We start from the raw sequence: 72,089 nt of genomic DNA, 5'->3' as shown, positions 1-72,089 counted from the left end.
AACATGTAAAGTGATGAAGCCAAAGTTTACAGAATATTAAAGGGATACTGAACACTAATATAAAGGCGTAAAGTGTTTAAGATCCCTGAAATGTTCTATACTCACAATAAAAAGCTTTTTTCTCTCAATGTTCTTTGGCATAAAATAGGTTTACAAACATGTTAGTGAGCATTTATACTTAGCCAAGATATTATATCCACCTAACAGGTGTCACATATCAAGCTGATTAAACATCATGACCATTAGACAGGTGCACCTTGTGCTGGGGACAATAAAAAGGCCACTTTAAAATGTGCAGTTTTCTCACACAACACAATGCCCAGATGTCTCAAGTTTTGAGAGGAAACATTACAATTGACATGCTGAGGTGCTGAGGAAGTATTTATGTCTGTAATAAAGCCCCTTTGTGGAGAAAAAAATATAATTTAGATTGGCTGGGCTGGCTGCCCAGTGAGTGGGCCTATGCCCTCTGTGCCCCTGCCCAGTGGGTGGGCCTGCCCCTCTGTGCCCCTGCCCAGTGGGTGGGCCTATCCCTCTGTGCCCCTGCCCAGTGGGTGGGCCTATCCCCTCTGTGCCCTGCCCAGTGGGTGGGCCTATGCCCTCTGTGCCCCTGCCCCAGTGGGTGAGCCTATCCCCTTTGTTCCCCTGCCCAGTGGGTGGTCCTATCCCCTCTGTGCCCCTGTCCAGTGGGTGGGTCCTATCCCCTCTGTGCCCTGCCCAGTGGGTGGGCCTATCCCCTCTGTGCCCCTGCCAGTCATGTTAAATCCATAGATTAGGGCCCAATGCATTTATTTAGCATTGACTTAGTTTCCTTTACATGAAAATCTTTGTACTGTTGCGTTTATATTTTTGTTTAGTATATAATGTTAGATTACATTTTTGTCATTTAGCAGTGCGTTGCTCAAGGGTACTGCAACATATTTCCCCCTAGTCGGCTCAGAGAATTGAACCAGCAACCTTAGGTTACTGGCCCCAATGCTCTTAACCGCTAGTCTACCCAAGTGACCCTAGATGTTAGATTACAGAATGTTAGTGATTCTAGATGTTAGATTACAGAATGTTAGTGATTCTAGAATGTTTAGGATTACAGAATGTTAGTGATTCTAGAATGTTAGATTACAGAATGTTAGTGATTCTAGAATGTTAGATTACAGAATGTTAGTGATCCTAGAATGTTAGATTACAGAATGTTAGTGATTCTAGAATGTTAGATTACAGAATGTTATTGATTCTAGAATGTTAGATTACAGAATGTTAGTGATTCTAGAATGTTAGATTACAGAATGTTAGATTAAACAATGTTAGAACAAGACACACCAATAGCATTTGCTGGTAGAGTATTAAACTCTGAACATTATTTACGAACTAGTGCCACCCGATTTTGTGCAGAATCGCCTGAAAAAGCCACAAAAAGCCTAAAACACAGCACGCTGAACAACCGGCAGATTAATTCTTGATCAAATTCGGTGCGATGTGTGCTAACCTTCAGAGAGTGATTCTAGAATGTTACATTCTAGTATGTTAGATTACAAAATGTTTGAGTGATTCTAGAATGTCTTTCCAACTAAGGAATGTTGGGGAGGAACATCCGTGGAGGGGAAAAAAGGCATCTCAATAATCTAACCACAATCTAACCACAGGTGTAGACCTCAGGTCTCAATAATCCAACCACAGGTGTAGAGATCTCAATAATCTAACCACAGGTGTAGAGATCTCAATAATCTAACCACAGGTGTAGTCTCACACTCCAACCACAGGTAGAGATCTCAATAATCTAACCACAGGTGTAGAGATCTCAATAATCTAACCACAGGTGTAGAGATCTCTGTGAGTGTCTATTCCACGCACCCACACAACAACTCTGTCAGTCTACACACACTGTCAGTCTACACACACACACTCTCTGTCAATCTACACTCACTCTGTCAGTATAGACACACACAAAATCTGCCAGTCTACAAACACTCGGTCAGTCTAAACACACACACACACACTCTGTCAATCTACACTCACTCTGTCAGTATAGACACACACACACACACTCGGTCAGTCTACACACACACAAACACACACTCTGTCAGTCTACACACTCTCTGTCAATCTACACTCACTCTGTCAGTATAGACACACACACACACACACACACACACACACACACACACACACACACACACACACACACACACACACACACACACACACACACACACACACACACACACACACACACACACACACACACACACTGGCCTGTCTGAATATGAGTGGAGAGTAACACGCTGGCCTGTCTGAGTAGAGTAACACACTGGCCTGTCTGAGTAGAGTAACACGCTGGCCTGTCTGAGTAGAGTAACACGCTGGCCTGTCTGAGTAGAGTAACACGCTGGCCTGTCTGAGTAGAGTAACACGCTGGCCTGTCTGAGTAGAGTAACACGCTGGCCTGTCTGAGCAGAGTAACACGCTGGCCTGTCTGAGTAGAGTAACACGCTGGCCTGTCTGAGTAGAGTAACACACTGGCCTGTCTGAATATGAGTGGAGAGTAACACGCTGGCCTGTCTGAGTAGAGGAACACGCTGGCCTGTCTGAGTATAGTAACACGCTGGACTGAATATGAGTGGAGAGTAACACGCTGGCCTGTCTGAGTAGAGTAACACGCTGGCCTGTCTGAGCAGAGTAACACGCTGGCCTGTCTGAGTAGAGTAACACGCTGGCCTGTCTGAGTAGAGTAACACGCTGGCCTGTCTGAGTAGAGTAACACGCTGGCCTGTCTGAGCAGAGTAACACGCTGGCCTGTCTGAGCAGAGTAACACGCTGGCCTGTCTGAGTAGAGTAACACACTGGCCTGTCTGAATATGAGTGGAGAGTAACACGCTGGCCTGTCTGAGTAGAGTAACACGCTGGCCTGTCTGAGTAGAGTAACATTATTCTGAGGGTTAACTATAATCATATTGATCCAGAGTTATATTATTCTGAGGGTTGACTCTAACCATATTGGATCCAGAGTTATATTATTCTGAGGGTTGACTCTAACCATATTGGATCCAGAGTTATATTATTCTGAGGGTTGACTCTAACCATATTGATCCAGAGTTATATTATTCTGAGGGTTGACTCTAACCATATTGGATCCAGAGTTATATTATTCTGAGGGTTGACTCTAACCATATTGGATCTAGAGTTATATTATTCTGAGGGTTGACTCTAACCATATTGGGATCCAGAGTTATATTATTCTGAGGGTTGACTCTAACCATATTGGGATCCATATATTATTCTGGGGTTGATCTAACAGAGTTATATTATTCTGAGGGTTGACTCTAACCATATTGGATCTAGAGTTATATTATTCTGAGGGTTGACTCTAACCATATTGGGATCCAGAGAGTTTGAAACCACAATGTGATAAAAATAGTATTTATTGCTGCATTAAATACAGGCAGGTTAGTTATACAGGTAATAGATACAGGTATAGGTTCAATAGAAAAGCTTTGTTAATATGAAAACTCCAGCAATAGTTATTATTTTGACATAATAGGAAAACATTGGTATAGTAAATATATATGATGATAATCACAACATAGAATACAGTATTTGTAAAGATAAGTGGTAATAATTTGACAGTTTGAAAAAATGTCTTGCAATAAGATATTTTTTTTTAAAAATACATCTGAAGGCACTCAGGCAATCTTTAGACCAAGTTGGAAGCTGTATACATACTGGTGGGAAGGCTATATTAGGTTACAAAATGATGCTAACTTTCCCCAAAATCCCCAGGTTTCCAGACATTCCGGTTTGGAAGGTTCCCAGAATCAGGAGAGAATAGGCCTAGACAGGAAATCCAGAATCCACCAACCAGGACTTCGGGAAAACCTGGTAATTATGAGAAAGTTCTGGGAACTTTGCAATCTCAGGTAAGGCTTTCTACAGAGGACCACTAGCTGTAAGAAGACGAAACAACAGCATACACAGATCTTAACATGATCATAACAGTATTACAGAGATTTACCTGTCGCTTGTTAACGGTCTTTGTGAAGTCGATCCGACCGCATGACTCTAATGTGCCATGGCATTTCATCTCTGTCCTCTCCCTGGCTCTGCTCTGTGCTGTGTGTCACATGATGCTCCAGCCCTGCAGACATTAAGTTGGCCCCTCTCTGTCTGATGCCAGTATTGAGATAAACCTTGTCTGCTACTGTGAGAAACACTAGCTTTGTCTGGTCTGGTCATCATGTGTAACTCAACATCTAATTCAGATGTCAGTATGGTAAGTATTAAGGCTAGCCTGGCTTCACTCCATGGTAAGTATTAGGGATAGCTTTAATTTGTTTCACTCCATGGTAAGTATTAGGGATAGCTTTAATTTGTTTCACTCCATGGTAAGTATTAGGGATAGCTTTAATTTGCTTCACTCCATGGTAAGTATTAGGGATAGCTTTAATTTGTTTCACTCCATGGTAAGTATTAGGGATAGCTTTAATTTGCTTCCTCCATGGTAAGTATTAGGGATAGCTTTAATTTGTTTCCCTCCATGGTAAGTATTAGGGCTAGCTTTGCTTTGCTTCCCTCCATGGTAAGTATTAGGGATAGCTTTGCTTCCTCCATGGTAAGTATTAGGGATAACTTTGCTTCCTCCATGGTAAGTATTAGGGATAGGTTTGCTTCCCTCCATGGTAAGTAATAGGGATAGCTTTGCTTCCCTCCATGGTAAGTATTAGGGCTAGCTTTGCTTCCCTCCATGGTAAGTATTAGGGCTATCTTTGCTTCACTCCATGGTAAGTATTAGGGCTAGCTTTGCTTCCCTCCATGGTAAGTATTAGGGCTAGCTTTGCTTCCCTCCATGGTAAGTATTAGGGATAGCTTTGCTTTGCTTCACTCCATGGTAAGTATTAGGGCTAGCTTTGCTTTGCTTCCCTCCATGGTAAGTATTAGGGATAGCTTTGCTTCCCTCCATGGTAAGTATTAGGGATAGCTTTGCTTCCCTCCATGGTAAGTATTAGGGATAGCTTTGCTTTGCTTCCCTCCATGGTAAGTATTAGGGCTAGCTTTGCTTTGCTTCCCTCCATGGTAAGTATTAGGGCTAGCTTTGCTTCCCTCCATGGTAAGTATTAGGGATAGCTTTGCTTCCCTCCATGGTAAGTATTAGGGATAGCTTTGCTTCCCTCCATGGTAAGTATTAGGGATAGCTTTGCTTCCCTCCATGGTAAGTATTAGGGATAGCTTTGCTTCCCTCCATGGTAAGTATTAGGGATAGCTTTTTACTTCCCTCCATGGTAAGTATTAGGGATAGCTTTGCTTCCCTCCATGGTAAGTATTAGGATAGCTTTGCTTCCCTCCATGGTAAGTATCAGGGCTAGCTTTGCTTCACTCCATGGTAAGTATTAGGGCTAGCTTTGGCTTCCCTCCATGGTAAGTATTAGGGCTAGCTTTGCTTTGCTTCACTCCATGGTATGTAATAGGGGCTAGCTTGGGTCATTGGTTTGTTTTCGTCCGATGCAGGCTGTCTGTTTCATTGCTACACAGTGATGTCACAGCATTGTCGACCCGTCAGTCCCAGTAAGAACAGTGACTGGGAATGGGGCCAAGGGAGAGGATGGACTGGTTTCGTTGGGTTTAGAAGAAGGAGAGGGATGGGTCTGGGTTAGGTTGGGTTTAGAAGAGGGGATTGGGTTTTAGAGGTCTGGGTTAGGTTGGGTTTAGAAGGAGGGGGATGGGGCTGGGTTAGGTTGGGTTTAGAGGAGAGGAGACTGGTTTCGTTGGGTTTAGGGGATGGGACTGGGTTAGGTTGGGTTTTTAGAAGGAGGGGATGGGACTGGGTTAGGTTGGGTTTAGAAGGGAGGATGGGACTGGGTTAGGTTGGGTTTAGAAGGAGGGATTGGGGTTTTTAGAAGGAGGGGATGGGACTGGTTTACGTTGGGTTTAGAAGGAGAGGGGATGGGACTGGGTTAGGTTGGGTTTAGAAGGAGAGGGGATGGGACTGGGTTAGGTTGGGTTTAGAAGGGGAGGGACTGATGGGACTGGGTTAGGTTGGGTTTAGAAGGAGGGGATGGGACTGGGTTAGGTTGGGTTTAGATGGAGAGGATGGGTCTGGGTTAGGTTGGGTTTAGAAGGAGAAGGGGATTAGGGATTGGGTTAGGTTGGGTTTAGAAGGAGGAGGGGATGGGATGGGATGGGGGCTGGGTTAGGTTGGGTTGGGTTTAGGAGGGGATGGGACTGGGTTAGGTTGGGTTTAGAAGGAGGGGATGGGACTGGTTTACGTTGGGTTTAGAAGGAGAGGGGATGGGTCTGGGTTAGGTTGGGTTTAGAAGGAGGGATGGGTCTGGGTTAGGTTGGGTTTAGAGAAGGAGAGGATGGGTCTGGGTTAGGTTGGGTTTAGAAGAAGGGGATGGGGCTGGGTTAGGTTGGGTTTAGAAGGAGAGGGATGGGTCTGGGTTAGGTTGGGTTTAGAAGGAGGATGGGGCTGGGTTGGGTTGGGTTTAGAAGGGAGGGATGGGACTGGTTTACATTGGGTTTTGAAGGAGAGGGGATGGGGCTGGGTTAGGTTGGGTTTAGAGGAGTGAGGATGGGACTGGGTTGGGTTGGGTTTAGAAAGGAGGATGGGACTGGGTTAGGTTGGGTTTAGCTGGACAGGAGGAAGGGCTAGTGTGTGTTCATGCATGAATGTACGTGTGTGTGTGTGTGTGTGTGTGTGTGTGTGTGTGTGTGTGTGTGTGTGTGTGTGTGTGTGTGTGTGTGTGTGTGTGTGTGTGTGTGTGTGTGTGTTTAGGTGGAGGTGTATTTCTGACTGGAGCGAGCTTGTTCTGTCGAGTTCGTTTATGACAGCTTCCCTTCCAGCGGACACCGCCTCTCTCTGGAATCACATTCCTGCTCATTGTACACCAGCAGCACAGACAAGACTACAACACAGAAATATGAGTTAGATTCAATGCCTCAGCTTTAGTTTCTATCTGAATGTTGGTACATTGCAATCCCTTTATCTCTTTCATGAAATGGAGGTAGAGGGTTCATAACAGTTGCAGATTAAATAGAGGTAGGGTTCATAACAGCTGCAGATTAAATAGAGGTAGAGGGTTCATAACAGCTGCAGATTAAATAGAGGTAGATGGTTCATAAAGCTGCAGATTAAATAGGAGTAGAGGGTTCATAACAGGTGCAGATTAAATAAGTGGGTTCATAACAGCTGCAGATTAAATGGAGGTAGAGGGTTCATAACAGCTGCAGATTAAATAGAGTGAGGGTTCATAACAGCTGCAGATTAAATGGAGGTAGAGGGTTCATAACAGCTGCAGATTAAATGGAGGTAGAGGGTTCATAACAGCTGCAGATTAAATGGAGGTACAGGGTTCATAACAGCTGCAGATTAAATAGAGGTAGAGGGTTCATAACAGCTGCAGATTAAATAGAGGTAGAGGGTTCATAACAGCTGCAGATTAAATGGAGGTAGGGGTTCATAACAGCTGCAGATTAAATGGAGGTAGAGGGTTCATAACAGCTGCAGATTAAATGGAAGAGTAGAGGGTTCATAACAGCTGCAGATTAAATAGAGGTAGAGGGTTCATAACAACTGGGTCATTAAATAGAGGTAGAGGGTTCATAACAGCTGCAGATTAAATAGAATTGGGGGTTCATAAAAGCTGCCAGATTAAATAGAAATTAGGGTTCATAACAGCTTCAGATTAAATAGAGGTACAGGGTTCATAACAGCTGCAGATTATCTGGAGGTAGAGGTTCATAACAGCTGCAGATTAAATAGAGGTAGAGGGTTCATAACAGGTGCAGATTAAATAGAGGTAGAGGTTCATAACAGCTGCAGATTAAATGGAGGTAGAGGGTTCATAACAGCTGCAGATTAAATGGAGGTAGGGTTCATAACAGCTGCAGATTAAATGGAGGTAGGGGTTCATAACAGCTGCAGATTAAATAGAGGTTTTCGTTTTCCATTTCTGCAGACAGCTGTATGATAAAATACTCTCACCTTGAAACAGTTTTTTGAACTTCTGGCTGACGAAGTAGAGAGCGACAGGGTTGATACAGGGTTGAGAGACGCCATGTTGATACCGATATAATCCATCACTAGTAGGAAACTACAGGGGTTAATCAGGGTTATAGATCAGGGGTCAGCATTACATCAACAGGAAGTCAGGAACCACAGAACAATGGACCACCGGAGCAGACATGGTGTGTGTACCTGAGTAGTTCACAGCGGTTGGGGTCGTTCCCTGATCATAGATGGTTTTCTTCAGGATGCGGCTGAGATGGAGCGGTAGCCAGCACAGTGCAAAGATCACCACCAAGCAGAAGACTGTCTTAGCCACCTCGCGACGCTACACAGACACATATAGGGCGTTTACACAGCATGTATATCACATAGGTTATCAGAGTTCATATATTTGATGACAGCAGAGATTGCTGAGTTTATTTTTAACGTCTTTATGTGAAAGGTCATGTGAAGAAGGCTCCTCTGGGCTGCTGTTATATACTGTACACACACACACACTACCACATGTTGTTAGAAAATTCAAGCTCAGAGGCCCCGCCGTTGCAAAACAAAAAAACATGAAAAATCCTGTGAATAATTTATATCTGTTATTATTTTACATGAGTCCCACGTTTATTTTTTTACCACTAACCCAGCTGTATCTGGTCTCCCATCCAGGGACCAACCAGGACCCTGCTCTAGCTTCAGAAACAAACCAGCAGTGAGATGCAAGGTGCTACGTTGCTGGAATGGTGAAAAACTTACAACTGGAGAAAAAGCAAGCAAAGGCTGAAGTAACAACCAACGACAGAAACTACAGGAAAGTAACAACCAACGACAGGAAACTACAGGAAAGTAACAACTAAAGACAGGGAAACTACAGGAAAGTAACAACTAAGACAGGGAAACTACAGGAAAATAACAACTAAAGACAGGGAAACTACAGGAAAGTAACAACTAAAGACAGGGGAAACTACAGGAAAGTAACAACTAAAGACAGGGGAAACTACAGGAAAATAACAACTAAAGACAGGGGAAACTACAGGAAAGTAACAACTAAAGACAGGAAACTACAGGAAAATAACAACTAAAGACAGGGGAAACTACAGAGGAAAGTAACAACTAAAGACAGGAAACTAGAGAAAGTAACAACTAAAGTAAATCGCTCTGGATAAGAGCGTCTGCTAAATGACTTAAATGTAAATGTAAAGAACAGGGAAACTACAGAAAGTAACAACTAAAGACAGGGGAAACTACAGGAAAGTAACAACTAAAAATAGGGAAAAGTAACAACTAAAGACAGGGAAACTACAGGAAAGTAACAACCAAAGACAGGGAAACTACAGGAAAGTAACAACTAAAGACAGGGGAAACTACAGGAAAGTAACAACTAAAGATAGGGAAACTACAGGAAAGTAACAACTAAAGACAGGGGAAACTACAGGAAAGTAACAACTAAAGAGGGGAAACTACAGGAAAGTAACAACTAAAGACAGGGGAAACTAGAGGAAAGTAACAACTAAAGAGGGGAAACTACAGGAAAGTAACAACTATAGACAGGGGAAACTACAGGAAAGTAACAACTAAAGACAGGGGAAACTACAGGAAAGTAACAACTAAAGACAGGGGAAACTACAGGAAAGTAACAACTAAAGACAGGGGAAACTACAGGAAAGTAACAACTAAAGATAGGGAAACTAGAGGGAAAGTAACAACCAAAGACAGGGGAAACTAGAGGAAAGTAACAACTAAAGAGGGAAACTACAGGAAAGTAACAACTAAAGACAGAGCTACAGGAAAGTAACAACTAAAGAGGGAAACTACAGGAAAGTAACAACTAAAGACAGGGAAACTACAGGAAAGTAACAACTAAAGACAGGAAACTACAGGAAAGTATCAACTAAAGACAGGGGACACTAGAGGAAAGTAACAACTAAAGATAGGGAAAGTAACAACTAAAGAGGAAACTAGAGGAAAGTAACAACTAAAGATAGGAAACTAGAGGAAAGTAACAACTAAAGACAGGGAAACTACAGGGAAAGTAACAACTAAAGAGGGGAAACTAGAGGAAGTAACAACTAAAGATAGGGGAAAGTAACAACTAAAGAGGGAAACTAGAGGAAAGTAACAACTAAAGATAGGGGAAACTAGAGGAAAGTAACAACTAAAGACAGGGGAAACTACAGGAAAGTAACAACTAAAGAGGAAACTAGAGGAAAGTAACAACTAAAGATAGGGAAAGTAACAACTAAAGACAGGGGAAACTACAGGAAAGTAACAACTAAAGACAGGGAAACTACAGGAAAGTAACAACTAAAGACAGGGGACACTAAGGAAAGTAACAACTAAAGACAGGGGAAAGTAACAACTAAAGACAGGGAAACTACAGGAAAGTAACAACTAAAGACAGGGAAAGTAACAACTAAAGACAGGGAAACTAGAGGAAAGTAACAACTAAAGATAGGGGAAAGTAACAACTAAAGAGGGGAAACTAGAGGAGTAACAACTAAAGATAGGGAAAGTAACAACTAAAGATAGGGAAAGTAACAACTAAAGACAGGGGAAACTAGAGGAAAGTAACAACTAAAGATAGGGGAAAGTAACAACTAAAGATAGGGGAAAGTAACAACTAAAGACAGGGGCAACTACAGGAAAGTAACAACTAAAGACAGGGGAAACTACAGGAAAGTAACAACTAAAGATAGGGGAAAGTAACAACTAAAGACAGGGGAAACTACAGGAAAGTAACAACTAAAGACAGGGGAAACTACAGGAAAGTAACAACTAAAGACAGGGGAAACTAGAGGAAAGTAACAACTAAAGAGGGGAAACTACAGGAAAGTAACAACTAAAGAGGGGAAACTACAGGAAAATAACAACTAAAGACAGGTGAAACTAGAGGAAAGTAACAACTAAAGATAGGGGAAAGTAACAACTAAAGACAGGGGAAACTACAGGAAAGTAACAACTAAAGAGGGGAAACTACAGGAAAGTAACAACTAAAGACAGGGGAAACTACAGGAAAGTAACAACTAAAGATAGGGGAAACTACAGGAAAGTAACAACTAAAGACAGGGGAAACTAGAGGAAAGTAACAACTAAAGAGGGGAAACTACAGGAAAGTAACAACTAAAGAGGGGAAACTACAGGAAAATAACAACTAAAGACAGGTGAAACTAGAGGAAAGTAACAACTAAAGATAGGGAAAGTAACAACTAAAGACAGGGGGAAACTAAGGAAAGTAACAACTAAAGAGGGAAACTACAGGAAAGTAACAACTAAAGACAGGGAAACTACAGGAAAGTAACAACTAAAGAGGGGAAACTAGGGGAAAACTAAAGATAGGGGAAACTACAGGAAAGTAACAACTAAAGACAGGGGAAACTACAGGAAAGTAACAACTAAAGACAGGGGAAACTACAGGAAAGTAACAACTAAAGATAGGGGAAAGTAACAACTAAAGACAGGGGAAACTAGAGGAAAGTAACAACTAAAGATAGGGGAAAGTAACAACTAAAGACAGGGGAAACTACAGGAAAGTAACAACTAAAGACAGGGGAAACTACAGGAAAGTAACAACTAAAGAGGGGAAACTACAGGAAAGTAACAACTAAAGACAGGGAAACTACAGGAAAGTAACAACTAAAGACAGGGAAACTACAGGAAAGTAACAACTAAAGACAGGGAAACTACAGGAAAGTAACAACTAAAGATAGGGAAAGTAACAACTAAAGATAGGGAAAGTAACAACTAAAGAGGGGAAACTACAGGAAAGTAACAACTAAAATAAGTCGCTCTGGATAAGAGCGTCTGCTAAATGACTTAAATGTAAATGTAAATGTAAAGACAGGGGAAACTACAGGAAAGTAACAACTAAAGACAGGGTAAACTACAGGAAAGTAACAACTAAAGACAGTGGAAACTACAGGAAAGTAACAACTAAAGACAGGGGAAACTACAGGAAAGTAACAACTAAAGATAGGGGAAACTACAGGAAAGTAACAACTAAAGACAGGGAAACTACAGGAAAGTAACAACTAAAGAGGGGAAACTACAGGAAAGTAACAACTAAAGACAGGTGAAACTAGAGGAAAGTAACAACTAAAGATAGGGGAAAGTAACAGCTAAAGACAGGGGAAACTACAGGAAAGTAACAACTAAAGAGGGAAACTACAGGAAAGTAACAACTAAAGACAGGGAAACTACAGGAAAGTAACAACTAAAGAGGGGAAACTACAGGAAAGTAACAACTAAAGACAGGGGAAACTACAGGAAAGTAACAACTAAAGACAGGGAAACTACAGGAAAGTAACAACTAAAGACAGGAAACTACAGGAAAGTAACAACTAAAGACAGGAAACTACAGGAAAGTAACAACTAAAGATAGGAAAGTAACAACTAAAGATAGAAACTAGAGGAAAGTAACAACTAAAGATAGGAAAGTAACAACTAAAGACAGGAAACTAGAGGAAAGTAACAACTAAAGACAGGGAAACTAGAGGAAAGTAACAACTAAAGATAGGGGAAAGTAACAACTAAAGACAGGGGAAACTAGAGAAAGTAACAACTAAAGATAGGGAAAGTAACAACTAAAGACAGGGGAAACTACAGGAAAGTAACAACTAAAGACAGGGGAAACTACAGGAAAGTAACAACTAAAGAGGGAAACTACAGGAAAGTAACAACTAAAGACAGGGAAACTACAGGAAAGTAACAACTAAAGACAGGGGAAACTACAGGAAAGTAACAACTAAAGACAGGGAAATTACAGGAAAGTAACAACTAAAGATAGGGGAAAGTAACAACTAAAGATAGGGGAAAGTAACAACTAAAGACAGGGGAAACTACAGGAAGTAACAACTAAAGACAGGGAAACTACAGGAAAGTAACAACTAAAGATAGGGGAAACTAGAGGGAAAGTAACAACTAAAGATAGGGAAAGTACAGGAAAGTAACAACTAAAGACAGGGAAACTACAGGAAAGTAACAACTAAAGACAGGGAAAACTACAGGAAAGTAACAACTAAAGACAGGAAACTACAGGAAAGTAACAACTAAAGACAGGGAAACTAGGAGGAAAGTAACAACTAAAGATATGGGAAAGTAACAACTAAAGAGGGGAAACTACAGGAAAGTAACAACTAAAGATAGGGGAAACTACAGGAAAGTAACAACTAAAGATAGGGGAAACTACAGGAAAGTAACAACTAAAGAAAACTACAGAAAGTAACAACTAAAGATAGGGAAACTAGGGAAAGTAACAACTAAAGATAGGGGAAACTACAGGAAAGTAACAACTAAAGATAGGAAACTACAGGAAAGTAACAACTAAAGACAGGGGAAACTAGAGGAAAGTAACAACTAAAGATAGGGAAAGTAACAACTAAGGGGAAACAACTAAAGATAGGGGAAAGTAACAACAACTAAAGATAAAGACAGGAAACTAGAGAAGTAACAACTAAAGATAGGAAACTAGAGAAGTAACAACTAAAGACAGGAAACTACAGGAAAGTAACAACTAAAGACAGGGAAACTAGAGGAAAGTAACAACTAAAGATAGGGGAAACTACAGGAAAGTAACAACTAAAGACAGGGGAAACTAGAAGTAACAACTAAAGATAACAACTAAAGATAGGGGAAACTACAGGAAAGTAACAACTAAAGACAGGGGAAACTAGAGGAAAGTAACAACTAAAGATAGGAAAGTAACAACTAAAGATAGGAAACTACAGGAAAGTAACAACTAAAGACAGGGAAACTACAGGAAAGTAACAACTAAAGACAGGGAAACTAGAAACTACAGGAAAGTAACAACTAAAGACAGGGGAAACTACAGGAAAGTAACAACTAAAGACAGGGAAACTACAGGAAAGTAACAACTAAAGATAGGGGTAAAACTAAAGATGGGGAAAGTAACAACTAAAGACAGGGAAAACTACAGGAAAAGTCGCTCTGGATAAACTAAAGACAGGTAAATGAAACTGTAAAGACAAACAACTAAAGACAACTAAAGACAGGGAAACTCAGGAAAGTAACAACTAAAGATAGGGAAAGTAACAACTAAAGACAGGGGAAACTACAGGAAAGTAACAACTAAAGACTAGGAAAGTAACAACTAAAGACAGGTGAGTTCCAGGAAACTAACAACTAAAGTAACAACAATAAAGAGGGGAAACTACAGGAAAGTAACAACTAAAGACAGGAAACTACAGGAAAGTAACAACTAAAGACAAACAACTAAAAACCAGACAACCAAACTACAGGAAAGTAACAACTAAAGACAGGAAACTACAGGAAAGTAACAACTAAAGACAGGGGAAACTACAGGAAAGTAACAACTAAAGACAGGGAAACTACAGGAAAGTAACAACTAAAGACAGGGGAAACTACAGGAAAGTAACAACTAAAGATAGGGGAAAGTAACAACTAAAGATAGGGGAAACTAGAGGAAAGTAACAACTAAAGATAGGAAAGTAACAACTAAAGACAGAAACTAGAGGAAAGTAACAACTAAAGACAGGGGAAACTAGAGGAAACTAACAACTAAAGGGAAAAAGTAACAACTAAAGACAGGGAAACTAGAAACTACAGGAAAGTAACAACTAAAGATAGGGAAACTACAGGAAAGTAACAACTAAAGATAGGGGAAACTACAGGAAAGTAACAACAAAGACAGGGGAAACTACAAAGAACAACTAAAGACAGGGAAACTAGAGGAAAGTAACAACTAAAGACTACAGGGTAACAACTAAAGATAGGGGAAACTACAGGAAAGTAACAACTAAAGATAGGGGAAACTACAGGAAAGTAACAACTAAAGACAGGTAAAACTAGAGAAAGTAACAACTAAAGATAGGGGAAACTAACAGATAGGGGAAACTACAGGAAAGTAACAACTAAAGATAGGGGAAACTACAAAGTAACAACTAAAGACAGGGAAACTAGAGGAAAGTAACAACTAAAGATAGGGAAACTAACAGGAAACTACAACAACTAAAGACAGAAACTACAGGAAAGTAACAACTAAAGATAGGGGAAACTACAGGAAAGTAACAACTAAAGACAGGGGAAACTACAGGAAAGTAACAACTAAAGACAGGGGAAACTACAGGAAAGTAACAACTAAAGATAGGAAACTACAGGAAAGTAACAACTAAAGATAGGGAAACTAAAGAGGAAAGTAACAACTAAAGATAGAAACTAGAGGGAAAGTAACAACTAAAGACAGGGAAACTACAGGAAAGTAACAACTAAAGACAGGGAAACTACAGGAAAGTAACAACTAAAGACAGGGAAACTACAGGAAAGTAACAACTAAAGACAGGGAAACTACAGGAAAGTAACAACTAAAGATAGAGGAAAGTAACAACTAAAGACAGGGAAACTACAGGAAAGTAACAACTAAAGACAGGAAACTACAGGAAAGTAACAACTAAAGACAGGGAAACTACAGGAAAGTAACAACTAAAGACAGGGGAAACTACAGGAAAGTAACAACTAAAGATAGGAAACTACAGGAAAGTATCAACTAAAGACAGGGAAACTACAGGAAAGTAACAACTAAAGACAGGGAAACTACAGGAAAGTAACAACTAAAGATAGGGGAAACTAGAGGAAAGTAACCACTAAAGACAGGGGAAACTACAGGAGAGTAGCAACTAAAGACAGGAAACTACAGGAAAGTGTTTTATTTAATCGTATTATTATTAAAAAAAAATAATTTTGCTTCCATTTACAATTCATTAGTTCCCACATTTCAAAATGATTTTTGAAATATATTATATTTTGCTTTCAATATTATTATTTTTGTTTGCAATACTACGAATTTTGTCCTCGACTTCAGCAGTTTGCTTTCCAGTGTGGGTAGAAACAGAAACTCCTCAGAACTGCACCATATAATAACACTTTTTCTATAGGTGTTTAATAAAGCAGCAACCTTTCAATGAAGCATTAACAGTGTTTCCTCTGCCACTGTTTCAGTAAAAAGCTGAAGGGTGGGGCTGGAGAAGTACAACCACTCTCAAATTCAAAGACACGGGTATGGATGCAAGGACTGACCATGATACCAACACTATAGGTTTAACAATATGTTGAGGCTATGCAGTGTTTGTTTACATTGACCTTGTTTACAAAATTGGAGTAAAACAAGGTAATATTTTGAGTTCTGATGGGGTACGACATTTGACCTAAACCCATGAGGCATTTATAATAAGGATTGCCCCTCAGGCAGTGACCTTCATGCAGCAGAACGTGATGCATTAACCTGCCCACCCAAAAAATGACATCTTTTCACGTGAGGAAAATAACATTATTTCAACCACATGTGAATCTTCGATTCCACACGTGAAACTGTGAATGTTTTTTGTAAGAGAATACACACTGAAGTAGCAGCACAACTGATATTCAATCTGTCATAAAACAGAGAGTTTTTCTGATGAAAATAAATTCACCAGCAGAGACATGATCACCCCAGAGAACACTGCTACTCCAGCTGCTCTCTCTTCATCTGACTATGTTTCTCTCATAGTCCGAGAGCATCTGGTCATCACAGTGGTGGCACAGGGCTACTCATTTCTCTAAGTGGAGATGTTCTCTTTTCTCACCTGTCCATCTCATTTGAATTCCATGATGTCACTCTCTGCTGTCCACTCAAGCTTAACATTGTTGTCATCTATCGCCCACCAGGTGCCCTTGGAGAGTCCTCAATGAGCTAGACACCTTGTAGAGTTCCTCAATGTGCTAGACACCTTGGAGAGTTCCTCAATGAGCTAGACACCTTGGAGAGTTCCTCAATGAGCTAGACACCTTGGAGAGTTCCTCAATGAGCTAGACACCTTGGAGAGTTCCTCAATGAGCTAGACACCTCAGAGAGTTCCTCAATGAGCTTGACACCTTGGAGAGTTCCTCAATGAGCTAGACACCTTGGAGAGTTCCTCAATGAGCTAGACACCTTTGAGAGTTCCTCAATGAGCTAGACACCTCGAGGAGAGTTCCTCAATGAGGCTAGACACCTTGGAGAGTTCCTCAATGAGCTAGACACCTCAGAGTTCTCAATGAGCTTGACACCTTGGAGAGTTCCTCAATGGTGAGCCAGACACCTTGGAGAGTTCCTCCAATGAGCTAGACACAACTCTTCCCATCCTTTGCCTCTTTTGATCTTTGGTCTCTGATCACTACTTTGTTTTCCTTTTCAATCTCCCTTTCCTCAACTCCTAACCACTCAGCTCCTACCCAGATGGTCATTGTCCATCACAATCTTCGCTCTCTCTCTCCCACTACTTTCTCCTATTCTATCTTATCAACTCTACCTTCTGTTAAATCCTTCTCCCTTCTGTCTCCTGATTCTGTCTCTTCGACCCCACACTCCTCCCTTTCCACATCCTATGACACACACTGTCCCCTTTACTCAGGCCGGCTCTGCCCTTCCCTCTCCTGTTCCGTGGCTGAGTGACTCCTAACGAGTTTACAGAACAGGGCTGCAGGCAGCTGAATGACTCATTGTGAGCTTACAGAACAGGGCTGCAGGCAGCTGAATGACTCATTGTGAGCTTACAGAACAGGGCTGCAGGCAGCTGAGTGACCCATTGTGAGTTTACAGAACAGGGCTGCAGGCAGCTGAGTGACTCCTAACGAGCAGAGTGTTAGAAAGTGGCTTTAGCAGCAGATACAGAGGAACAGAAGGAAGAGAAGAGGGAGTAAAATAATGATTTAGTTTTCCTCCATTTTCACTCAGCTGCCTGCAGCCCTGTTCTGTAAGCTCGTTAGGAGTCACTCAGCTGCCTGCAGCCCTGTTCTGTAAACTCACAATGGGTCACTCAGCTGCCTGCAGCCCTGTTCTGTAAGCTCACAATGAGTCATTCAGCTGCCTGCAGCCCTGTTCTGTAAGCTCACAATGAGTCATTCAGCTGCCTGCAGCCCTGTTCTGTAAACTCGTTAGGAGTCACTCAGCCACGGAACAGGAGGGAAGGGCAGAGCCGGCCTGGAGTAAAGGGGACAGTGTGTGTCATAGGATGTGGAAAGGGAGGAGTGTGGGGTCGAAGAGACAGAATCAGGAGACAGAAGGGAGAAGGATTTAACAGAAGGTAGAGTTGATAAGATAGAATAGGAGAAAGTAGTGGGAGAGAGAGAGCGAAGATTGTGATGGACAATGACCATCTGGGTAGGAGCTGAGTGGTTAGGGTTGGAGGAAAGGGAGATTGAAAAGGAAACAAAGTAGTGATCAGAGACCAAAGATCAAAAGAGGCAAGGATGGGAAAGAGTTGTGTCTAGCTCATTGAGGAACTCTCCAAGGTGTCTAGCTCATTGAGGAACTCTCCAAGGTGTCAAGCTCATTGAGGAACTCTCTGAGGTGTCTAGCTCATTGAGGAACTCTCCAAGGTGTCTAGCTCATTGAGGAACTCTCCGAGGTGTCTAGCTCATTGAGGAACTCTCCAAGGTGTCTAGCTCATTGAGGAACTCTCCAAGGTGTCTAGCTCATTGAGGAACTCTCCAAGGTGTCAAGCTCATTGAGGAACTCTCTGAGGTGTCTAGCTCATTGAGGAACTCTCCAAGGTGTCTAGCTCATTGAGGAACTCTCCAAGGTGTCTAGCTCATTGAGGAACTCTCCAAGGTGTCTAGCTCATTGAGGAACTCTCCAAGGTGTCTAGCACATTGAGGAACTCTACAAGGTGTCTAGCTCATTGAGGGACTCTCCAAGGGCACCTGGTGGGCGATAGATGACAACAATGTTAAGCTTGAGTGGACAGCAGAGAGTGACATCATGGAATTCAAATGAGATGGACAGGTGAGAAAAGAGAACATCTCCACTTAGGAGAAATGAGTAGCCCTGTGCCACCACTGTGATGACCAGATGCTCTCGGACTATGAGAGAAACATAGTCAGATGAAGAGAGAGCAGCTGGAGTAGCAGTGTTCTCTGGGGTGATCATGTCTCTGCTGGTGAATTTATTTTCATCAGAAAAACTCTCTGTTTTATGACAGATTGAATATCAGTTGTGCTGCTACTTCAGTGTGTATTCTCTTACAAAAAACATTCACAGTTTCACGTGTGGAATCGAAGATTCACATGTGGTTGAAATAATGTTATTTTCCTCACGTGAAAAGATGTCATTTTTTGGGTGGGCAGGTTAATGCATCACGTTCTGCTGCATGAAGGTCACTGCCTGAGGGGCAATCCTTATTATAAATGCCTCATGGGTTTAGGTCAAATGTCGTACCCCATCAGAACTCAAAATATTACCTTGTTTTACTCCAATTTTTGTAAACAAGGTCAATGTAAACAAACACTGCATAGCCTCAACATATTGTTAAACCTATAGTGTTGGTATCATGGTCAGTCCTTGCATCCATACCCGTGTCTTTGAATTTGAGAGTGGTTGTACTTCTCCAGCCCCACCCTTCAGCTTTTTACTGAAACAGTGGCAGAGGAAACACTGTTAATGCTTCATTGAAAGGTTGCTGCTTTATTAAACACCTATAGAAAAAGTGTTATTATATGGTGCAGTTCTGAGGGAGTTTCTGTTTCTACCACACTGGAAAGCAAAACTGCTGAAGTCGAGGACAAAATTCGTAGTATTGCAAACAAAAATAATAATATTGAAAGCAAAATATAATATATTTCAAAATCATTTTGAAATGTGGGAACTAATGAATTGTAAATGGAAGCAAAATTATTTATTTTTTAATAATAATACGATTAAATAAAACACTTTCCTGTAGTTTCCCCTGTCTTTAGTTGCTACTCTCCTGTAGTTTCCCCTGTCTTTAGTGGTTACTTTCCTCTAGTTTCCCCTATCTTTAGTTGTTACTTTCCTGTAGTTTCCCCTGTCTTTAGTTGTTACTTTCCTGTAGTTTCCCCTGTCTTTAGTTGATACTTTCCTGTAGTTTCCCCTATCTTTAGTTGTTACTTTCCTGTAGTTTCCCCTGTCTTTAGTTGTTACTTTCCTGTAGTTTCCCCTGTCTTTAGTTGTTACTTTCCTGTAGTTTCCCCTGTCTTTAGTTGTTACTTTCCTGTAGTTTCCCCTGTCTTTAGTTGTTACTTTTCTCTAGTTTCCCCTGTCTTTAGTTGTTACTTTCCTGTAGTTTCCCCTGTCTTTAGTTGTTACTTTCCTGTAGTTTCCCCTGTCTTTAGTTGTTACTTTCCTGTAGTTTCCCCTATCTTTAGTTGTTACTTTCCTGTAGTTTCCACTGTCTTTAGTTGTTACTTTCCTCTAGTTTCCCCTGTCTTTAGTTGTTACTTTCCTGTAGTTTCCCCTGTCTTTAGTTGTTACTTTCCTGTAGTTTCCCCTATCTTTAGTTGTTACTTTCCTGTAGTTTCCCCTGTCTTTAGTTGTTACTTTCCTGTAGTTTCCCCTGTCTTTAGTTGTTACTTTCCTGTAGTTTCCCCTATCTTTAGTTGTTACTTTCCCCTATCTTTAGTTGTTACTTTCCTCTAGTTTCCCCTGTCTTTAGTTGTTACTTTCCTCTAGTTTCCCCTATCTTTAGTTGTTACTTTCCTCTAGTTTCCCCTGTCTTTAGTTGTTACTTTCCTGTAGTTTCCCCTATCTTTAGTTGTTACTTTCCTCTAGTTTCCCTATCTTTAGTTGTTACTTTCCTGTAGTTTCCCCTATCTTTAGTTGTTACTTTCCTCTAGTTTCCCCTCTTTAGTTGTTACTTTCCTTATCTTTAGTTGTTACTTTCCTCTAGTTTCCCCTGTCTTTAGTTGTTACTTTCCTGTAGTTTCCCTATCTTTAGTTGTTACTTTCCTGTAGTTTCCCTATCTTTAGTTGTTACTTTCCTCTAGTTTCCCTATCTTTAGTTGTTACTTTCCTGTAGTTTCCTCTTTAGTTGTTACTTTCCTGTAGTTTCCTATCTTTAGTTGTTACTTTCCTGTAGTTTCCCTATCTTTAGTTGTTACTTTCCTGTAGTTTCCCCTCTTTAGTTGTTACTTTCCCCTATCTTTAGTTGTTACTTTCCTCTAGTTTCCCCTGTCTTTAGTTGTTACTTTCCTGTAGTTTCCCCTGTCTTTAGTTGTTACTTTCCTGTAGTTTCCCCTGTCTTTAGTTGTTACTTTCCTGTAGTTTCCCCTGTCTTTAGTTGTTACTTTCCCCTATCTTTAGTTGTTACTTTCCTCTAGTTTCCCCTGTCTTTAGTTGTTACTTTCCCCTATCTTTAGTTGTTACTTTCCTCTAGTTTCCCCTGTCTTTAGTTGTTACTTTCCTCTAGTTTCCCCTGTCTTTAGTTGTTACTTTCCCCTATCTTTAGTTGTTACTTTCCTCTAGTTTCCCCTATCTTTAGTTGTTACTTTCCCCTATCTTTAGTTGTTACTTTCCTGTAGTTTCCCCTGTCTTTAGTTGTTACTTTCCTGTAGTTTCCCCTGTCTTTAGTTGTTACTTTCCTGTAGTTTCCCCTGTCTTTAGTTGTTACTTTCCTGTAGTTTCCCCTGTCTTTAGTTGTTACTTTCCTGTAGTTTCCCCTCTTTAGTTGTTACTTTCCTGTAGTTTCCCCTGTCTTTAGTTGTTACTTTCCTGTAGTTTCCCCTCTTTAGTTGTTACTTTCCTGTAGTTTCCCCTGTCTTTAGCTGTTACTTTCCCCTATCTTTAGTTGTTACTTTCCTCTAGTTTCACCTGTCTTTAGTTGTTACTTTCCTGTAGTTTCCCCTCTTTAGTTGTTACTTTCCTGTAGTTTCCCCTGTCTTTAGTTGTTACTTTCCTGTAGTTTCCCCTATCTTTAGTTGTTACTTTCCTGTAGTTTCCCCTGTCTTTAGTTGTTACTTTCCTGGAGTTTCCCCTGTCTTTAGTTGTTACTTTCCTGTAGTTTCCCCTGTCTTTAGTTGTTACTTTCCTGTAGTTTCCCCTGTCTTTACATTTACATTTACATTTAAGTCATTTAGCAGACGCTCTTATCCAGAGCGACTTACTTTAGTTGTTACTTTCCTGTAGTTTCCCCTCTTTAGTTGTTACTTTCCCCTATCTTTAGTTGTTACTTTCCCCTATCTTTAGTTGTTACTTTCCTGTAGTTTCCCCTGTCTTTAGTTGTTACTTTCCTGTAGTTTCCCCTGTCTTTAGTTGTTACTTTCCTGTAGTTTCCCCTGTCTTTAGTTGTTACTTTCCTGTAGTTTCCCCTCTTTAGTTGTTACTTTCCTGTAGTTTCCCCTGTCTTTAGTTGTTACTTTCCTGTAGTTTCCCCTGTCTTTAGTTGTTACTTTCCCCTATCTTTAGTTGTTACTTTCCTCTAGTTTCCCCTGTCTTTAGTTGTTACTTTCCTGTAGTTTCCCCTGTATTTAGTTGTTACTTTCCTGTAGTTTCCCCTATCTTTAGTTGTTACTTTCCTGTAGTTTCCCCTGTCTTTAGTTGTTACTTTCCTGTAGTTTCCCCTGTCTTTAGTTGTTACTTTCCTGTAGTTTCCCCTATCTTTAGTTGTTACTTTCCCCTATCTTTAGTTGTTACTTTCCTCTAGTTTCCCCTGTCTTTAGTTGTTACTTTCCTCTAGTTTCCCCTATCTTTAGTTGTTACTTTCCTCTAGTTTCCCCTGTCTTTAGTTGTTACTTTCCTGTAGTTTCCCCTATCTTTAGTTGTTACTTTCCTCTAGTTTCCCCTATCTTTAGTTGTTACTTTCCTGTAGTTTCCCCTATCTTTAGTTGTTACTTTCCTCTAGTTTCCCCTCTTTAGTTGTTACTTTCCCCTATCTTTAGTTGTTACTTTCCTCTAGTTTCCCCTGTCTTTAGTTGTTACTTTCCTGTAGTTTCCCCTATCTTTAGTTGTTACTTTCCTGTAGTTTCCCCTATCTTTAGTTGTTACTTTCCTCTAGTTTCCCCTATCTTTAGTTGTTACTTTCCTGTAGTTTCCCCTCTTTAGTTGTTACTTTCCTGTAGTTTCCCCTATCTTTAGTTGTTACTTTCCTGTAGTTTCCCCTATCTTTAGTTGTTACTTTCCTGTAGTTTCCCCTCTTTAGTTGTTACTTTCCCCTATCTTTAGTTGTTACTTTCCTCTAGTTTCCCCTGTCTTTAGTTGTTACTTTCCTGTAGTTTCCCCTGTCTTTAGTTGTTACTTTCCTGTAGTTTCCCCTGTCTTTAGTTGTTACTTTCCTGTAGTTTCCCCTGTCTTTAGTTGTTACTTTCCTGTACTTTCCCCTATCTTTAGTTGTTACTTTCCTCTAGTTTCCCCTATCTTTAGTTGTTACTTTCCTGTAGTTTCCCCTGTCTTTAGTTGTTACTTTCCTGTAGTTTCCCCTGTCTTTAGTTGTTACTTTCCCCTATCTTTAGTTGTTACTTTCCCCTATCTTTAGTTGTTACTTTCCTGTAATTTCCCCTGTCTTTAGTTGTTACTTTCCTGTAGTTTCCCCTGTCTTTAGTTGTTACTTTCCTGTAGTTTCCCCTGTCTTTAGTTGTTACTTTCCTGTAGTTTCCCCTCTTTAGTTGTTACTTTCCTGTAGTTTCCCCTGTCTTTAGTTGTTACTTTCCTGTAGTTTCCCCTGTCTTTAGTTGTTACTTTCCCCTATCTTTAGTTGTTACTTTCCTCTAGTTTCCCCTGTCTTTAGTTGTTACTTTCCCCTATCTTTAGTTGTTACTTTCCTCTAGTTTCCCCTGTCTTTAGTTGTTACTTTCCTCTAGTTTCCCCTGTCTTTAGTTGTTACTTTCCCCTATCTTTAGTTGTTACTTTCCTCTAGTTTCCCCTATCTTTAGTTGTTACTTTCCCCTATCTTTAGTTGTTACTTTCCTGTAGTTTCCCCTGTCTTTAGTTGTTACTTTCCTGTAGTTTCCCCTGTCTTTAGTTGTTACTTTCCTGTAGTTTCCCCTGTCTTTAGTTGTTACTTTCCTGTAGTTTCCCCTGTCTTTAGTTGTTACTTTCCTGTAGTTTCCCCTTTTAGTTGTTACTTTCCTGTAGTTTCCTGTCTTTAGTTGTTACTTTCCTGTAGTTTCCCTCTTTAGTTGTTACTTTCCTGTAGTTTCCCCTGTCTTTAGCTGTTACTTTCCCCTATCTTTAGTTGTTACTTTCCTCTAGTTTCACCTGTCTTTAGTTGTTACTTTCCTGTAGTTTCCCCTCTTTAGTTGTTACTTTCCTGTAGTTTCCCCTGTCTTTAGTTGTTACTTTCCTGTAGTTTCCCCTATCTTTAGTTGTTACTTTCCTGTAGTTTCCCCTGTCTTTAGTTGTTACTTTCCTGTAGTTTCCACTGTCTTTAGTTGTTACTTTCCTGTAGTTTACCCTGTCTTTAGTTGTTACTTTCCTGTAGTTTCCCCTGTCTTTACATTTACATTTACATTTAAGTCATTTAGCAGACGCTCTTATCCAGAGCGACTTACTTTAGTTGTTACTTTCCTGTAGTTTCCCCTCTTTAGTTGTTACTTTCCCCTATCTTTAGTTGTTACTTTCCCCTATCTTTAGTTGTTACTTTCCTGTAGTTTCCCCTGTCTTTAGTTGTTACTTTCCTGTAGTTTCCCCTGTCTTTAGTTGTTACTTTCCTGTAGTTTCCCCTGTCTTTAGTTGTTACTTTCCTGTAGTTTCCCCTCTTTAGTTGTTACTTTCCTGTAGTTTCCCCTGTCTTTAGTTGTTACTTTCCTGTAGTTTCCCCTGTCTTTAGTTGTTACTTTCCCCTATCTTTAGTTGTTACTTTCCTCTAGTTTCCCCTGTCTTTAGTTGTTACTTTCCCCTATCTTTAGTTGTTACTTTCCTGTAGTTTCCCCTGTCTTTAGTTGTTACTTTCCTGTAGTTTCCCCTGTCTTTAGTTGTTACTTTCCTGTAGTTTCCCCTATCTTTAGTTGTTACTTTCCTGTAGTTTCCCCTCTTTAGTTGTTACTTTCCTGTAGTTTCCCCTGTCTTTAGTTGTTACTTTCCTGTAGTTTCCCCTCTTTAGTTGTTACTTTCCTGTAGTTTCCCCTGTCTTTAGTTGTTACTTTCCCCTAACTTTAGTTGTTACTTTCCTCTAGTTTCACCTGTCTTTAGTTGTTATTTTCCTGTAGTTTCCCCTCTTTAGTTGTTACTTTCCTGTAGTTTCCTCTCTTTAGTTGTTACTTTCCTCTAGTTTCCCCTGTCTTTAGTTGTTACTTTCCTGTAGTTTCCCCTCTTTAGTTGTTACTTTCCTGTAGTTTCCCCTCTTTAGTTGTTACTTTCCTGTAGTTTCCCTGTCTTTAGTTGTTACTTTCCTGTAGTTTCCTTTTAGTTGTTACTTTCCTGTAGTTTCCCCTGTCTTTAGTTGTTACTTTCCCCTATCTTTAGTTGTTACTTTCCTCTAGTTTCACCTGTCTTTAGTTGTTATTTTCCTGTAGTTTCCCCTCTTTAGTTGTTACTTTCCTGTAGTTTCCCCTCTTTAGTTGTTACTTTCCTCTAGTTTCCCCTGTCTTTAGTTGTTACTTTCCTGTAGTTTCCCCTGTCTTTAGTTGTTACTTTCCTGTAGTTTCCCCTGTCTTTAGTTGTTACTTTCCCCTATCTTTAGTTGTTACTTTCCTGTAGTTTCCCCTGTCTTTAGTTGTTACTTTCCTGTAGTTGCCCCTGTCTTTAGTTGTTACTTTCCCCTATCTTTAGTTGTTACTTTCCCCTATCTTTAGTTGTTACTTTCCTCTAGTTTCCCCTGTCTTTAGTTGTTACTTTCCCCTATCTTTAGTTGTTACTTTCCCCTATCTTTAGTTGTTACTTTCCTCTAGTTTCCCCTCTTTAGTTGTTACTTTCCCCTATCTTTAGTTGTTACTTTCCTCTAGTTTCCCCTGTCTTTAGTTGTTACTTTCCCCTGTCTTTAGTTGTTACTTTCCTGTAGTTTCCCCTGTCTTTAGTTGTTACTTTCCCCTGTCTTTAGTTGTTACTTTCCTGTAGTGTCCCCTGTCTTTAGTTGTTACTTTCCTGTAGTTTCCCCTGTCTTTAGTTGTTACTTTCCTGTAGTTTCCCCTGTCTTTAGTTGTTACTTTCCCCTATCTTTAGTTGTTACTTTCCTCTAGTTTCCCCTCTTTAGTTGTTACTTTCCTGTAGTTTCCCCTGTCTTTAGTTGTTACTTTCCTCTAGTTTCCCCTATCTTTAGTTGTTACTTTCCTCTAGTTTCCCCTCTTTAGTTGTTACTTTCCCCTATCTTTAGTTGTTACTTTCCTCTAGTTTCCCCTCTTTAGTTGTTACTTTCCTGTAGTTTCCCCTGTCTTTAGTTGTTACTTTCCTCTAGTTTCCCCTATCTTTAGTTGTTACTTTCCTCTAGTTTCCCCTCTTTAGTTGTTACTTTCCCCTATCTTTAGTTGTTACTTTCCTCTAGTGTCCCCTGTCTTTAGTTGATACTTTCCTGTAGTTTCCCCTGTCTTTAGTTGTTACTTTCCTGTAGTTTCCCCTGTCTTTAGTTGTTACTTTCCTGTAGTTTCCCCTCTTTAGTTGTTACTTTCCTGTAGTTTCCCCTGTCTTTAGTTGTTACTTTCCTGTAGTTTCCCCTCTTTAGTTGTTACTTTCCTCTAGTTTCCCCTGTCTTTAGTTGTTACTTTCCTCTAGTTTCCCCTATCTTTAGTTGTTACTTTCCTGTAGTTTCCCCTGTCTTTAGTTGTTACTTTCCTGTAGTTTCCCCTGTCTTTAGTTGTTACTTTCCTGTAGTTTCCCCTGTCTTTAGTTGTTACTTTCCTGTAGTTTCCCCTGTCTATAGTTGTTACTTTCCTGTAGTTTCCCCTCTTTAGTTGTTACTTTCCTCTAGTTTCCCCTGTCTTTAGTTGTTACTTTCCTGTAGTTTCCCCTCTTTAGTTGTTACTTTCCTGTAGTTTCCCCTGTCTTTAGTTGTTACTTTCCTGTAGTTTCCCCTATCTTTAGTTGTTACTTTCCTGTAGTTTCCCCTGTCTTTAGTTGTTACTTTCCTGTAGTTTCCCCTGTCTTTAGTTGTTACTTTCCTGTAGTTTCCCCTGTCTTTAGTTGTTACTTTCCCCTATTTTTAGTTGTTACTTTCCTGTAGTTTCCCCTGTCTTTAGTTGTTACTTTCCTGTAGTTTCCCTGTCTTTACATTTACATTTAAGTCTTTAGTTTATCCAGAGCGACTTACTTTCCCTCTAGTTTCCCCTGTCTTTAGTTGTTACTTTCCTGTAGTTTCCCTTCTTTAGTTGTTATTTTCCTGTAGTTTCCCCTGTCTTTAGTTGTTACTTTCCTGTAGTTTCCCCTGTCTTTAGTTGTTATTTTCCTGTAGTTTCCCCTGTCTTTAGTTGTTACTTTCCTGTAGTTTCCCCTGTCTTTAGTTGTTACTTTCCTGTAGTTTCCCCTGTCTTTAGTTGTTATTTTCCTGTAGTTTCCCCTGTCTTTAGTTGTTACTTTCCTGTAGTTTCCCCTGTCTTTAGTTGTTACTTTCCTGTTTTCCCTGTTTGGTTGTTACTTTCCTGTAGTTTCCCCTGTCGTTGGTTGTTACTCAGCCTTTGCTTGCTTTTCTCCAGTTGTAAGTTTTGGCTCATTCATTCCAGCAACGTAGCACCTTGCATCTCACTGCTGGTTTGTTTCTGAAGCTAGAGCAGGGTCCTGGTTGGTCCCTGGATGGGAGACCAGATACAGCTGGGTTAGTGGTAAAAAATAAACGTGGGACTCATGTAAAATAATAACAGATATAAATTATTCACAGGATTTTTTCATGTTTTTGTTTTGCAACGGCGGGGCCTCTGAGCTTGAATTCTTTCTAACAACATGTGGTAGTGTGTGTGTGTGTACAGTATATAACAGCAGCCCAGAGGGAGCCTTCTTCACATGACCTTTCACATAAAGACGTTAAAAATAAACTCAGCAATCTCTGCTGTCATCAAATATATGAACTCTGATAACCTATGTGATATACATGCTGTGTAAACGCCCTATATGTGTCTGTGTAGCGTCGCGAGGTGGCTAAGACAGTCTTCTGCTTGGTGGTGATCTTTGCACTGTGCTGGCTACCGCTCCATCTCAGCCGCATCCTGAAGAAAACCATCTATGATCAGAACGACCCCAACCGCTGTGAACTACTCAGGTACACACACCATGTCTGCCCGGTGGTCCATTGTTCTGTGGTTCCTGACTTCCTGTTGATGTAATGCTGACCCCTGATCTATAACCCCTGATTAACCCCTGTAGTTTCCTACTAGTGATGGATTATATCGGTATCAACATGGCGTCTCTCAACTCCTGTATCAACCCTGTCGCTCTCTACTTCGTCAGCCAGAAGTTCAAAAACTGTTTCAAGGTGAGAGTATTTTATCATACAGCTGTCTGCAGAAATGGAAAACGAAAACCTCTATTTAATCTGCAGCTGTTATGAACCCTCTACCTCCATTTAATCTGCAGCTGTTATGAACCCTCTACCTCCATTTAATCTGCAGCTGTTATGAACCCTCTACCTCCATTTAATCTGCAGCTGTTATGAACCCTCTACCTCTATTTAATCTGCACCTGTTATGAACCCTCTACCTCTATTTAATCTGCAGCTGTTATGAACCCTCTACCTCCATTTAATCTGCAGCTGTTATGAACCCTGTACCTCTATTTAATCTGCAGCTGTTATGAACCCTCTACCTCTATTTAATCTGCAGCTTTATGAACCCTCTACCTCTATTTAATCTGCAGCTGTTATGAACCCTCTACCTCTATTTAATCTGCAGCTGTTATGAACCCTCTACCTCTATTTAATCTGCAGCTGTTATGAACCCTCTACCTCCATTTAATCTGCAGCTGTTATGAACCCTCTACCTCCATTTAATCTGCAGCTGTTATGAACCCTCTACCTCCATTTAATCTGCAGCTGTTATGAACCCTCTACCTCTATTTAATCTGCAGCTGTTATGAACCCTCTACCTCTATTTAATCTGCAGCTGTTATGAACCCTGTACCTCCATTTAATCTGCAGCTGTTATGAACCCTCTACCTCCATTTAATCTGCAGCTGTTATGAACCCTCTACCTCCATTTAATCTGCAGCTGTTATGAACCCTCTACCTCTATTTAATCTGCAGCTGTTATGAACCCTCTACCTCCATTTAATCTGCAGCTGTTATGAACCCTCTACCTCTATTTAATCTGCACCTGTTATGAACCCTCTACCTCTATTTAATCTGCAGCTTTTATGAACCATCTACCTCTATTTAATCTGCAGCTGTTATGAACCCTCTACCTCTATTTAATCTGCAGCTGTTATGAACCCTCTACCTCTATTTAATCTGCAACTGTTATGAACCCTCTACCTCCATTTCATGAAAGAGATAAAGGGATTGCAATGTACCAACATTCAGATAGAAACTAAAGCTGAGGCATTGAATCTAACTCATATTTCTGTGTCTGTAGTCTTGTCTGTGCTGCTGGTGTACAAGGAGCAGGAATGTGATTCCAGAGAGAGGCGGTGTCCGCTGGAAGGGAAGCTGTCATGGCAACGAACTCGACAGAACAAGCTCTCGTTCCAGTCAGAAATACACCTCCACCTAAACACACACACACACACACACACACACACACACACACACACACACACACACACACACACACACACACACACACACACACACACACACACACACACACACACACACGTACATTCATGCATGAACACACACTAGCCCTTCCCTCCTGTCCAGCTAAACCCAACCTAACCCAGTCCCATCCCCTCTCCTTCTAAACCCAACCTAACCCAGTCCCATCCTCACTCCTTCTAAACCCAACCTAACCCAGCCCCATCCCCTCTCCTTCAAAACCCAATGTAAACCAGTCCCATCCCCTCTCCTTCTAAACCCAACCTAACCCAGCCCCATCCCCTCCTTCTAAACCCAACCTAACCCAGACCCATCCCCTCTCCTTCTAAACCCAACCTAACCCAGCCCCATCCCCTCTCCTTCTAAACCCAACCTAACCCAGACCCATCCCCTCTCCTTCTAAACCCAACCTAACCCAGACCCATCCCCTCTCCTTCTAAACCCAACCTAACCCAGACCCATCCCCTCTCCTTCTAAACCCAACGTAAACCAGTCCCATCCCCTCTCCTTCTAAACCCAACCTAACCCAGTCCCATCCCCCCTCCTAAACCCAACCCAACCTAACCCAGCCCCATCCCATCCCCTCTCCTTCTAAACCCAACCTAACCCAATCCCATCCCCTCTCCTTCTAAACCCAACCTAACCCAGACCCATCCCCTCTCCATCTAAACCCAACCTAACCCAGTCCCATCCCCTCTCCTTCTAAACCCAACCTAACCCAGACCCATCCCCTCTCCTTCTAAACCCAACCTAACCCAGCCCCATCCCCTCTCCTTCTAAACCCAACCTAACCCAGCCCCATCCCCTCTCCTTCTAAACCCAACGTAAACCAGTCCCATCCCCTCTCCTTCTAAACCCAACCTAACCCAGTCCCATCCCCTCTCCTTCTAAACCCAACCTAACCCAGTCCCATCCTCACTCCTTCTAAACCCAACCTAACCCAGTCCCATCCCCTCTCCTTCTAAACCCAACCTAACCCAGTCCCATCCCCTCTCCTTCTAAACCCAACGTAAACCAGTCCCATCCCCTCTCCTTCTAAACCCAACCTAACCCAGCCCCATCCCCTCTCCTTCTAAACCCAACCTAACCCAGCCCCATCCCCTCTCCTTCTAAACCCAACCTAACCCAGACCCATCCCCTCTCCTTCTAAACCCAACCTAACCCAGACCCATCCCCTCTCCTTCTAAACCCAACGTAAACCAGTCCCATCCCCTCTCCCTTGGCCCCATTCCCAGTCACTTGTTCTTACTGGGACTGACGGGTCGACAATGCTGTGACATCACTGTGTAGCAATGAAACAGACAGCCTGCATCGGACGAAAACAAACCAATGACCCAAGCTAGCCCTATTACATACCATGGAGTGAAGCAAAGCAAAGCTAGCCCTAATACTTACCATGGAGGGAAGCAAAGCTAGCCCTAATACTTACCATGGAGTGAAGCAAAGCTAGCCCTGATACTTACCATGGAGGGAAGCAAAGCTATCCCTAATACTTACCATGGAGGGAAGCAAAGCTATCCCTAATACTTACCATGGAGGGAAGCAAAGCTATCCCTAATACTTACCATGGAGGGAAGCAAAGCTATCCCTAATACTTACCATGGAGGGAAGCAAAGCTATCCCTAATACTTACCATGGAGGGAAGCAAAGCTATCCCTAATACTTACCATGGAGGGAAGCAAAGCTATCCCTAATACTTACCATGGAGGGAAGCAAAGCTAGCCCTAATACTTACCATGGAGGGAAGCAAAGCAAAGCTAGCCCTAATACTTACCATGGAGGGAAGCAAAGCAAAGCTATCCCTAATACTTACCATGGAGGGAAGCAAAGCTATCCCTAATACTTACCATGGAGGGAAGCAAAGCTATCCCTAATACTTACCATGGAGGGAAGCAAAGCAAAGCTAGCCCTAATACTTACCATGGAGTGAAGCAAAGCAAAGCTATCCCTAATACTTACCATGGAGGGAAGCAAAGCTAGCCCTAATACTTACCATGGAGGGAAGCAAAGCTAGCCCTAATACTTACCATGGAGTGAAGCAAAGATAGCCCTAATACTTACCATGGAGGGAAGCAAAGCTAGCCCTAATACTTACCATGGAGGGAAGCAAAGCTATCCCTATTACTTACCATGGAGGGAAGCAAACCTATCCCTAATACTTACCATGGAGGGAAGCAAAGTTATCCCTAATACTTACCATGGAGGGAAGCAAAGCTATCCCTAATACTTACCATGGAGGGAAGCAAAGCAAAGCTAGCCCTAATACTTACCATGGAGGGAAACAAATTAAAGCTATCCCTAATACTTACCATGGAGGGAAGCAAATTAAAGCTATCCCTAATACTTACCATGGAGTGAAACAAATTAAAGCTATCCCTAATACTTACCATGGAGTGAAGCAAATTAAAGCTATCCTAATACTTACCATGGAGTGAAACAAATTAAAGCTATCCCTAATACTTACCATGGAGTGAAACAAATTAAAGCTATCCCTAATACTTACCATGGAGTGAAGCCAGGCTAGCCTTAATACTTACCATACTGACATCTGAATTAGATGTTGAGTTACACATGATGACCAGACCAGACAAAAGCTAGTGTTTCTCACAGTAGCAGACAAGGTTTATCTCAATACTGGCATCAGACAGAGAGGGGCCAACTTAATGTCTGCAGGGCTGGAGCATCATGTGACACACAGCACAGAGCAGAGCCAGGAGAGGACAGAGATGAAATGCCATGGCACATTAGAGTCATGCGGTCGGATCGACTTCACAAAGACCGTTAACAAGCGACAGGTAAATCTCTGTAATACTGTTATGATCATGTTAAGATCTGTGTATGCTGTTGTTTCGTCTTCTTACAGCTAGTGGTCCTCTGTAGAAAGCCTTACCTGAGATTGCAAAGTTCCCAGAACTTTCTCATAATTACCAGGTTTTCCCGAAGTCCTGGTTGGTGGATTCTGGATTTCCTGTCTAGGCCTATTCTCTCCTGATTCTGGGAACCTTCCAAACCGGAATGTCTGGAAAACCTGGGGATTTTGGGGAAAGTTAGCATCATTTTGTAACCCTAATATAGCCTTCCCACCAGTATGTATACAGCTTCCAACTTGGTCTAAAGATTGCCTGAGTGCCTTCAGATGTATTTTTATAAAAAAAATATCTTATTGCAAGACATTTTTTCAAACTGTCCAAATTATTACCACTTATCTTTACAAATACTGTATTCTATGTTGTGATTATCATCATATATATTTACTATACCAATGTTTTTTCCTATTATGTCAAATATAACTATTGCTGGAGTTTTTCATATTAACAAAGCTTTTCTATTGAACCTATACCTGTATCTATTACCTGTATAACTAACCTGCCTGTATTTAATGCAGCAATAAATACTATTTTATCACATTGTGGTTTCAAACTCTCTGGATCCCAATATGGTTAGAGTCAACCCTCAGAATAATATAACTCTAGATCCAATATGGTTAGAGTCAACCCTCAGAATAATATAACTCTGGATCCAATATGGTTAGAGTCAACCCTCAGAATAATATAACTCTGGATCCCAATATGGTTAGAGTCAACCCTCAGAATAATATAACTCTGGATCCCAATATGGTTAGAGTCAACCCTCAGAATAATATAACTCTAGATCCAATATGGTTAGAGTCAACCCTCAGAATAATATAACTCTGGATCCAATATGGTTAGAGTCAACCCTCAGAATAATATAACTCTGGATCCAATATGGTTAGAGTCAACCCTCAGAATAATATAACTCTGGATCCAATATGGTTAGAGTCAACCCTCAGAATAATATAACTCTGGATCCAATATGGTTAGAGTCAACCCTCAGAATAATATAACTCTGGATCCAATATGATTATAGTTAACCCTCAGAATAATGTTACTCTACTCAGACAGGCCAGCGTGTTACTCTACTCAGACAGGCCAGCGTGTTACTCTCCACTCATATTCAGACAGGCCAGTGTGTTACTCTACTCAGACAGGCCAGCGTGTTACTCTGCTCAGACAGGCCAGCGTGTTACTCTGCTCAGACAGGCCAGCGTGTTACTCTACTCAGACAGGCCAGCGTGTTACTCTACTCAGACAGGCCAGCGTGTTACTCTACTCAGACAGGCCAGCGTGTTACTCTGCTCAGACAGGCCAGCGTGTTACTCTACTCAGACAGGCCAGCGTGTTACTCTCCACTCATATTCAGTCCAGCGTGTTACTATACTCAGACAGGCCAGCGTGTTCCTCTACTCAGACAGGCCAGCGTGTTACTCTCCACTCATATTCAGACAGGCCAGTGTGTTACTCTACTCAGACAGGCCAGCGTGTTACTCTACTCAGACAGGCCAGCGTGTTACTCTGCTCAGACAGGCCAGCGTGTTACTCTACTCAGACAGGCCAGCGTGTTACTCTACTCAGACAGGCCAGCGTGTTACTCTACTCAGACAGGCCAGCGTGTTACTCTACTCAGACAGGCCAGCGTGTTACTCTACTCAGACAGGCCAGTGTGTTACTCTACTCAGACAGGCCAGCGTGTTACTCTCCACTCATATTCAGACAGGCCAGTGTGTGTGTGTGTGTGTGTGTGTGTGTGTGTGTGTGTGTGTGTGTGTGTGTGTGTGTGTGTGTGTGTGTGTGTGTGTGTGTGTGTGTGTGTGTGTGTGTGTGTGTGTGTGTGTGTGTGTGTGTGTGTGTGTGTGTGTCTATACTGACAGAGTGAGTGTAGATTGACAGAGAGTGTGTAGACTGACAGAGTGTGTGTTTGTGTGTGTGTAGACTGACCGAGTGTGTGTGTGTGTGTCTATACTGACAGAGTGAGTGTAGATTGACAGAGTGTGTGTGTGTGTGTTTAGACTGACCGAGTGTTTGTAGACTGGCAGATTTTGTGTGTGTCTATACTGACAGAGTGAGTGTAGATTGACAGAGAGTGTGTGTGTAGACTGACAGTGTGTGTAGACTGACAGAGTTGTTGTGTGGGTGCGTGAATAGACACTCACAGAGATCTCTACACCTGTGGTTAGATTATTGAGATCTCTACACCTGTGGTTAGATTATTGAGATCTCTACACCTGTGGTTAGATTATTGAGATCTCTACACCTGTGGTTAGATTATTGAGATCTCTACACCTGTGGTTAGATTATTGAGACCTCTACACCTGTGGTTAGATTATTGAGATGCCTTTTTTCCCCTCCACGGGATGTTCCTCCCCAACATTCCTTAGTTGAAAGACATTCTAGAATCACTCAAACATTTTGTAATCTAACATACTAGAATGTAACATTCTAGAATCACTCTCTGAAGGTTCGCACACATCGCACCGAATTTGGATCAAGAATTCGTCTGCCGGTTGTTCAGCGTGCTGTGTTTTAGGGCTTTTTTTGTGGCTTTTTCAGGCGATTCTGCACAAAATCGGTGCGCACTCAGTTCGCAAATAATGTTCAGACGTGCTCAATACTCTCTACCAGCAAATGCTATTGGTGTGTCTGAGCCCTAACATTGTTTAATCTAACATTCTGTAATCTAACATTCTAGAATCACTAACATTCTGTAATCTAACATTCTAGAATCAATAACATTCTGTAATCTAACATTCTAGAATCACTAACATTCTGTAATCTAACATTCTAGGATCACTAACATTCTGTAATCTAACATTCTAGAATCACTAACATTCTGTAATCTAACATTCTAGAATCACTAACATTCTGTAATCTAACATTCTAGAATCACTAACATTCTGTAATCTAACATTCTAGAATCACTAACATTCTGTAATCTAACATCTAGGGCCGCAGGTAGACTAGCGGTTAAGAGCATTGGGCCAGTAACCTAAAGGTTGCTGGTTCAATTCTCTGAGCCGACTAGGGGGGAAATATGTTGCTGTACCCTTGAGCAACGCACATGCTAAATGACAAAAATGTAATCTAACATTATATACTAAACAAAAATATAAACGCAACAATTGCAAAGATTTTCATGTAAGGAAATCAGTCAATGTAAATAAATGCATTGGGCCCTAATCTATGGATTTAACATGACTGGCAGGGGCACAGAGGGGATAGGCCCACCCACTGGGCAGGGGCACAGAGGGGATAGGACCACCCACTGGACAGGGGCACAGAGGGGATAGGACCACCCACTGGGCAGGGGAACAAAGGGGATAGGCCCACCCACTGGGCAGGGGCACAGAGGGCATAGGCCCACCCACTGGGCAGGGGCACAGAGGGGATAGGCCCACCCACTGGGCAGGGGCACAGAGGGGATAGGCCCACCCACTGGGCAGGGGCACAGAGGGGATAGGCCCACCCACTGGGCAGGGGCACAGAGGGCATAGGCCCACTCACTGGGCAGCCAGGCCCAGCCAATCTAAATTATATTTTTTTCCCCACAAAGGGGCTTTATTACAGACATAAATACTTCTCAGCACCTCAGCATGTCAATTGTACGTTCCCTCAAAACTTGAGACATCTGGGCATTGTGTTGTGTGAGAAAACTGCACATTTTAAAGTGGCCTTTTATTGTCCCCAGCACAAGGTGCACCTGTCTAATGGTCATGATGTTTAATCAGCTTCTTGATATGTGACACCTGTTAGGTGGATATAATATCTTGGCTAAGTATAAATGCTCACTAACATGTTTGTAAACCTATTTTATGCCAAAGAACATTGAGAGAAAAAAGCTTTTTATTGTGAGTATAGAACATTTCAGGGATCTTAAACACTTTACGCCTTTATATTAGTGTTCAGTATCCCTTTAATATTCTGTAAACTTTGGCTTCATCACTTTACATGTTGCCTTTATATTAGTGTTCAGTATAGAATCCCTTTAATATTCTGTAAACTTTGGCTTCATCACTTTACATGTTGCCTTTATATTAGTGTTCAGTATAGAATCCCTTTAATATTCTGTAAACTTTGGCTTCATCACTTTACATGTTGCCTTTATATTAGTGTTCAGTATCCCTTTAATATTCTGTAAACTTTGGCTTCATCACTTTACATGTTGCCTTTATATTAGTGTTCAGTATAGAATCCCTTTAATATTCTGTAAACTTTGGCTTCATCACTTTACATGTTGCCTTTATATTAGTGTTCAGTATAGAATCCCTTTAATATTCTGTAAACTTTGGCTTCATCACTTTACATGTTGCCTTTATATTAGTGTTCAGTATAGAATCCCTTTAATATTCTGTAAACTTTGGCTTCATCACTTTACATGTTGCCTTTATATTAGTGTTCAGTATAGAATCCCTTTAATATTCTGTAAACTTTGGCTTCATCACTTTACATGTTGCCTTTATATTAGTGTTCAGTATAGAATCCCTTTAATATTCTGTAAACTTTGGCTTCATCACTTTACATGTTGCCTTTATATTAGTGTTCAGTATAGAATCCCTTTAATATTCTGTAAACTTTGGCTTCATCACTTTACATGTTGCCTTTATATTAGTGTTCAGTATAGAATCCCTTTAATATTCTGTAAACTTTGGCTTCATCACTTTACATGTTGCCTTTATATTAGTGTTCAGTATAGAATCCCTTTAATATTCTGTAAACTTTGGCTTCATCACTTTACATGTTGCCTTTATATTAGTGTTCAGTATAGAATCCCTTTAATATTCTGTAAACTTTGGCTTCATCACTTTACATGTTGCCTTTATATTAGTGTTCAGTATAGAATCCCTTTAATATTCTGTAAACTTTGGCTTCATCACTTTACATGTTGCCTTTATATTAGTGTTCAGTATAGAATCCCTTTAATATTCTGTAAACTTTGGCTTCATCACTTTACATGTTGCCTTTATATTAGTGTTCAGTATAGAATCCCTTTAATATTCTGTAAACTTTGGCTTCATCACTTTACATGTTGCCTTTATATTAGTGTTCAGTATAGAATCCCTTTAATATTCTGTAAACTTTGGCTTCATCACTTTACATGTTGCCTTTATATTAGTGTTCAGTATAGAATCCCTTTAATATTCTGTAAACTTTGGCTTCATCACTTTACGTTGCCTTTATATTAGTGTTCAGTATAGAATCCCTTTAATATTCTGTAAACTTTGGCTTCATCACTTTACATGTTGCCTTTATATTAGTGTTCAGTATAGAATCCCTTTAATATTCTGTAAACTTTGGCTTCATCACTTTACATGTTGCCTTTATATTAGTGTTCAGTATAGAATCCCTTTAATATTCTGTAAACTTTGGCTTCATCACTTTACATGTTGCCTTTATATTAGTGTTCAGTATAGAATCCCTTTAATATTCTGTAAACTTTGGCTTCATCACTTTACATGTTGCCTTTATATTAGTGTTCAGTATAGAATCCCTTTAATATTCTGTAAACTTTGGCTTCATCACTTTACATGTTGCCTTTATATTAGTGTTCAGTATAGAATCCCTTTAATATTCTGTAAACTTTGGCTTCATCACTTTACATGTTGCCTTTAAATTAGTGTTCAGTATAGAATCCCTTTAATATTCTGTAAACTTTGGCTTCATCACTTTACATGTTGCCTTTATATTAGTGTTCAGTATAGAATCCCTTTAATATTCTGTAAACTTTGGCTTCATCACTTTACATGTTGCCTTTATATTAGTGTTCAGTATAGAATCCCTTTAATATTCTGTAAACTTTGGCTTCATCACTTTACATGTTGCCTTTATATTAGTGTTCAGTATAGAATCCCTTTAATATTCTGTAAACTTTGGCTTCATCACTTTACATGTTGCCTTTATATTAGTGTTCAGTATAGAATCCCTTTAATATTCTGTAAACTTTGGCTTCATCACTTTACATGTTGCCTTTATATTAGTGTTCAGTATAGAATCCCTTTAATATTCTGTAAACTTTGGCTTCATCACTTTACATGTTGCCTTTATATTAGTGTTCAGTATAGAATCCCTTTAATATTCTGTAAACTTTGGCTTCATCACTTTACATGTTGCCTTTATATTAGTGTTCAGTATAGAATCCCTTTAATATTCTGTAAACTTTGGCTTCATCACTTTACATGTTGCCTTTATATTAGTGTTCAGTATAGAATCCCTTTAATATTCTGTAAACTTTGGCTTCATCACTTTACATGTTGCCTTTATATTAGTGTTCAGTATAGAATCCCTTTAATATTCTGTAAACTTTGGCTTCATCACTTTACATGTTGCCTTTATATTAGTGTTCAGTATAGAATCCCTTTAATATTCTGTAAACTTTGGCTTCATCACTTTACATGTTGCCTTTATATTAGTGTTCAGTATAGAATCCCTTTAATATTCTGTAAACTTTGGCTTCATCACTTTACATGTTGCCTTTATATTAGTGTTCAGTATAGAATCCCTTTAATATTCTGTAAACTTTGGCTTCATCACTTTACATGTTGCCTTTATATTAGTGTTCAGTATAGAATCCCTTTAATATTCTGTAAACTTTGGCTTCATCACTTTACATGTTGCCTTTATATTAGTGTTCAGTATAGAATCCCTTTAATATTCTGTAAACTTTGGCTTCATCACTTTACATGTTGCCTTTATATTAGTGTTCAGTATAGAATCCCTTTAATATTCTGTAAACTTTGGCTTCATCACTTTACATGTTGCCTTTATATTAGTGTTCAGTATAGAATCCCTTTAATATTCTGTAAACTTTGGCTTCATCACTTTACATGTTGCCTTTATATTAGTGTTCAGTATAGAATCCCTTTAATATTCTGTAAACTTTGGCTTCATCACTTTACATGTTGCCTTTATATTAGTGTTCAGTATAGAATCCCTTTAATATTCTGTAAACTTTGGCTTCATCACTTTACATGTTGCCTTTATATTAGTGTTCAGTATAGAATCCCTTTAATATTCTGTAAACTTTGGCTTCATCACTTTACATGTTGCCTTTATATTAGTGTTCAGTATAGAATCCCTTTAATATTCTGTAAACTTTGGCTTCATCACTTTACATGTTGCCTTTATATTAGTGTTCAGTATAGAATCCCTTTAATATTCTGTAAACTTTGGCTTCATCACTTTACATGTTGCCTTTATATTAGTGTTCAGTATAGAATCCCTTTAATATTCTGTAAACTTTGGCTTCATCACTTTACATGTTGCCTTTATATTAGTGTTCAGTATAGAATCCCTTTAATATTCTGTAAACTTTGGCTTCATCACTTTACATGTTGCCTTTATATTAGTGTTCAGTATAGAATCCCTTTAATATTCTGTAAACTTTGGCTTCATCACTTTACATGTTGCCTTTATATTAGTGTTCAGTATAGAATCCCTTTAATATTCTGTAAACTTTGGCTTCATCACTTTACATGTTGCCTTTATATTAGTGTTCAGTATAGAATCCCTTTAATATTCTGTAAACTTTGGCTTCATCACTTTACATGTTGCCTTTATATTAGTGTTCAGTATAGAATCCCTTTAATATTCTGTAAACTTTGGCTTCATCACTTTACATGTTGCCTTTATATTAGTGTTCAGTATAGAATCCCTTTAATATTCTGTAAACTTTGGCTTCATCACTTTACATGTTGCCTTTATATTAGTGTTCAGTATAGAATCCCTTTAATATTCTGTAAACTTTGGCTTCATCACTTTACATGTTGCCTTTATATTAGTGTTCAGTATAGAATCCCTTTAATATTCTGTAAACTTTGGCTTCATCACTTTACATGTTGCCTTTATATTAGTGTTCAGTATAGAATCCCTTTAATATTCTGTAAACTTTGGCTTCATCACTTTACATGTTGCCTTTATATTAGTGTTCAGTATAGAATCCCTTTAATATTCTGTAAACTTTGGCTTCATCACTTTACATGTTGCCTTTATATTAGTGTTCAGTATAGAATCCCTTTAATATTCTGTAAACTTTGGCTTCATCACTTTACATGTTGCCTTTATATTAGTGTTCAGTATAGAATCCCTTTAATATTCTGTAAACTTTGGCTTCATCACTTTACATGTTGCCTTTATATTAGTGTTCAGTATAGAATCCCTTTAATATTCTGTAAACTTTGGCTTCATCACTTTACATGTTGCCTTTATATTAGTGTTCAGTATAGAATCCCTTTAATATTCTGTAAACTTTGGCTTCATCACTTTACATGTTGCCTTTATATTAGTGTTCAGTATAGAATCCCTTTAATATTCTGTAAACTTTGGCTTCATCACTTTACATGTTGCCTTTATATTAGTGTTCAGTATAGAATCCCTTTAATATTCTGTAAACTTTGGCTTCATCACTTTACATGTTGCCTTTATATTAGTGTTCAGTATAGAATCCCTTTAATATTCTGTAAACTTTGGCTTCATCACTTTACATGTTGCCTTTATATTAGTGTTCAGTATAGAATCCCTTTAATATTCTGTAAACTTTGGCTTCATCACTTTACATGTTGCCTTTATATTAGTGTTCAGTATAGAATCCCTTTAATATTCTGTAAACTTTGGCTTCATCACTTTACGCCTTTATATTAGTGTTCAGTATAGAATCCCTTTAATATTCTGTAAACTTTGGCTTCATCACTTTACATGTTGCCTTTATATTAGTGTTCAGTATAGAATCCCTTTAATATTCTGTAAACTTTGGCTTCATCACTTTACATGTTGCCTTTATATTAGTGTTCAGTATAGAATCCCTTTAATATTCTGTAAACTTTGGCTTCATCACTTTACATGTTGCCTTTATATTAGTGTTCAGTATAGAATCCCTTTAATATTCTGTAAACTTTGGCTTCATCACTTTACATGTTGCCTTTATATTAGTGTTCAGTATAGAATCCCTTTAATATTCTGTAAACTTTGGCTTCATCACTTTACATGTTGCCTTTATATTAGTGTTCAGTATAGAATCCCTTTAATATTCTGTAAACTTTGGCTTCATCACTTTACATGTTGCCTTTAAATTAGTGTTCAGTATAGAATCCCTTTAATATTCTGTAAACTTTGGCTTCATCACTTTACATGTTGCCTTTATATTAGTGTTCAGTATAGAATCCCTTTAATATTCTGTAAACTTTGGCTTCATCACTTTACATGTTGCCTTTATATTAGTGTTCAGTATAGAATCCCTTTAATATTCTGTAAACTTTGGCTTCATCACTTTACATGTTGCCTTTATATTAGTGTTCAGTATAGAATCCCTTTAATATTCTGTAAACTTTGGCTTCATCACTTTACATGTTGCCTTTATATTAGTGTTCAGTATAGAATCCCTTTAATATTCTGTAAACTTTGGCTTCATCACTTTACATGTTGCCTTTATATTAGTGTTCAGTATAGAATCCCTTTAATATTCTGTAAACTTTGGCTTCATCACTTTACATGTTGCCTTTATATTAGTGTTCAGTATAGAATCCCTTTAATATTCTGTAAACTTTGGCTTCATCACTTTACATGTTGCCTTTATATTAGTGTTCAGTATAGAATCCCTTTAATATTCTGTAAACTTTGGCTTCATCACTTTACATGTTGCCTTTATATTAGTGTTCAGTATAGAATCCCTTTAATATTCTGTAAACTTTGGCTTCATCACTTTACATGTTGCCTTTATATTAGTGTTCAGTATAGAATCCCTTTAATATTCTGTAAACTTTGGCTTCATCACTTTACATGTTGCCTTTATATTAGTGTTCAGTATAGAATCCCTTTAATATTCTGTAAACTTTGGCTTCATCACTTTACATGTTGCCTTTATATTAGTGTTCAGTATAGAATCCCTTTAATATTCTGTAAACTTTGGCTTCATCACTTTACATGTTGCCTTTATATTAGTGTTCAGTATAGAATCCCTTTAATATTCTGTAAACTTTGGCTTCATCACTTTACATGTTGCCTTTATATTAGTGTTCAGTATAGAATCCCTTTAATATTCTGTAAACTTTGGCTTCATCACTTTACATGTTGCCTTTATATTAGTGTTCAGTATAGAATCCCTTTAATATTCTGTAAACTTTGGCTTCATCACTTTACATGTTGCCTTTATATTAGTGTTCAGTATAGAATCCCTTTAATATTCTGTAAACTTTGGCTTCATCACTTTACATGTTGCCTTTATATTAGTGTTCAGTATAGAATCCCTTTAATATTCTGTAAACTTTGGCTTCATATTCAAACTTTATCACTTTACGCCTTTATATTAGTGTTCAGTATAGAATCCCTTTAATATTCTGTAAACTTTGGCTTCATCACTTTACATGTTGCCTTTATATTAGTGTTCAGTATAGAATCCCTTTAATATTCTGTAAACTTTGGCTTCATCACTTTACATGTTGCCTTTATATTAGTGTTCAGTATAGAATCCCTTTAATATTCTGTAAACTTTGGCTTCATCACTTTACATGTTGCCTTTATATTAGTGTTCAGTATAGAATCCCTTTAATATTCTGTAAACTTTGGCTTCATCACTTTACATGTTGCCTTTATATTAGTGTTCAGTATAGAATCCCTTTAATATTCTGTAAACTTTGGCTTCATCACTTTACATGTTGCCTTTATATTAGTGTTCAGTATAGAATCCCTTTAATATTCTGTAAACTTTGGCTTCATCACTTTACATGTTGCCTTTAAATTAGTGTTCAGTATAGAATCCCTTTAATATTCTGTAAACTTTGGCTTCATCACTTTACATGTTGCCTTTATATTAGTGTTCAGTATAGAATCCCTTTAATATTCTGTAAACTTTGGCTTCATCACTTTACATGTTGCCTTTATATTAGTGTTCAGTATAGAATCCCTTTAATATTCTGTAAACTTTGGCTTCATCACTTTACATGTTGCCTTTATATTAGTGTTCAGTATAGAATCCCTTTAATATTCTGTAAACTTTGGCTTCATCACTTTACATGTTGCCTTTATATTAGTGTTCAGTATAGAATCCCTTTAATATTCTGTAAACTTTGGCTTCATCACTTTACATGTTGCCTTTAAATTAGTGTTCAGTATAGAATCCCTTTAATATTCTGTAAACTTTGGCTTCATCACTTTACATGTTGCCTTTATATTAGTGTTCAGTATAGAATCCCTTTAATATTCTGTAAACTTTGGCTTCATCACTTTACATGTCGCCTTTATATTAGTGTTCAGTATAGAATCCCTTTAATATTCTGTAAACTTTGGCTTCATCACTTTACATGTCGCCTTTATATTAGTGTTCAGTATAGAATCCCTTTAATATTCTGTAAACTTTGGCTTCATCACTTTACATGTCGCCTTTATATTAGTGTTCAGTATAGAATCCCTTTAATATTCTGTAAACTTTGGCTTCATCACTTTACATGTCGCCTTTATATTAGTGTTCAGTATAGAATCCCTTTAATATTCTGTAAACTTTGGCTTCATCACTTTACATGTTGCCTTTATATTAGTGTTCAGTATAGAATCCCTTTAATATTCTGTAAACTTTGGCTTCATCACTTTACATGTTGCCTTTATATTAGTGTTCAGTATAGAATCCCTTTAATATTCTGTAAACTTTGGCTTCATCACTTTACATGTTGCCTTTATATTAGTGTTCAGTATAGAATCCCTTTAATATTCTGTAAACTTTGGCTTCATCACTTTACATGTTGCCTTTAAATTAGTGTTCAGAATCCCTTTAATATTCTGTAAACTTTGGCTTCATCACCGGAGGACTACAGTTCTATAAAACTGGACTTCCTAACGGGCCGCCTACCCTTTAATAAATCATAATTTATCATTAATCCAAGGTAGTTAAAGTAGGCAACACCTCCACTACGCTGATCCTCAATACAGGGCCCTCCTGTACTCCCTGTTTACCCATGACTACGTGATCATGTCTCCAACTGTATTATCTAGTTTGCAGACGATACAACAGTGGTAGGCATGATTACAAACAATGATGAGACAGCCTACAGGGAGGAGGTTAGAGCCCTGGCATAGTGGGACCAGGAAAATGACTTCTCCCTCAAAATAAAAAAATGAAGGAGCTGATCGTGGACTTCAGAAGACAGCAGAGAAAGCACCACATCTCCAGGGTGAAAAGCGTTCCTCGGCGTGAACATTACTGATCCAGGGATGGAGGTGGCACCACGTCGCCAGGGTGAAAAGCGTTCCTCGGCGTGAACATTACTGATCCAGGGATGGAGGTGGCACCACGGCGCCAGGGTGAAAAGCGTTCCTCGGCGTGAACATTACTGATCTAGGGATGGAGGTGGCACCACGTCTCCAGGGTGAAAAGCGTTCCTCGGCGTGAACATTACTGATCCAGGGATGGAGGTGGGGCCAAAACATTTCTACTCTTGACAGCAGAAATATTTTTGGGAAGTTTTAGAGTTAGTTTTATGAAATTTCTACTCAGAGAAAATGCTGCAGTTTGTTGCAATTATTTTTCAAAAGGAGGACCGGCCCGCAAGTTGCCCATCGTTGACCTAAAAGGTGGAGACAGTACAGGGCAATCAAAGCTGGGACCAAGAGACTGAAAATCAGTCTATCTACAGGCCATCAGATTGTTAAATAGTCACAACTAGCTGGCCTCCACCCAGTACTCTACCTTAGAGACTGCTGCCCTATGTACAGTACATAGTCATTGAACAATGGTCACTATAATAATGTTTACATACTGTTTTATCCATTTCATGTGTACAGTTGAAGTCGGAAGTTTACATACACCTTAGCCAAATATCAGTTTTTCACAATTCCTGACATTTAATCCCAGTAAAAACAATCCCTGTCAGGTCAGTTAGGATCACCACTTTATTTTAAGAATGTGAAATGTCAGAATAATAGTAGAGAGAATTATTTATTGCAGCTTTTATTTATTTCATCACAGAAGTTTACATACACTCAATTAGTATTTGGTATCATTGCCTTTAAATTGTTTAGCTTGGGTCAAACGTTTCGGGTAGCCTTCTACAAGCTTCCCACAATAATTTGGGTGAATTTTGGCCCATTCCTCCTGACAGAGCTGGTGTAACTGAGTCAGGTTTGTAGGCCTCTTTGCTCACACACGCTTTGTCAGTTCTGCTCACAAATGTTCTATAGGATTGAGATCAGGGCTTTGTAATGGGCACTCCAATACCTTGACTTTGTTGTCCTTAAGCCATTTTGCCACAACTTTGGAAGTATGCTTGGGGTCATTGTCCATTTGGAAGACCCATTTGCAACCAAGCTTTAACTTCCTGACTGATGTCTTGAGATGTTGCTTCAATAAATCCACATAATTTTTTTCATCCCTCATGATGCCATCTATTTTGTGAAGTGCACCAGTCCCTCCTGCAGCAAAGCCCCCCACAACATGATGCTGACACCCCTGTGCTTCACAGTTGGGATGGTGTTCTTCAGCTTGCAAGCCTCCCCTTTTTTTCCTCCAAACACAGTTATGGCCAAACAGTTCTATTTTTGTTTCATCAGACCAGAGGACATTTCTCCAAAAAGAACTATCTTTGTCCCCATGTGCAGTTGCAAACCGTAGTCTGGCTTTTTTATGGTGGTTTTGGAGCTTTGGCTTCAACCTTGCTGAGAGGCCTTTCAGGTTATGTCGACATAGGACTCGTTTTACTGTGGATATAGATACTTTTGTACCTGTTTTCTCCAGCATCTTCACAAGGTCCTTTGCTGTTGTTCTGGGATTGATTTGCACTTTTTGCGCCAAAGTACGTTAATCTCTAGGAGACAGAACATGTCTCCTTCCTGAGTGGTATGACGGCTGCGTGATCCCATGGTGTTTATACTTGCGTACTATTGTTTGTACAGATGAACGTGGTACCTTCAGGTGTTTGGGAATTGCTCCCAAGGATGAATTTCTTATGGAGAAATTTGTGGAGTGGTTGAAAAATGAGTTTTAATCACTCCAACCTAAGTGTATGTAAACTTCCGACTTCAACTTTATATACTCTATTATAGTCTTTTCAACAGTTTTGCAGGAGTTCCCACATATGCTGAGCACTTGTTGGCTGCTTTTCCTTCACTCTGTTGTCCCAATCATCCCAAACCATCTCAATTGGGTTGAGGTCGGGTGATTGTGGATGCCAGGTCATCTGATGCAGCACTCCATCACTCTCCTTCTTGGTCAAATAACCCTTACACAGTCTGGAGGTGTATTGGATCATTGTCCTGTTGAAAAACAAATGATAGTCCCACTAAGCGCGAACCAGATGGGATGGCGTATCACTGCAGAATTATGTTGTAGCCGTGCGGCTTATCTATGCCCATTGAATTCTAAATAGATCACCGACAGTGTCACCAGCAAAGCACCATCACACCTCCTCCATGCTTCACGGTGGGAACCACACATGCAGAGATCATCCATTCTCCTACTCTGCGTCTCACAAAGACACGGCAGTTGGAACCAAACATCTTAAAATTTGGACTCATCAGACCAAAGGACAGATTTGCACCAGTCTAATGTATATTCCTTGTGTTTCTTGGTCCAAGCAAGTCTCAAAATCATATCAAATTGAATTTGTCACATGCGCCGAATACAACAGGTCGAATACAACAGACCTTACAATGAAATACTTACTTACAAGCCCTGAACCAACAATGAATTAATGAAAAATTTGTGTTAGGAAAGGATTTACTAAAATAAACTTGAGTAAAAAATAATGAAAGAAAAAAGAAAAAGAACAATTAATTAAAGATCAACAAAAAAATAATAGTAACAAGGCTATATACAAGGAGTACTGGTACAGAGTCAATGTGCAGGGGCACAGGCTCGTCAAGGTAGTTCAGGTAATATAATATGTACATGTAGATAGAGTTAAAGTAACTTCTTATTGGTGTCCTTTAGTAGTGGTTTCTTTGCAGCAATTAAAATCAAAATAAATTGTATTGATCACATGCACCGAATACAACAGGTGTTGTAAGTAGAGTTATTAAACTGACTATGCATAGATAACAACAGGTGTTGTAAGTAGAGTTATTAAACGGTCTATGCATAGATAAAAACAGGTGTTGTAAGTAGAGTTATTAAACTGACTATGCATAGATAACAACAGGTGTTGTATTCTTACAGGGAAATGCTGAATACAACAGGTGTTGTAAGTAGAGTTATTAAACTGACTATGCATAGATAACAACAGGTGTTGTATTCTTACAGGGAAATGCTGAATACAACAGGTGTTGTAGGTAGAGTTATTAAACTGACTATGCATAGATAACAACAGGTGTTGTATTCTTACAGGGAAATGCTGAATACAACAGGTGTTGTATTCTTACAGGGAAATGCTGAGTACAACAGGTGTTGTATTCTTACAGGGAAATGCTTACTTACATGTAAGTAGAGTTATTAAACTGACTATGCATAGATAATAACAGGTGTTGTATTCTTACAGGGAAATGCTTACTTACATGTAAGTAGAGTTATTAAACTGACTATGCATAGATAACAACAGGTGTTGTATTCTTACAGGGAAATGCTTACTTACATGTAAGTAGAGTTATTAAACTGACTATGCATAGATAATAACAGAGTAGCAGCAGTGTAAAAGAGGGCGGTAGTCTGGGTAGCCATTTGACTAGATGTTGAGGTGTCTTATGGCTTGAGGGTAGAAGCTGTTTAGAAGCCTTTTGGACCTAGACTTGTTGCTCCGGTACCACTGCCGTGCGGTAGCAGGGGAAAAGTCTATGACAGTCTAGTCAGTCTTGTCTCCTCTGAACAGTTGATGTTGAGATGTGTCTGTTACTTGAACTCTGTGAAGCATTTATTTGGGCTGCAATTTCTGAGGCTAGTAACTCTAATGAACTTATCCTATGCAGCAGAGGTAACTCTGAGTCTTCCTTTCCTGTGCCGGCCCTCATGAGAGCCAGTTTCATCATAGCGCTTGATGGTTTTTGCGACCTCACTTGAAGAAACTTTCAAAGTTCTTGAAATTTTCTGGATTGAAGAAGAAAATACTTGCTTGGGTCAAGAAACACGAGCAATGGACATTAGACCGGTGGAAATCTGTCCTTTGGTCCGATGAGTCCAAATTTGAGTGTTTGGTTCCAACCGCTGTGTCTTTGTGAGACACAGAGTAGGAACGGTTCCCACCATGAAGCATGGATGAGGAGGTGTGATGGTGTGGGGGCGCTTTGCATGGATGAGGAGGTGTGGTGGTGTGGGGGCGCTTTGCATGGATGAGGAGGTGTGGTGGTGTGGGGATGTGGTGGTGTGGGGGCGCTTTGCATGGATGAGGAGGTGTGGTGGTGTGGGGGCGCTTTGCATGGATGAGGAGGTGTGGTGGTGTGTGGGCGCTTTGCATGGATGAGGAGGTGTGGTGGTGTGGGGGCGCTTTGCATGGGTGAGGAGGTGTGGTGGTGTGGGGGCGCTTTGCATGGATGAGGAGGTGTGGTGGTGTGGGGGCGCTTAGCATGGGTGAGGAGGTGTGGTGGTGTGGGGGCGCTTTGCATGGATGAGGAGGTGTGGTGGTGTGGGGGCGCTTTGCATGGATGAGGAGGTGTGGTGGTGTGGGGTGCTTTGCTGATGACATTGTCTGTGATTTATTTAGAATTCAAGGCACTCTTAACCAGCATGACTCCCACAGCATTCTGCAGCAATACACTATCCCATCTGGTTTGTGTTTAGTGGGAAATTCATTTGTTATTTGACTATAATTCTCTGCGTTGCATCGTGTTTAAGAACAGCCATTAGCCGTGGTATATTGACCATATGCCACACCCCTATCGGACTTATTGCTTAATTATACAATGGGTGGATCTAGTCTTGAATGCTGATTGGTTAAAACTTCATTCCAGCCGGCGTCTATTCCAAAAGTTACCACCGGCTAAATCTATGACGTTAAAATGCTTATTTACTCTGTTCCATGTGACTGCACCCACTGTCTCATCAGCCCAGCCAGGTAATTTATAAACTTGATCTCCACTATAAAAAGCATCTAGACATTCTTATTTCTTTTAGACTAACATTTAGTTTTCAACAGCAGATATTTGTATAAACCTGCTGTCTGTCTCTCCGACATTTGCAACATTGTTTCAATATTCAAATCCAACCTCCATCTGTCCCATAGTAATGAACGTGTCGGGAGTCGGGATGGGATCTCCATCTGTCCCATAGTAATGAACGTGTCAGGATGGGATCTCCATCTGTCCCATAGTAATGAATGTGTCGGGATGGGATCTCCATCTGTCCCATAGTAATGAATGTGTCGGGATGGGATCTCCATCTGTCCCATAGTAATGAACGTGTCAGGATGGGATCTCCATCTGTCCCATAGTAATGAACGTGTCGGGATGGGATCTCCATCTGTCCCATAGTAATGAACGTGTCGGGAGTCGGGATGGGATCTCCATCTGTCCCATAGTAATGAACGTGTCGGGAGTCGGGATGGGATCTCCATCTGTCCCATAGTAATGAACGTGTCAGGATGGGATCTCCATCTGTCCCATAGTAATGAACGTGTCGGGATGGGATCTCCATCTGTCCCATAGTAATGAACGTGTCGGGATGGGATCTCCATCTGTCCCATAGTAATGAACGTGTCGGGAGTCGGGATGGGATCTCCATCTGTCCCATAGTAATGAACGTGTCAGGATGGGATCTTCATCTGTCCCATAGTAATGAACGTGTCGGGAGTCGGGATGGGATCTCCATCTGTCCCATAGTAATGAACGTGTCGGGATGGGATCTCCATCTGTCCCATAGTAATGAACGTGTCGGGAGTCGGGATGGGATCTCCATCTGTCCCATAGTAATGAACGTGTCAGGATGGGATCTCCATCTGTCCCATAGTAATGAACGTGTCGGGAGTCGGGATGAGACAGACAGACAGGCAGGCAGACAGACAGACAGGCAGCGTTTCTCAGCCAGTTGAAATCATGAATTACCTGGCGTCATTATGGATATATACGAAGAAATGTGGTAACATGAAACGAAGTGCAGCTAGTTTTCAGTCTTTCCAGCTTCAGTTTGAAGTGATTGTGTTAGCTGTGTTGTTGACTAGCTCCTCTGAACAACAGTGTCCTGACGAGAGAACACATTTTCTACGCCAGGTGAAATCACACGTCATTAGCTCATTGTTATGGATCTGTCCAAATAAATGGCACTAGAAAACAGGTTAAACAAACGCAAACACTTTGCTGTTATTCTGGCTGCACTGCTTGACGTAGGGTTGGGCGATATGACTCAAATATCAAATCATGGTATTTTTCTCATTTTTGACGGTACTGTAACGACCCTGCATTTATAAGCGCGGAAATCGACTCTGCCGCACGAGCTGTTACGGCCCAGTCGATAGTGTGCTGGACTTGGGGCTAGGTCGAGGGTCCGAGACTTGCTCCCTGCTTGTTTCAATACCCTATTTTATGTTTTTGATTTCTAAATGTGCTTTATGAGTAGTGAGTGACCCTAGGATGGCCTTCTCCATTCTGATTGGTTTATACTGTTCATTTCAACTTCAACCTAAAATCATTTCCTGCATTTCCATCCATTTCTGTATTTCCTGCACTCATTTGATGTCATTTCCACACTGCCACGATACAGGCTAAAATACCAGGCCTTATTTTAAACCCAATGTTGCAATTGTGATTTAGAGCATAACACTTGGGTGAACTTTTGGAATCATGGAAATATGTTTATTGTAATTCTATATAAATAAGAGTGGGTACTTTGAATAGTGTTGTTTCACATGACAACGAATGAAAATGCCATGGAGGAATTATTTTGACCGGGTAGGAACCAAAGGGATGTTCAGTGTTTCCTAGGGGACCCTGTAATCTTGGGCTACATTCAATCTTTATTCATGTAGCCAACATGTTCATGCTTCGCCTATCCCTCTGATTTAGAAGATACCGTTGCACAAGCAACATGCTGATTTAAGCCTCTACCAGTACTGGTGTCAGGCTGTATGACTCAGTGCTTTTATTAGCGATTAGCGGCTAACACGATTTAGCTTAACTTGCTAAGAAAATACATACTATCTGTTTGCAGATGTAAGAAACACAAACTAATATTGTAATTATTAGTTTGTGGATTTATATTAAGGTCCAAGTGGAAACAACATCGTTGTGTGTGATGAATTGACCGTGCAGACTGAACCCAAGTGTCTTGTGGTCAAACAAATGCACTGTTTGAGTGACGGGGACCAGGTCTGTGGAAAGCGGCATGGAGAGAGGAGGATGACTCTAGTAGCGGGGTAACCTAATGGCTAACCGAAGGGAGGGGCTGCCTTGATTGGGTAACTGATTCAAAAGTGATAAAAAAATAAAAATAAAACTGCATTCATAAATGTGACTGGTGTACTCGTGTCATTCATAAATGTGACTGGTGTACTCGTATCATTGATAAATGTGACTGGCGTACTCGTATCATTCATAAATGTGACTGGTGTACTCGTATCATTGATAAATGTGACTGGCGTACTCGTATCATTCATAATCCAATCAGAAATATGGTACATGACCGTGAACCTAGAGTAAAGAGGTAACTACATGTAACTAGATAACCTATGGCATATGACATGAACCGAGAGTAAAGAGGTAACTACATGTAACTAGATAACCTATGGCATATGACATGAACCGAGAGTAAAGAGGTAACTACATGTAACTAGATAACCTATGGCATATGACATGAACCGAGAGTAAAGAGGTAACTACATGTAACTAGATAACCTATGGCATATGACATGAACCGAGAGTAAAGAGGTAACTACATGTAACTAGATAACCTATGGCATATGACATGAACCGAGAGTAAAGAGGTAACTACATGTAACTAGATAACCTATGGCATATGACATGAACCGAGAGTAAAGAGGTAACTACATGTAACTAGATAACCTATGGCATATGACATGAACCGAGAGTAAAGAGGTAACTACATGTAACTAGATAACCTATGGCATATGACATGAACCGAGAGTAAAGAGGTAACTACATGTAACTAGATAACCTATGGCATATGACATGAACCGAGAGTAAAGAGGTAACTACATGTAACTAGATAACCTATGGCATATGACATGAACCGAGAGTAAAGAGGTAACTACATGTAACTAGATAACCTATGGCATATGACATGAACCGAGAGTAAAGAGGTAACTACATGTAACTAGATAACCTATGGCATATGACATGAACCGAGAGTAAAGAGGTAACTACATGTAACTAGATAACCTATGGCATATGACATGAACCGAGAGTAAAGAGGTAACTACATGTAACTAGATAACCTATGGCATATGACATGAACCGAGAGTAAAGAGGTAACTACATGTAACTAGATAACCTATGGCATATGACATGAACCGAGAGTAAAGAGGTAACTACATGTAACTAGATAACCTATGGCATATGACATGAACCGAGAGTAAAGAGGTAACTACATGTAACTAGATAACCTATGGCATATGACATGAACCTAGAGTAAAGAGGTAATGTAAATCTTGCTAGCTCACCTGCCTACTGAAAAAAGTGAAAATGGCTTGTGTGGCCCAGAAAAGAAAACTACAAAATGTAAAACAACAGCAGGAGCAAGAAATGATATGAAAAATACCCAAGCTGACTAGTTATTTCTGCCCAACGACAACCAATCAGGGACCAGCGGATTGTCATCGAGTCAGGGACGATGCGGATGAGTCATCAGAGACAGAGCCTGTGGTTTGTCAGAATCAACTGTTATTCCTCACATGCTTGGTAAACAACAGGTGGACTAACAGTGACATGCTTCTTAACCTCCTATCTGAACAATGCCGGGAATATAGTAATAATACTAAAGTAAAACACATAATAATAGGAGCTAACATGGCTATATACAGGAAGTACCAGGTAATAACATGGCTATATACAGGAAGTACCAGGTAATAACATGGCTATATACAGGAAGTACCAGGTAATAACATGGCTATATACAGGAAGTACCAGGTAATAACATGGCTATATACAGGGAGTACCAGGTAATAACATGGCTATATACAGGAAGTACCAGGTAATAACATGGTTATATACAGGAAGTACCAGGTAATAACATGGCTATATACAGGAAGTACCAGGTAATAACATGGCTATATACAGGGAGTACCAGGTAATAACATGGCTATATACAGGAAGTACCAGGTAATAACATGGTTATATACAGGAAGTACCAGGTAATAACATGGCTATATACAGGAAGTACCAGGTAATAACATGGCTATATACAGGGAGTACCAGGTAATAACATGGCTATATACAGGAAGTACCAGGTAATAACATGGTTATATACAGGAAGTACCAGGTAATAACATGGCTATATACAGGAAGTACCAGGTAATAACATGGCTATATACAGGAAGTACCAGGTAATAACATGGCTATATACAGGAAGTACCAGGTAATAACATGGCTATATACAGGAAGTACCAGGTAATAACATGGCTATATACAGGAAGTACCAGGTAATAACATGGCTATATACAGGGAGTACCAGGTAATAACATGGCTATATACAGGAAGTACCAGGTAATAACATGGCTATATACAGGAAGTACCAGGTAATAACATGGTTATATACAGGGAGTACCAGGTAATAACATGGTTATATACAGGGAGTACCAGGTAATAACATGGCTATATACAGGAAGTACCAGGTAATAACATGGCTATATACAGGGAGTACCAGGTAATAACATGGCTATATACAGGAAGTACCAGGTAATAACATGGCTATATACAGGAAGTACCAGGTAATAACATGGCTATATACAGGAAGTACCAGGTAATAACATGGCTATATACAGGGAGTACCAGGTAATAACATGGCTATATACAGGAAGTACCAGGTAATAACATGGCTATATACAGGAAGTACCAGGTAATAACATGGCTATATACAGGAAGTACCAGGTAATAACATGGCTAATAACATGGCTATATACAGGAAGTACCAGGTAATAACATGGCTATATACAGGAAGTACCAGGTAATAACATGGCTATATACAGGAAGTACCAGGTAATAACATGGCTATATACAGGAAGTACCAGGTAATAACATGGCTATATACAGGAAGTACCAGGTAATAACATGGCTATATACAGGAAGTACCAGGTAATAACATGGCTATATACAGGGAGTACCAGGTAATAACATGGCTATATACAGGAAGTACCAGGTAATAACATGGCTATATACAGGAAGTACCAGGTAATAACATGGCTATATACAGGAAGTACCAGGTAATAACATGGCTATATACAGGAAGTACCAGGTAATAACATGGTTATATACAGGAAGAACCAGGTAATAACATGGTTATATATAGGAAGTACCAGGTAATAACATGGCTATATACCGGAAGTATCAGGTAATAACATGGCTATATACAGGAAGTACCAGGTAATAACATGGCTATATACAGGAAGTACCAGGTAATAACATGGCTATATACAGGAAGTACCAGGTAATGGCATGGCTATATACAGGAAGTACCAGGTAATAACATGGCTATATACAGGAAGTACCAGGTAATAACATGGCTATATACAGGAAGTACCAGGTAATAACATGGCTATATACAGGGAGTACCAGGTAATAACATGGCTATATACAGGAGTACCAGGTAATAACATGGCTATATACCGGAAGTACCAGGTAATAACATGGCTATATACAGGAAGTACCAGGTAATAACATGGCTATATACAGGAGTACCAGGTAATAACATGGCTATATACAGGAGTACCAGGTAATAACATGGCTATATACAGGGAGTACCAGGTAATAACATGGCTATATACAGGGAGTACCAGGTAATAACATGGTTATATACAGGGAGTACCAGGTAATAACATGGCTATATACAGGAAGTACCAGGTAATAACATGGCTATATACCGGAAGTACCAGGTAATAACATGGCTATATACAGGAAGTACCAGGTAATAACATGGCTATATACAGGAAGTACCAGGTAATAACATGGTTATATACTGGGAGTACCAGGTAATAACATGGCTATATACAGGAAGTACCAGGTAATAACATGGCTATATACAGGAAGTACCAGGTAATAACATGGCTATATACAGGAAGTACCAGGTAATAACATGGCTATATACAGGAAGTACCAGGGAGTACCAGGTAATAACATGGCTATATACAGGAAGTGCCAGGTAATAACATGGCTATATACAGGAAGTACCAGGTAATAACAAGGCTATATACAGGGAGTACCAGGTAATAACATGGATATATACAGGAAGTACCAGGTAATAACATGGCTATATACAGGAAGTACCAGGTAATAACATGGCTATATACCAGAAGTACCAGGTAATAACATGGCTATATACCAGAAGTACCAGGTAATAACATGGCTATATACAGGAAGTACCAGGTAATAACATAACATGGCTATATACAGGAAGTACCAGGTAATAACATAACATGGCTATATACAGGGAGTACCAGGTAATTACATGGCTATATACAGGGAGTACCAGGTAATAACATGACTATATACAGGAAGTACCAGGTAATAACATGGCTACAGGTGGACACCAATCTCACCCCACCCCCCCTAAGTTTTAGATGCACTATTGTAAGTGACTGTCCCACTGGATGTCATAAGGTGATTGCACCAATTTGTAAGTCGCTCTGGATAAGAGCGTCTGCTAAATGACTTAAATGTAAATGTAAATGTAAGTTGCAGAAACATCAAGGACGATCAATGGAAACAGGAGGCACCGGAGTTCAATTTTGAGTCGCATAGCAAATAGTCTGAATACTCACGTATAGAAGGTATCTGTTTATTTTTGACACAGTTGCAAAACTTAAAAAAACAAAACATTTCTTTGTCATCATGGGGTATTGTGACGTCATCATGGGGTATTGTGACGTCATCATGGGGTATTGTGACGTCATCATGGGGTATTGTGATGTCATCATGGGGTATTGTGATGTCATAATGGGGTATTGTGATGTCATCATGGGGTATTGTGATGTCATCATGGGGTATTGTGATGTCATCATGGGGTATTGTGATGTCATCACGGGGTATTGTGATGTCATCATGGGGTATTGTGTTGTCATCATGGGGTATTGTGTTGTCATCATGGGGTATTGTGATGTCATCATGGGGTATTGTGATGTCATCATGGGGTATTGTGAGTAGATTGCTGAGGATTTTTATTTATCTACACATTTAAGAACAAGGCTGTAACGTAACAAAATGTGGAAAAGGGGAAGGGGTCTGAATACTTTCTGAATGCACTGACTGACTTAGCTCCTGATATTTCTTAATTCCTTTAATTATGAGGATATGTGTGTATTTTTCTGTATTGTTAGGTATACTGCACTGTTTGAGCTAGAAACAGTAGCATTTTGCTACACCTGCGATAACATCTGCAAAATGTGTACACAACCAATAAACTTTTGATATCAGTTAAGAGTCTGGAAAACATTCAACAGAACAACGTTCCGTGAGTTTAACTACACCAACAAACTCCAGGTGAACTGAGCCCAGGACAGATCCTACAGAATGGCTTCAGGAAGTGGTGTTGATGTCTGTTCCTCTGTAGGGAGACAGCTCTCCACATGGAACCCTCTGGACCCTGATCAAAAGTAGTGCACTACATAGGGAATAGGGTGCTCTGGTCAAAACTAGTGCACTATATAGGGAATATGGTGCTCTGGTCAAAACTAGTGCACTATATAGGGAATAGGGTGCTCTGGTTAAAACTAGTGCACTATATAGGGAATAGGGTGCTCTGGTCAAAACTAGTGCACTATATAGGGAATAGGGTGCTCTGGTCAAAACTAGTGCACTATATAGGGAATAGGGTGCTCTGGTCAAAACTAGTGCACTATATAGGGAATAGGGTGGCATTTGCGACACTCCCATGTGATTAATGGAATTATAAATCACACCAGTCAACTCTCTGATGAAACACTTTACTAAAGGTTAGACAAACAGACTGTCATGCCGACAGGATACTCCTCCAATATTAATACAACATATTGGTTCATTGGGAAAATAAATCATTTATCTATCAACAATGTACAGCATTAGGATAGAAATACAGAGTTGTATGGTTCATATGCTGTCAACGCCCCCGCTGGGTCAGCAGTGGGCTCCTCAATCCATGACGTCCTCCTGCTGAGACCTGAACTCACTCACACTCCTCTACAACACACACACACACACACACACACACACACACACACACACACACACACACACACACACACACACACACACACACACACACACACACACACACACACACACACACGTTAACCCAATAACACAGCAGATGCTAAGGTACATCTATCAGTTCAACCGCAGAGATCTAATCGTAGATAACATCTAACAGTCCTCACCAACCTACTGACCCTGTCCCACTACTGTTATAACTGACCCTGTCCCCACTACTGTTATAACTGACCCTGTCCTCACTGCTGTTATAACTGACCCTGTCCCCCCTACTGTTATAACTGACCCTGTCCCCACTACTGTTATAACTGACCCTGTCCCCACTACTGTTATAACTGACCCTGTCCCCACTACTGTTATAACTGACCCTGTCCCCACTACTGTTATAACTGACCCTGTCCCCACTACTGTTATAACTGACCCTGTCCCCACTACTGCTATAACTGACCCTGTCCCCACTACTGTTATAACTGACCCTGTCCTACTACTGCTATAACTGACCCTGTCCCCACTACTGTTGTTATAACTGACCCTGTCCCCACTACTGTTATAACTGACCCTGTCCCCACTACTGCTATAACTGACCCTGTCCCCACTACTGTTATAACTGACCCTGTCCCCACTACTGTTATAACTGACCCTGTCCCCACTACTGTTATAACTGACCCTGTCCCCACTACTGTTATAACTGACCCTGTCCCCACTACTGTTATAACTGACCCTGTCCCCACTACTGTTATAACTGACCCTGTCCCCACTACTGTTATAACTGACCCTGTCCCCACTACTGTTATAACTGACCCTGTCCCCACTGACCCTGTCCCCACTACTGTTATAACTGACCCTGTCCCACTACTGTTATAACTGACCCTGTCCCCACTACTGTTATAACTGACCCTGTCCCACTACTGTTATAACTGACCCTGTCCCCACTGACCCTGTCCCCACTACTGTTATAACTGACCCTGTCCCCACTGACCCTGTCCCCACTACTGTTATAACTGACCCTGTCCCCACTACTGTTATAACTGACCCTGTCCCACTACTGTTATAACTGACCCTGTCCCCACTACTGTTATAACTGACCCTGTCCCCACTGACCCTGTCCCCACTACTGTTATAACTGACCCTGTCCCCACTACTATTATAACTGACCCTGTCCCCACTACTGTTATAACTGACCCTGTCCCCACTACTGTTATAACTGACCCTGTCCCCACTGACCCTGTCCCCACTGACCCTGTCCCCACTGACCCTGTCCCCACTACTGTTATAACTGACCCTGTCCCCACTACTGCTATAACTGACCCTGTCCCCACTACTGCTATAACTGACCCTGTCCCCACTACTGTTATAACTGACCCTGTCCCACTACTGCTATAACTGACCCTGTCCCCACTACTGTTATAACTGACCCTGTCCCACTACTGCTATAACTGACCCTGTCCCCACTACTGTTATAACTGACCCTGTCCCCACTGACCCTGTCCCCACTACTGTTATAACTGACCCTGTCCCCACTACTGTTATAACTGACCCTGTCCCCACTGACCCTGTCCACACTACTGCTATAACTGACCCTGTCCCCACTACTGTTATAACTGACCCTGTCCCCACTGACCCTGTCCCCACTACTGTTATAACTGACCCTGTCCCCACTACTGTTATAACTGACCCTGTCCCCACTACTGTTATAACTGACCCTGTCCCCACTACTGTTATAACTGACCCTGTCCCCACTACTGTTATAACGGACCCTGTCCCCACTACTGTTATAACTGACCCTGTCCCCACTGACCCTGTCCCCACTACTGTTATAACTGACCCTGTCCCACTACTGTTATAACTGACCCTGTCCCCACTACTGTTATAACTGACCCTGTCCCACTACTGTTATAACTGACCCTGTCCCCACTGACCCTGTCCCCACTACTGTTATAACTGACCCTGTCCCCACTGACCCTGTCCCCACTACTGTTATAACTGACCCTGTCCCACTACTGTTATAACTGACCCTGTCCCCACTACTGTTATAACTGACTCTGTCCCCACTGACCCTGTCCCCACTGACCCTGTCCCCACTACTGTTATAACTGACCCTGTCCCCACTACTATTATAACTGACCCTGTCCCCACTACTGTTATAACTGACCCTGTCCCCACTACTGTTATAACTGACCCTGTCCCCACTGACCCTGTCCCCATTGACCCTGTCCCCACTGACCCTGTCCCCACTACTGTTATAACTGACCCTGTCCCCACTACTATTATAACTGACCCTGTCCCCACTACTGTTATAACTGACCCTGTCCCCACTACTGCTATAACTGACCCTGTCCCACTACTGCTATAACTGACCCTGTCCCCACTACTGTTATAACTGACCCTGTCCCCACTACTGCTATAACTGACCCTGTCCCCACTACTGTTATAACTGACCCTGTCCCACTACTGCTATAACTGACCCTGTCCCCACTACTGTTATAACTGACCCTGTCCCCACTACTGCTATAACTGACCCTGTCCCCACTACTGTTATAACTGACCCTGTCCCACTACTGCTATAACTGACCCTGTCCCCACTACTGTTATAACTGACCCTGTCCCACTACTGCTATAACTGACCCTGTCCCCACTACTGTTATAACTGACCCTGTCCCCACTGACCCTGTCCCCACTACTGTTATAACTGACCCTGTCCCCACTACTGTTATAACTGACCCTGTCCCCACTGACCCTGTCCCCACTACTGTTATAACTGACCCTGTCCCCACTGACCCTGTCCACACTACTGCTATAACTGACCCTGTCCCCACTACTGTTATAACTGACCCTGTCCCCACTACTGTTATAACTGACCCTGTCCCCACTGACCCTGTCCCCACTACTGTTATAACTGACCCTGTCCCCACTACTGTTATAACTGACCCTGTCCCCACTGACCCTGTCCCCACTACTGTTATAACTGACCCTGTCCCCACTACTGTTACAACTGACCCTGTCCCCACTACTGCTATAACTGACCCTGTCCCCACTACTGCTATAACTGACCCTGTCCCCACTACTGTTATAACTGACCCTGTCCCACTACTGCTATAACTGACCCTGTCCCCACTACTGTTATAACTGACCCTGTCCCCACTACTGTTATAACTGACCCTGTCCCCACTACTGTTATAACTGACCCTGTCCCCACTACTGTTATAACTGACCCTGTCCCCACTGACCCTGTCCCCACTACTGTTATAACTGACCCTGTCCCCACTACTGCTATAACTGACCCTGTCCCCACTACTGTTATAACTGACCCTGTCCCCACTGACCCTGTCCCCACTGACCCTGTCCCCACTACTGTTATAACTGACCCTGTCCCCACTACTGTTATAACTGACCCTGTCCCCACTACTGTTATAACTGACCCTGTCCCCACTACTGTTATAACTGACCCTGTCCCCACTGACCCTGTCCCCACTACTGTTATAACTGACCCTGTCCCCCCTACTGTTATAACTGACCCTGTCCCCACTACTGTTATAACTGACCCTGTCCCCACTACTGCTATAACTGACCCTGTCCTCACTACTGCTATAACTGACCCTGTCCCACTACTGCTATAACTGACCCTGTCCCCACTACTGTTATAACTGACCCTGTCCCCACTACTGCTATAACTGACCCTGTCCCCACTACTGTTATAACTGACCCTGTCCCCACTACTGTTATAACTGACCCTGTCCCCACTACTGTTATAACTGACCCTGTCCCCACTACTGTTATAACTGACCCTGTCCCACTACTGTTATAACTGACCCTGTCCCCACTACTGTTATAACTGACCCTGTCCCCACTACTGTTATAACTGACCCTGTCCTCACTACTGCTATAACTGACCCTGTCCCACTACTGCTATAACTGACCCTGTCCCCACTACTGCTATAACTGACCCTGTCCCCACTACTGTTATAACTGACCCTGTCCCCACTGACCCTGTCCCCACTACTGCTATAACTGACCCTGTCCCCACTGACCCTGTCCCCACTACTGTTATAACTGACCCTGTCCCCACTACTGTTATAACTGACCCTGTCCCCACTACTGTTATAACTGACCCTGTCCCCACTACTATTATAACTGACCCTGTCCCCACTACTGTTATAACTGACCCTGTCCCCACTACTGTTATAACTGACCCTGTCCCCACTGACCCTGTCCCCACTGACCCTGTCCCCACTGACCCTGTCCCCACTACTGTTATAACTGACCCTGTCCCCACTACTATTATAACTGACCCTGTCCCCACTACTGTTATAACTGACCCTGTCCCCACTACTGCTATAACTGACCCTGTCCCACTACTGCTATAACTGAACCTGTCCCCACTACTGTTATAACTGACCCTGTCCCCACTACTGCTATAACTGACCCTGTCCCCACTACTGCTATAACTGACCCTGTCCCCACTACTGTTATAACTGACCCTGTCCCACTACTGCTATAACTGACCCTGTCCCCACTACTGTTATAACTGACCCTGTCCCACTACTGCTATAACTGACCCTGTCCCCACTACTGTTATAACTGACCCTGTCCCCACTGACCCTGTCCCCACTACTGTTATAACTGACCCTGTCCCCACTACTGTTATAACTGACCCTGTCCCCACTGACCCTGTCCACACTACTGCTATAACTGACCCTGTCCCCACTACTGTTATAACTGACCCTGTCCCCACTGACCCTGTCCCCACTACTGTTATAACTGACCCTGTCCCCACTACTGTTATAACTGACCCTGTCCCCACTACTGTTATAACTGACCCTGTCCCCACTACTGTTATAACTGATCCTGTCCCACTACTGTTATAACTGACCCTGTCCCCACTACTGTTATAACTGACCCTGTCCCCACTGACCCTGTCCCCACTACTGTTATAACTGACCCTGTCCCACTACTGTTATAACTGACCCTGTCCCCACTACTGTTATAACTGACCCTGTCCCACTACTGTTATAACTGACCCTGTCCCCACTGACCCTGTCCCCACTACTGTTATAACTGACCCTGTCCCCACTGACCCTGTCCCCACTACTGTTATAACTGACCCTGTCCCACTACTGTTATAACTGACCCTGTCCCCACTACTGTTATAATAATAATATATGCCATTTAGCAGACGCTTTTATCCAAAGCGACTTACAGTCATGTGTGCATACATTCTACGTATGGGTTATTATTATTATTATTATATATTATTACTGTTATAACTGACCCTGTCCCCACTGACCCTGTCCCCACTGACCCTGTCCCCACTACTGTTATAACTGACCCTGTCCCCACTACTATTATAACTGACCCTGTCCCCACTACTGTTATAACTGACCCTGTCCCCACTACTGTTATAACTGACCCTGTCCCCACTGACCCTGTCCCCACTGACCCTGTCCCCACTGACCCTGTCCCCACTACTGTTATAACTGACCCTGTCCCCACTACTATTATAACTGACCCTGTCCCCACTACTGTTATAACTGACCCTGTCCCCACTACTGCTATAACTGACCCTGTCCCACTACTGCTATAACTGACCCTGTCCCCACTACTGTTATAACTGACCCTGTCCCCACTACTGCTATAACTGACCCTGTCCCCACTACTGTTATAACTGACCCTGTCCCACTACTGCTATAACTGACCCTGTCCCCACTACTGTTATAACTGACCCTGTCCCACTACTGCTATAACTGACCCTGTCCCCACTACTGTTATAACTGACCCTGTCCCCACTGACCCTGTCCCCACTACTGTTATAACTGACCCTGTCCCCACTACTGTTATAACTGACCCTGTCCCCACTGACCCTGTCCCCACTACTGTTATAACTGACCCTGTCCCCACTGACCCTGTCCACACTACTGCTATAACTGACCCTGTCCCCACTACTGTTATAACTGACCCTGTCCCCACTACTGTTATAACTGACCCTGTCCCCACTGACCCTGTCCCCACTACTGTTATAACTGACCCTGTCCCCACTACTGTTATAACTGACCCTGTCCCCACTGACCCTGTCCCCACTACTGTTATAACTGACCCTGTCCCCACTACTGTTACAACTGACCCTGTCCCCACTACTGCTATAACTGACCCTGTCCCCACTACTGCTATAACTGACCCTGTCCCCACTACTGTTATAACTGACCCTGTCCCACTACTGCTATAACTGACCCTGTCCCCACTACTGTTATAACTGACCCTGTCCCCACTACTGTTATAACTGACCCTGTCCCCACTACTGTTATAACTGACCCTGTCCCCACTACTGTTATAACTGACCCTGTCCCCACTGACCCTGTCCCCACTACTGTTATAACTGACCCTGTCCCCACTACTGCTATAACTGACCCTGTCCCCACTACTGTTATAACTGACCCTGTCCCCACTGACCCTGTCCCCACTGACCCTGTCCCCACTACTGTTATAACTGACCCTGTCCCCACTACTGTTATAACTGACCCTGTCCCCACTACTGTTATAACTGACCCTGTCCCCACTACTGTTATAACTGACCCTGTCCCCACTGACCCTGTCCCCACTACTGTTATAACTGACCCTGTCCCCCTACTGTTATAACTGACCCTGTCCCCACTACTGTTATAACTGACCCTGTCCCCACTACTGCTATAACTGACCCTGTCCTCACTACTGCTATAACTGACCCTGTCCCACTACTGCTATAACTGACCCTGTCCCCACTACTGTTATAACTGACCCTGTCCCCACTACTGCTATAACTGACCCTGTCCCCACTACTGTTATAACTGACCCTGTCCCCACTACTGTTATAACTGACCCTGTCCCCACTACTGTTATAACTGACCCTGTCCCCACTACTGTTATAACTGACCCTGTCCCACTACTGTTATAACTGACCCTGTCCCCACTACTGTTATAACTGACCCTGTCCCCACTACTGTTATAACTGACCCTGTCCTCACTACTGCTATAACTGACCCTGTCCCACTACTGCTATAACTGACCCTGTCCCCACTACTGCTATAACTGACCCTGTCCCCACTACTGTTATAACTGACCCTGTCCCCACTGACCCTGTCCCCACTACTGCTATAACTGACCCTGTCCCCACTGACCCTGTCCCCACTACTGTTATAACTGACCCTGTCCCCACTACTGTTATAACTGACCCTGTCCCCACTACTGTTATAACTGACCCTGTCCCCACTACTGTTATAACTGACCCTGTCCCCACTGACCCTGTCCCCACTACTGTTATAACTGACCCTGTCCCACTACTGTTATAACTGACCCTGTCCCCACTACTGTTATAACTGACCCTGTCCCCACTACTGTTATAACTGACCCTGTCCCCACTGACCCTGTCCCCACTACTGCTATAACTGACCCTGTCCCCACTACTGCTATAACTGACCCTGTCCCCACTACTGTTATAACTGACCCTGTCCCCACTACTGCTATAACTGACCCTGTCCCCACTACTGCTATAACTGACCCTGTCCCCACTACTGTTATAACTGACCCTGTCCCACTACTGCTATAACTGACCCTGTCCCCACTACTGCTATAACTGACCCTGTCCCCACTGACCCTGTCCCCACTACTGTTATAACTGACCCTGTCCCCACTACTGCTATAACTGACCCTGTCCCACTACTGCTATAACTGACCCTGTCCCCACTACTGCTATAACTGACCCTGTCCCCACTGACCCTGTCCCCACTACTGTTATAACTGACCCTGTCCCACTACTGCTATAACTGACCCTGTCCCACTACTGTTATAACTGACCCTGTCCCACTACTGCTATAACTGACCCTGTCCCACTACTGCTATAACTGACCCTGTCCCACTACTGCTATAACTGACCCTGTCCCCACTACTGCTATAACTGACCCTGTCCCCACTACTGTTATAACTGACCCTGTCCCACTACTGCTATAACTGACCCTGTCCCCACTACTGCTATAACTGACCCTGTCCCCACTGACCCTGTCCCCACTACTGTTATAACTGACCCTGTCCCCACTACTGCTATAACTGACCCTGTCCCACTACTGCTATAACTGACCCTGTCCCACTACTGCTATAACTGACCCTGTCCCCACTACTGCTATAACTGACCCTGTCCCCACTGACCCTGTCCCCACTACTGTTATAACTGACCCTGTCCCCACTACTGCTATAACTGACCCTGTCCCCACTGACCCTGTCCCCACTACTGCTATAACTGACCCTGTCCCCACTGACCCTGTCCCCACTACTGTTATAACTGACCCTGTCCCCACTACTGTTATAACTGACCCTGTCCCACTACTGCTATAACTGACCCTGTCCCACTACTGCTATAACTGACCCTGTCCCCACTACTGTTATAACTGACCCTGTCCCACTACTGCTATAACTGACCCTGTCCCCACTACTGCTATAACTGACCCTGTCCCCACTGACCCTGTCCCCACTACTGTTATAACTGACCCTGTCCCCACTACTGCTATAACTGACCCTGTCCCACTACTGCTATAACTGACCCTGTCCCCACTACTGCTATAACTGACCCTGTCCCCACTGACCCTGTCCCCACTACTGTTATAACTGACCCTGTCCCCACTACTGCTATAACTGACCCTGTCCCCACTGACCCTGTCCCCACTACTGCTATAACTGACCCTGTCCCCACTACTGCTATAACTGACCCTGTCCCCACTGACCCTGTCCCCACTACTGTTATAACTGACCCTGTCCCCACTACTGCTATAACTGACCCTGTCCCCACTGACCCTGTCCCCACTACTGCTATAACTGACCCTGTCCCACTACTGCTTATAACTGACCCTGTCCCCACTGACCCTGTCCCCACTACTGCTATAACTGACCCTGTCCCCACTGACCCCGTCCCCACTACTGCTATAACTGACCCTGTCCCCACTGACCCTGTCCCCACTACTGCTATAACTGACCCTGTCCCCACTGACCCTGTCCCCACTACTGCTATAACTGACCCTGTCCCCACTGACCCTGTCCCCACTACTGTTATAACTGACCCTGTCCCCACTACTGTTATAACTGACCCTGTCCCCACTACTGTTATAACTGACCCTGTCCCCACTACTGTTATAACTGACCCTGTCCCCACAGACCCTGTCCCCACAGACCCTGGGTTGGAAGGATGGTGGTACCTGGAAGGTGTTGAGGACGTGTTGACAGACATCACTGAGGTCATTCAGTCCTCTTCTCAAAGGTTCCACAGCTGGAATCCCACCTGGAACACACAGAGACAGACACAGACACAGACACAGAGACAGACACAGAGACAGACACAGAGACAGAGACAGAGACAGAGACAGAGACAGACACAGAGACAGAGACAGACACAGAAACAGAGACAGACACAGAGACAGACACAGAGACAGACACAGAGACAGACACAGAGACAGACACAGACACAGAGACAGACACAGAGACAGACACAGAGACAGACACAGAGACAGACACAGAGACACACACAGAGACACACACAGAGACACACACAGAGACACACACAGAGACACACACAAGAATAACATCCGAGGCTCGTCAGCCGACCCATACAGGTAATAGTTTGTAAAAGCTGTGGAGGCTAGTGGCTACAGGACATCCCACCAATAGAATGACATGCTGTCTTTACTGCAGTATGTAGACCGACAGGAAACATGCTGACTGGGGATTTCTATTAGGCAGCAAGTAGCTGTGTTACACACAGGGCAGAGTGGGTGGAGGAGAGAAGAACAGAGGGCAGAGTGGGTGGAGGAGATAAGAACAGAGGGCAGAGTGGGTGGAGGAGAGAAGAACAGAGGGCAGAGTGGGTGGAGGAGATAAGAACAGAGGGCAGAGTGGGTGGAGGAGAGAAGAACAGAGGGCAGAGTGGGTGGAGGAGAGAAGAACACAGGGCAGAGTGGGTGGAGGAGAGAAGAACACAGGGCAGAGTGGGTGGAGGAGAGAAGAACACAGGGCAGAGTGGGTGGAGGAGAGAAGAACACAGGGCAGAGTGGGTGGAGGAGAGAAGAACACAGGGCAGAGTGGGTGGAGGAGAGAAGAACACAGGGCAGAGTGGGTGGAGGAGAGAAGAACAGAGGGCAGAGTGGGTGGAGGAGAGAAGAACAGAGGGCAGAGTGGGTGGAGGAGAGAAGAACAGAGGGCAGAGTGGGTGGAGGAGAGAAGAACACAGGGCAGAGTGGGTGGAGGAGAGAAGAACACAGGGCAGAGTGGGTGGAGGAGAGAAGAACACAGGGCAGAGTGGGTGGAGGAGAGAAGAACACAGGGCAGAGTGGGTGGAGGAGAGAAGAACACAGGGCAGAGTGGGTGGAGGAGAGAAGAACACAGGGCAGAGTGGGTGGAGGAGAGAAGAACAGAGGGCAGAGTGGGTGGAGGAGAGAAGAACAGAGGGCAGAGTGGGTGGAGGAGAGAAGAACAGAGGGCAGAGTGGGTGGAGGAGAGAAGAACACAGGGCAGAGTGGGTGGAGGAGAGAAGAACACAGGGCAGAGTGGGTGGAGGAGATAAGAACAGAGGGCAGAGTGGGTGGAGGAGAGAAGAACAGAGGGCAGAGTGGGTGGAGGAGAAGAACACAGGGCAGAGTGGGTGGAGGAGAGAAGAACACAGGGCAGAGTGGGTGGAGGAGAGAAGAACACAGGGCAGAGTGGGTGGAGGAGAGAAGAACACAGGGCAGAGTGGGTGGAGGAGAGAAGAACACAGGGCAGAGTGGGTGGAGGAGAGAAGAACAGAGGGCAGAGTGGGTGGAGGAGAGAAGAACAGAGGGCAGAGTGGGTGGAGGAGAGAAGAACAGAGGGCAGAGTGGGTGGAGGAGAGAAGAACACAGGGGAGAGTGGGTGGAGGAGAGAAGAACACAGGGCAGAGTGGGTGGAGGAGAGAAGAACACAGGGCAGAGTGGGTGGAGGAGAGAAGAACACAGGGCAGAGTGGGTGGAGGAGAGAAGAACACAGGGCAGAGTGGGTGGAGGAGAGAAGAACACAGGGCAGAGTGGGTGGAGGAGAGAAGAACACAGGGCAGAGTGGGTGGAGGAGAGAAGAACACAGGGCAGAGTGGGTGGAGGAGAGAAGAACACAGGAGAGAAGGACAGAGGGTGGGGGAGAGAAGGACAGAGGGTGGGGGAGAGAAGGACAGAGGGTGGAGGAGAGAAGGACAGAGGGTGGAGGAGAGAAGGACAGAGGGTGGACGAGAGAAAGACAGAGGGTGGGGGAGAGAAGGACAGAGGGTGGAGGAGAGAAGGACAGAGGGTGGGGGAGAGAAGAACACAGGAGAGAAGGACAGAGGGTGGGGGAGAGAAGGACAGAGGGTGGAGAAGAGAAGGACAGAGGGTGGAGGAGAGAAGGACAGAGGGTGGGGGAGAGAAGGACAGAGGGTGGGGGAGAGAAGGACAGAGGGTGGAGGAGAGAAGGACAGAGGGTGGAGGAGAGAAGGACAGAGGGTGGAGGAGAGAAGGACAGAGGGTGGAGGAGAGAAGGACAGAGGGTGGAGGAGAGAAAGACAGAGGGTGGGGGAGAGAAGGACAGAGGGTGGAGGAGAGAAGGACAGAGGGTGGAGGAGAGAAGGACAGAGGGTGGGGGAGAGAAGGACAGAGGGTGGGGGAGAGGGACAGAGGGTGGGGGAGAGAAGGACAGAGGGTGGGGGAGAGAAGGACAGAGGGTGGGGGAGAGAAGGACAGAGGGTGGGGGAGAGAAGGACAGAGGGTGGGGGAGAGAAGGACAGAGGGTGGGGGAGAGAAGGACAGAGGGTGGGGGAGAGAAGGACAGAGGGTGGGGAGAGAAGGACAGAGGGTGGAGGAGAGAAGGACAGAGGGTGGAGGAGAGAAGGACAGAGGGTGGAGGAGAGAAAGACAGAGGGTGGACGAGAGAAGGACAGAGGGTGGAGGAGAGAAGGACAGAGGGTGGAGGAGAGAAGGACAGAGGGTGGGGGAGAGAAGGACAGAGGGTGGGGAGAGAAGGACAGAGGGTGGGGGAGAGAAGGACAGAGGGTGGGGGAGAGAAGGACAGAGGGTGGGGGAGAGAAGGACAGAGGGTGGGGGAGAGAAGGACAGAGGGTGGGGGAGATAAGGACAGAGGGTGGGGGAGAGAAGGACAGAGGGTGGGGGAGAGAAGGACAGAGGGTGGGGGAGAGAAGGACAGAGGGTGGAGGAGAGAAGGACAGAGGGTGGAGGAGAGAAGGACAGAGGGTGGGGGAGAGAAGGACAGAGGGTGGGGAGAGAAGGACAGAGGGTGGGGGAGAGAAGGACAGAGGGTGGGGGAGAGAAGGACAGAGGGTGGGGGAGAGAAGGACAGAGGGTGGGGGAGAGAAGGACAGAGGTTGGGGGAGAGAAGGACAGAGGGTGGGGGAGAGAAGGACAGAGGGTGGAGGAGAGAAGGACAGAGGGTGGAGGAGAGAAGGACAGAGGGTGGAGGAGAGAAGGACAGAGGGTGGACGAGAGAAGGACAGAGGGTGGAGGAGAGAAGGACAGAGGGTGGACGAGAGAAGGACAGAGGGTGGAGGAGAGAAGGACAGAGGGTGGAGGAGAGAAGGACAGAGGGTGGAGGAGAGTTGTCTCCTACGTACCTCGGGTCTGGATGCGGAAGTTGATTTTGCTCTCAGAGGGGTGAGTGATGCTGTAACCACAGAAGTCTACATCCAGGCTAAACACACAGCAGAAACAGACCATTACACACAGTAAGACCCATCACTATGGCGAGGCATTACATAGGAGGGAGCAATATAACCAAGGATAAACCAAGCCCACCTAATGGCAAGGTGGACACCTACTGACAACACATCTCAGTGGTGGCTGGTGGCTGTGGAGCGGGGGCTAGGGGCAAGGCCTGGATTATGGCTCTGTATCAGAGGAGCTTGGTTGCCCAGGGTTAAGGGTCAGAGGTTAGGGTGTCAAGGACTAACCTGATCATGAAGCGGAGGAAGTTAGTGTTAGAGGTCAGGGTTAAGTTAGGGTTAAGGGCCAGGTAATAACCTCTCCATGACGTTGTAGCAGAGGGAGTTAGGGTTAGAGGTTAGGGGTCAGGTAATAATCTCTCCATGACGTTGTAACAGAGGGAGTTAGGGTTAGGGGTTAGAGGTCAGGTAATAACCTCTCCATGATGTTATAGCAGGGGGAGTTGGGGTTAGGGGTTAGGGGTTAGAGGTCAGGTAATAACCTCTCCATGACGTTGTAGCAGAGGGGTTAGGGGTTAGGGGTCAGGTAATAACCTCTCCATGACGTTGTAGCAGAGGGGTTAGGGGTTAGGGGTTAGGTAATAACCTCTCCATGATGTTGTAACAGAGGGAGTTAGGGTTAGGGGTTAGAGGTCAGGTAATAACCTCTCCATGATGTTATAGCAGGGGGAGTTGGGGTTAGGGGTTAGGGGTTAGAGGTCAGGTAATAACCTCTCCATGACGTTGTAACAGAGGGAGTTAGGGTTAGGGGTTAGAGGTCAGGTAATAACCTCTCCATGATGTTATAGCAGGGGGAGTTGGGGTTAGGGGTTAGGGGTTAGAGGTCAGGTAATAACCTCTCCATGACGTTGTAGCAGAGGGGTTAGGGGTTAGGGGTCAGGTAATAACCTCTCCATGACGTTGTAGCAGAGGGAGTTAGGGTTAGGTAATAACCTCTCCATGACGTTGTAGCAGAGGGAGTTAGAGTGTAAGGGTCAGGGACTAACCTCTTCATAACCATGTAACGTAGAGAGTTCCCCAGAGTGTGATCCTCCTCATGAAGAACAAACGTCACACAGCCTTCGTCTGTTCCATCAGCCTGCACCTGGGGACACAGATACAACAATCAGACCCTTAAACAGCCACCTCCCGGTACTCTACCCTGATCCTTAGTCACTAGCAGGCTAACTCCCGGTACTCTACCCTGAACCTTAGTCACTAGCAGGCTAACACCCGGTACTCTACCCTGCACCTTAGTCACTAGCAGGCTAACACCCGGTACTCTACCCTGAACCTTAGTCACTAGCAGGCTAACACCCGGTACTCTACCCTGCACCTTAGTCACTAGCAGGCTAACACCCGGTACTCTACCCTGAACCTTAGTCACTAGCAGGCTAACACCGGTACTCTACCCTGAACCTTAGTCACTAGCAGGCTAACACCCGGTACCCTCTACCCTGAACCCTTTAGTCCCTAGCAGGCTAACTCCCTCCCGGTACTCTACCCTGCACCTTAGTCACTAGCAGGCTAACCTTACCCGGCTAACACCCGGTACTCTACCCTGAACCTTAGTCACTAGCCGGCTAACTCCCGGTACTCTACCCTGAACCTTAGTCACTAGCCGGCTAACTCCCGGTACTCTACCCTGAACCTTAGTCACTAGCAGGCTAACACCCGGTACTCTACCCTGATCCTTAGTCACTAGCCGGCTAACTCCCGGTACTCTACCCTGAACCTTAGTCACTAGCAGGCTAACACCCGGTACTCTACCCTGATCCTTAGTCACTAGCCGGCTAACTCCCGGTACTCTACCCTGATCCTTAGTCACTAGCAGGCTAACACCCGGTACTCTACCCTGATCCTTAGTCACTAGCCGGCTAACTCCCCGGTACTCTACCCTGATCCTTAGT

At 42.4% G+C, this 72,089-nt stretch overlaps 2 protein-coding genes across 2 annotated transcripts; one reads left to right on the top strand and one right to left on the bottom strand.

The window, feature by feature from the left end:
• Positions 1 to 27,751: 27,751 nt before the first annotated feature.
• LOC124025713 (endothelin receptor type B-like) lies at positions 27,752 to 29,432 on the top strand (the record flags this gene model as incomplete). The annotated part of the gene is made up of 3 exons (XM_046339053.1): positions 27,752 to 27,885; positions 27,990 to 28,098; positions 29,192 to 29,432. Coding segments are annotated over 3 exons (381 nt in total), but the record flags the coding sequence as incomplete, so codon positions are not given.
• Positions 29,433 to 57,197: 27,765 nt separating this feature from the next.
• LOC124025714 (DNA-directed RNA polymerases I and III subunit RPAC2-like) lies at positions 57,198 to 71,305 on the bottom strand (the record flags this gene model as incomplete). The annotated part of the gene is made up of 4 exons (XM_046339054.1): positions 57,198 to 57,443; positions 66,686 to 66,768; positions 70,093 to 70,169; positions 71,187 to 71,305. Coding segments are annotated over 4 exons (327 nt in total), but the record flags the coding sequence as incomplete, so codon positions are not given.
• Between the last annotated feature and the right edge of the window lie 784 nt (positions 71,306 to 72,089).

Source organism: Oncorhynchus gorbuscha, unplaced genomic scaffold (genome assembly GCF_021184085.1).
Source record: "Oncorhynchus gorbuscha isolate QuinsamMale2020 ecotype Even-year unplaced genomic scaffold, OgorEven_v1.0 Un_scaffold_2377, whole genome shotgun sequence".
Lineage (NCBI taxonomy): Eukaryota > Metazoa > Chordata > Actinopteri > Salmoniformes > Salmonidae > Oncorhynchus > Oncorhynchus gorbuscha.
The sequence above is the reverse complement of the archived record's forward strand: the minus strand, read 5'-3'. Positions and strand labels throughout refer to the sequence as shown.